Source organism: Vipera ursinii (genome assembly GCF_947247035.1).
Source record: "Vipera ursinii genome assembly, chromosome: 2".
NCBI lineage: Eukaryota > Metazoa > Chordata > Lepidosauria > Squamata > Viperidae > Vipera > Vipera ursinii.
The window spans coordinates 106,577,212-106,648,758 of record NC_139513.1 but is presented as its reverse complement, the minus strand read 5'-3'; the positions used below and the strand labels follow the sequence as shown (position 1 = coordinate 106,648,758).

Below are 71,547 nucleotides of genomic sequence, written 5' to 3'. Positions count from 1 at the left end.
TCATCTCACAATATTATAAACAGGTGATTTTTTTAAATTTGTCTTTTGTATTCCCATTTTAGTAATCTCAATTTTCTTGTCTTCCATGCATTCAGACTCTGCATAACAGCCAAAGATTTTCAAAATGTCATCATCTAAAAGTTTATCCATTGAAACCTGTACCCTTCTAAGATATTAGTTACCAATATTTTAGTCTATGTTCAAAATAACTTTTAAGATTAGAAAAAGTTATAGCTGGCTTAGCCATTTTAACTCTTTTCTCTCTGGTCCTTTAGTTTTCTCTTGTGTCCATTTGTAACCTTCATCATACCTCAGTTCCTAATATGGGTTTAATTCTATTTCAGTTTTTTCCCATGATTATATTATTTAATTATATACTTGCTTTTCAAATCTTACAACAAAAATAATCAATGTCAAATCTCTTAATCGGTTTAAAACAAATCAAAATTCTTTTTTTCTTTTTGCCAATTGTATATTGTTTTAACTTCTTAAGTGTTCAACATTATGTAAATTCAAAAAAGAAGGTAAAACATGTCAGATGTCACATTAAGCTTCCTGTTTTGATGGCCTCTAATATCCATAAAGTACTTAAATTACACATTTCCAGATGTGATTAAAAATGAGTTTGCCTGGCTTAGTATTATTATGAAAGGCTCTTCAGCTGTTGACAGCTAAGCTGTCATATTCCCTGGCTCCTGGTGCTGTTTTATGCTTTCCTCATAGCTGCTATTCAGAGCACTTGTGGGTGATCTCCCATCTTCCCTTCTCTGGAGAAATACAAAGGACCAGTCCACTCGCTGATCCTTCATTCTTCACAGTGATTGTTGTCTCTACTTGTTTGTGGAGACGTCTTCAGTCTGTTATGATTCACACTGGAAGCCAAATATGATTTGACTTCTTGATATACAAAATACGGCAGAGCACAATGATTAGTATCCTCTTACTCAGAGGAATCACCCAGTGGTTTTCTGCTGTCCTTTTGCATTTTTGAAGACAAGCCAAGGTAAAATCAAACACCACCCTCTCTGTGACAGGAAAGCCATGTGTTGAAGCTCAGTCTTACACTGTGTCACTTAGCAACCACGTCTGGCCATGTGTTCCAACTAGTAGCTCAAAATGTGCAAATCCTTTAAACTACTGCTTTCCTATATAGATGCTGCCACATTTCCATTTGAAATTAAGGCTTTTCGCTGTCATTCCACCAGGCTGCATGGAAAGATTTGCTCTATTGCACCTTTACACAGCTACTGGTTTCTCTCCCTCCCCCCTCCATTCCTGCTCCTCCCCCACCAAACCCCACTTATCCTCCCTTGGAGAAGGTGCTCTAACTCAGACAAGAAGTAAGTACTTTGTCTATTTCTCACTGTCTATTTCTCACTGTCTATTTCTCACTGCACCAAAAGGAAGCTTCCCAGCTAGCACATACAACCTCCCAATCAACTATAACAAAAACAAACAAAAAGTCCCACCACCAAGCTGCAGAAGAACAGTGTCAAGTCTAATTCCACATTCTAAACACAGGACAATTCACTTTGTTTTCAGCTTTGAATACACTTATGCTAATATCTTCTGTGGCTGCTTAGAGCAAATCAAATCTGACAGTGAAGTAAAAGTAAAGGTTCCCCCGCACATGTGTGCTAGTCATTTCCAACTCTAGGGGCCAAGTGCTCATCTTTGTTTCAAAGCGGAAGAGCCAGCGCTTCTCCGAGGACGTCTCCGTGATCATGTGGCCAGCATGACTAGACGCCAAAGGCGCATGGAACGCTGTTACCTTTAATTTCCTTCTATATTTGTTTCTTGGCAGTGACAAGCAGTTGAGACTAAAAATATTATTTAAATACTTTCAGTGGTGGGGGAGGAAGATGGTCGATCCACATAGTGAGCAATCATAATTTTAATGCAAAGAAAATGTTTGTAGAAAAAAAATCACCAACAGCGTTCAAGAAATGTGAAAAAGAAAGAAATTTTTGCCTGATTAAATGTTTTGAACATTAACTGTGGGCCTAAGTATATTTGTGTGGGTTGTCAGAGAAAACTGAATTTCAGCACAAAAGGATCCGACATGATCACAATTCAAGTGATACCTTAGTTTAACTATGCGTCTGATTCCTCTTGAGAAATTCCTTTTTTTGTATTTGAATATATGAAAACAGAATTTATAAATATATCAGATATTTTGATCTGTATGTTTCACACAGGTCAGAACACGTGAGGCATCTGTTTAATTCCCCCTGGTTAGGAAAGTGCTAGCCAAAAAGCTAAACTTCTCATGACTAAAGAAATTGCTCAGTCCATACTAGAGGTTGATAAAAGTTCAGAGTGCTTTGTCAGATGTCCTTACTGTAACTCACGCTTACCAAAGGTAAATAGAATTAACATTAAAATAAAATGAATTCTGGCCCCATCAGCTTCCAAGTATTACTAAGTTTTGTAAGTTAGAAGAATCCAGTTTGCTTATCAGTGCATTGTATGGCTTAGTGTGATCCAGTCACGTTCTTTTTCTAGTAGAAACGTATATATAACCCTGAGCTTTTTTCAGATATGAAATACTATTGTTAGTTCAGAGTTTTATACTGAATTAGCTTCTTGACTGATTACCACATTGCCTTCAATCTAAACTCAGGATGTAAGTATGTAGACACTTCAGCATTTCTCTGGTCAGGACCCAATTATTTTTTTTTGAGGGGGCGGGCAGAGTACAAATGCCTTCCTCCCTGTCCTGGTGTTAGATGTAATTATGCTACATCACAGCCAGGGACAATTCATCTGTGTATCTGATCCGTAACTCATTATGGGGTGTCACATCAACCTAGGGATTTAATTGGAAAAGTGGCTAGGCAAGCACTTGAACCAGAGTCCCATGTGTGCTTTCCTGCTGTTGATATTGTATTTTGAATATGCTATCCTCAGCAGTAGAATGCTTTATGCCAGGGGTGTCAAACTCAATTTCATTGAGGGCCGCATCAGCATTGCGGTTGCCCTCAGGGGGGCAGGTGGGTGTGGCCAGGGTAGGCGTGGCCTACTGGGTGGGCGTGGCTAGAGTGCGTATGGCCTGGGTGGGCGTGGACAGCTCTACATCGTTCGCATCAAGGGTCCCTATGGGGGCCTGGGCAGGAGTGGGACAGATCTGAGGGTCTCTGGCAGAAGGAGGGTCTCTGGGCCAGGGCCCAGGCAGTGGGGGCTGTTCCCTCACTGTTTCCAGGATGGCTTCGCAGGCCGCATGAAACCACTTCACGGGCCGGATCCGGCCCCCGGGCCTTGTGTTTGACATGTCTGCTTTATGCTGTATGCTTTATTCATGCATTGAGATTGCAATGTGTCTTCTTCACATTTTGTTCCTATCTTCATTTTTTTGCTAACATAAAGCATTGCTTTAATTTCCCCTCAGGAAATAACTATTATGGAAAAAAGAAAGAACATAACTAGTTGGGTTCCCAATAAAGTAATCTCTTGGCAACTCTTCTTTCCAGGAAGCTCAGTGCTTGAGATGAAATTCAGGATATTCCTGCCATCTTCTGGAATTACCTTTTCTAGCTCCTGTTTTTTTCAAATGTCATGAACCAAATGCTATAGAGCAATTCTTTGTTGGATAAAATGTTATCAGATGGTTGTCCTTTGCCTTCTTACATTTCTGGCTGCCAAAGTTGAATTTACAGCTACACCTTGGGAAAAGGAAAGCTCTATGTAATTTGCACGGGCCTCTCAGTCTTTGTCCCTCATCAATCTCCATTCGTACAAGGAACTATCAGTTTTAGAGTTCTTGAAAAATAACATGCCACATAAGGAAAAATAAAATTCCTCTCAAGTGAAATGTCCTAGAATGGAGTACACAGACACTGTATACAGATGGGTGTCTGGATCGGTCAGAAAGTCAATCCCATGTTTTGTTTTGTTTATTTATTTATTTTCATTCATTCATTCATTCATTTATTGGGACTTATATGCCGACATATCTCCCAAAGGACTCAGGGCGGCTAACAACAACACTAGTTGGCTACTAGTTGGCTCCAGCAAACCTCACACTTGGAACCCTTTTAGATGGGACATAATTTTTCATAAAAATTTTCATAGCTGACAATATAGCAATTCTTCCTTTTATCTCCTGAAAGTAGGGACACCATGTAAGCAAAGCTTCATGACTCTACAGCAGAGGTCTTCAAATTTGGCCCTTTTATGACTTGTGGACTTCAACTCCCAGAATTCTTCAGCCAGCACGCCTGGTTGAGGAATTCTGGGAGTTGAAGTCCACAAGTCATTAAAGGGCCAAGTTTGAAGACCCCTGCTCTACAGGGTTCAGGAAAGTGTTACCCGTATCTGTCCCCACTCCCTGCTCATATTCAGGCACTAGTTTTTTATATTAATGAGCTATTCAGTGATGTAATGTACAACTGATTGCAACTGATTGCAACAAGATGAACAGATGCTAACTTCAGTAAGCTAATAAAAATAATTAGTGTTTAATAATGTTTTTGAGTAAAAATTCTGAGCTGCAAACATACGTGAAAGAAGGCTTTGCATTCTTTTTAAAAACTGCTCTGATGCAGTGCTGAGATTCCTTTGTTCTCATCAGCTATAAGTGGAATTTAATTCCTTATTTGCATAATTGAGAACTCCTTTCAGGAAACTAAATTGGAAAGCAACTCAATTCTTTTCAATTACAAGTGACTTGTGAAGTCTTGAAGTCTGTTTGCAAAGTGGAATTAATCAGATGCTAAAAGAGGTCAAGAAGGGGTCCTCCTAGGATATGGTATGCTGCATGGTGTGTACCTTTGCAATGGCAATCTTGCGCATGTTCAGCATCATCAAAAGAAACCTTGCTTCATCAATAAATGAGTAGATTTAGAGGTCTTCTCTATTGTGTCGGATGCTTTCTCGAGCAGCATTGCCCAGAGACCCATGTCTCCCACCCTTTGAAAACTTGACTGTTCTCTTGTTCAGTCTTTCATTACATATTTGGCATGTTGCGTGTTTCTTCCTGAAGTGGATGGTCTTATTATTACTTTCTGCAGGGTAAATCACTAGAGTCATTGGGTAGCCTCTAAATTTAATAGATTAATTGAATGTTTGCCTCTTATTACTATGAAGCTCTGTAACAGGTATGGAAAGACCTGGGGACATTTGATTAAAGGGTGTAGTAGAGCCTATGAAGATTATGAGCACCCAAAAGTAGACAAGCCCATTAATGTTTTGTGCTTTTTATTCAATAAACTTTCTTAAGATAGAAACAAAAAATGTCAATACACAGAAACACCTTCTTTACAGGACGTCATGAAATAATCAGGCCGAATTCTATAAGCTTGAGCTTCTCCGGTGGTTTTCACACCATTGGCTACTTTCTGCTTACATGCTATAGTTAAAAAGTTGTATATAAATGCATCAAAGGTAAAGCCCAGATATTCTTTTTAACAAAGATGTTTGTCAAACAAGGAAAGAAAATCTAAGAAGGAAAGAAAATCCATACAAAAACATTTCCCATTTTGTCTTGTTACATATGTTGTCATCAAAAGTGGGAAAAGCCCAGTCTGCAATATACTTTAGCAGAACTCATCACCAGACTTTTCAATGAAAAGGAAACATTCTTCTCCTACATTAAAAGCAGCATTCCCTCTTCTTCAGTTAAAAAAATCTTCACTTTCTCTCTGAAAATTATAACTTAAAGCAAAATGAACAAATAACATTTTACCACTGCACTCCCAACAACACAAACTCTAGATATTCAATAGAATAAAAGCATATTGCACATAGTGTTATCGCAATCCTGAGAAACATTCCATAAAAATACTGTCATTCAGTGACAAGAGCTCCACATCAAGTGGCAACTTCACACAGTAGTAGATGCCTTCAAGATATTTTGAAATTGGAGCCACACAACTCTAGTACAAAAAAAAAATCATACAAAATAGTTTAAGGCCATGATCCTGAAGTACATTTATATAGAAATATTGGAGCAATGGGGCAAGGCAAAACCTGGCAAAGTGTTGTCAAATTTGTATTTTCAGAAGAGAATCAGTGGTGGAAGCATTGTACTGTAGCCTACCCATTTCCATCAATTATTCTCTGCAAATGTTATCCCCTGCCCTCTTTTCAAAACTTACAGTACTTCCTAATTCTGGAGTTCAGCTAGAAAGAACCAAGTCAAGGTGCCAGAGAAGCATTTGCAGAAGATTAGCTTTATCACTGTGGTTCATTCCTTGCTTTAAATGCTAATATTCAAAGTGAATTGTTATTTACTTTGTCATGTTGATTTATATATTGTCTTGAAAATAGCTTGTATTGCAACCTATCAGCAACCTACCAACCTATCCGCAATAGTCTTTTGTAGATTATTCCAGTTAGTATCTTTTTAGGAATGCAGGTTTTCAGTTATTTTATCACCTTCTATTAACCTTACATTCATTATTCTTGAACCTTTTAAGAGTTTCTTTTCCTCTTTTCAAGAGTCCTTCTATGTATATTTTTGCCTAATTTTCTAAGTCATATTGCAAATTCCTAACATCCTATAATAAAAGGCAGCAGTTCCCTCAAAAATTAAGGGATTTAACTATTTTTCTTTACAGTGGATCGCTTCAAGTAAACATTAATCCCTGATATAACTTGTAAACCATAGTTTCTCAACAAATGACTGTTTGTGACATAAGGCAGCAGCAGCATCTCAAATATCTAGAGGTACTTTCCAAAGGCAATTAAAAAGATACTATACACATGAAACTCAAATGGTGCTTAGGCTACTAAATGTATTCAAAGAAATTTTCTCCCTATTTTCATGCTTAACATATTGCTTTCCAGTTCGTCCAATAAGCAACAAGGAAGATTCTTCATAAAGTATTCTACCACAGAGAGAGAGAGAGAGAGCGATCGATCAAGGTGAGCACAACAAACACCAGCCTTTTTATCACCAACAGAATGTTCCAGGGCTAAAAACTGCAGTCATCCGCCATGTGTCACAGGGTAGTTACTTTACAGCAAAGGTTTGTCATATGGCAGAAGGTTCTCCAGGTCTTCCTCTGGTATATATATATATATATTTTGCACTTGTCTCTTAAAAGCCTTGCCTCCTTACATACTGAGAAATCAAAATTCATTTGTGAGTTGGCTCTGCTTACTGTCCAACCATTTCTTCATTGAGATCCTGCTGATAGTGACAAGGGCATTCTGGCTTATGTGCTCCAACTCTTTTTTTTTTTTTTTGGCAAAACAGCCTGCCTCTCTCTGGCTCCCTTTTTCCATAAGCGCTCACCCATCGAAACAGCCTGCTGTGTGTGAGTGATGCCTGCTGAAGTAACTGCTGCCGTAGACCAACGAGAGGCAATGCCTGGATTCTGTCGAAATGGCTACTTGCATCGTGACTGGCCCTTGGACAGACACGGTCTGCACATTCTCCTGCAGGGCAGAATAAGTACTCAGCCTACCGTTCCCTGAACTGAGGCCACTAGATCGAGGAGCTTGCAAGGAATCTCGATAAGCGGAGCACAGATCCTGTATTGGAGAACAGAACTGTGACAGGACAGCGGAGGGTTGGGGCAGGGGATGGTACTGTGGCTGATGGAAGAGAATCTGAGTTGGCGTCTGGAGCGTTAGGCTCTCCATTATTTGCTGCTGCTGCTGTTGTTGCTGCAACAGGGTCATGCAATGCTTTTTCTGTGTGTCTTCTCTGGGATCCTTACTGTGAACTTTGCTAGGAGAAAATAAATCAAAAGCACAATCAAACCATGTTTGGAAAAGACACGTGAAATAAATTAACGCATGCTGTGCTAAGAAACAAGTATCAACTAGCACTGATGCTGTTACCTAGTTTGGGGAATCAAACACCTGCAAGAAAAACAACTCAGCTCAGAGAGCACCAAGGATTCCTCATTTCAAATCTGAGCTGCAAATATTCCCCTTTATTGGCAAGTATCATTTATCAGATGTAACTCAGAGTGCCCCTGGTCAGAGAATGCCGCCTGGTGGCCCCCAGGGGGAGGTCCTTCTCTGTGGGCGCGCCGGAATTGTGGAACCGTTTGCCGGTTGAGCTCCAGATGGCGCCCGACCTGCGCTCCTTCCGACGCGATCTGAAGACCTACTTGTTTGCACAAGCTGGCCTGGCCTGATGGGTGATGGGTTTAGATTTTAATATTGTTTTAATGTATTTTAATTCATTGTTGTCAGTTTCTGGGCACTTGTTTAATCTCTTTTAATGTTTGTACTCTTGTATTTTTATATGTTTGCCCTGTTCACCGCCCTAGTCCTTTGGGAGAAGGGCGGTATACAAATAAAATTATTATTATTATTATTATTATTATTATTATTATTATTATTATTATTATTTTATTTTAATCCCATTTATATCTCGCCCTTCTCCGAAGACTCAGGGCGGCTTACAATTTAAGCACAAACCAATGTGCTTAGCAATAGCCTTCATTCTATGTATATGCCTGCTTATTAGGGCTTTTGGGCCCCCCAAGGGGGCATTATTACAAAGTCAGCTTATTGCCCCCAACAATCGCTACAACATTTGTTAACAACATTGAACAAAAACATTTCCAGCTTCTCAAATTCTCTAGATAATAGAACTGGTTAAATCTTTTAAAACCTATTAATTTCTATATATATTTGTTATCAATAAATCAGTTTTAGATACAGGTAAGAGATTAATAAACTACAGAATTAGAAATTCCTATATAACCTAAGACAATGGGAGAGTGTCTTAACTTCTATACCTAGTGTGTGAACCTTAAACTATGACTTATACAACAAAAAATAATTGGACTCCATTATATTTGTATTGAAAACTGTCTAGGAGAGCACTATATTTTTCCATTGCCCTGTTTTGTGAGAAAATAGGGGAGCACTTATAAATTTGACTGTACAATAAAAAACTAAAATATTATCTTGAATTACACATCTAGTACATGGAATCTGACAACTGGACAACATGAATGGATTCTCTGTGCTTTATTACAACTAAAAGATTGACATTACATCATTGGAAAGATAAATGTATGGCCTCATTTACTCAATTGATTCAAGACCTAATTACATGTGCTACCTATGAGCAGATTGCCGATAGACATAGACTTTGTATGGATAAATATAATGAAATACGACACTCATTTATACATACAATGGATTAAAAAAGCATGATTGTCATATAATAAACATATGTATAATATAAATATTAGATAATTATGTATACAATTGTTATAACATATACTTTATATTTTATTTACTTATTTTAAGCACTTGTTACATATTTTTAATAATGTGTATCTTTGTGCTTTGTCCCTTTTGTCCTTTCTTGTTATAATTTTAAATGCAATAAAAAATTTATAAAAAAATATGAAACGGTTGCTGAATAAATGCACTTCCCCATAATCCATATGCTGCTGGGGGAAAAAAACACAATTCCTGAAGATTTTATGGTTTCAGTAATTTTATAGCTGAATACCGTTTACATTCTCTTGTTTCAAGGTCAGCAAAGAGAAAACAATGAACTAGAGTTGATGGTGTGTTAAGAATTTATTTTAAAAGTTGCCCATCAATTTGCTGATGTGCTAAATATCTACGCAGGAATCTATTATATGAACACATAGTAGCAGTATTATACTAGCCCACTGCAAAGGCTTAAGAGCAACTTGTAGGAACTACAGCATCCAAAAGAAAATGTCACTTGGTAAAACCTTGGATCAGGGCAACCACAGGGCCGCTTTCTAGAGACCGACATTTTATTTCCAAATGCAAGCATAAGTCACTGAAGAAGATTCATTGCCAGGAGCAAATCCTTTTAACTAACTTGCACATATTTTCCTGGGCTTATACAACTACTGTTCGAGATCAGAAAAAGCCATAATTGCGTTGTAGCCCATAGATAGGGAACCCACTCCTGCCTACTTTAGATCCAAACATGGCATCTGTCTGGTCCATGACACTGGACTGGTAGTCAGGAGAATGGCTTACTTCTCTCTGAAACTTACTCAAGCATGAGTTCAATGCAAGGAATAAGATGTTCCCAGGAATAGCAGGTGAGCAGCTGAAGTTGGGTGGTCCACAAGGGAGACATCTCAAGGTAGAGGCGGCAGGCACCCACACAAGCAGCAGCAACAAGAGAAGGCCGAAAAGAAAGAAAAACATGATCTGGAGAGGGGGTGGGGGAAGGGGAAAGAGAGGAAACAAGCATATAAAACTGTTTATAAATCAATTCTCTTTGGGACAAAACTGACTAATACTGAGGCGTCGTGGCTGTTGGCAAGGAACATCATGGAAAGCTACTGAAGCCTCTCGGTGTGCCACATAATAACTCATGATATGAAAAATGCTGTTAAATGGGCATTTAATTTACTGCTTCCTTTAGACCTCTAACACTGCAATCCCGAGCATGCTTACTTAAAAACTAAACCAAATTCTGATGCTGCCCAAACAGTGATGCTCCTAGAATGCCCTGCAAAGCCAGGGCTGCTCCAGGAATGTGTGATATTTTGCACACACACCCCACTCCCCCACCCTGGCTGAATGGAGGAAAGTTTAAAATGAGAAGGTCTGCCTGAGCTTCACCCTGAATTCAAATGTAATGGTGCCATGATCAGACCACTGTAAATTTTAAGATTTGTTTTTATGGAAGGTGAGTTGACAGCTTCTCCGTTTCCTTTTGCAATATTGGAAAATGCTGAAATTACTAATAATGTGTTAAATTTATACGCTGCCCAATGCCTAGCAATTCTGCCCCCTCGTTTCGCAGGACACTGACAATAAAGTGATGTGGGTAGCTGCACAGGAGAACGAATAACTGACTTAAGAGAGTTGGGTCCTTTGAACACCACCTACAATATTCATTGTCAAGCAAGCATGCAGAACACCCTGCCGATACTTTATAACAGAGAAATCACTATTAGATGCTTTATGTCCTTTAACGGCACAGGAAGAACTGAGAAAATGTGCTTTTAACTATCCTCAGTCTTGCATTACCCTCTAAGTTGAAATAAGTTGTGCTCCTAGAACTGAATCATGCATTGATGAGTTTTTCTAAAATGGTTAGAGGCGTAACACTGCCTCCTAGTGGCTTTTCCTTCCCATTCTCACACTCCGATTTAAATGTGCTGTTCAGCCTCATCAGGGTTTTCCAAAGTCAATACTGACCCTGAAGGCTCGATGAGACTATCCAAAGGGTTGTGGTTATTACCATTCATAATACCATTAGTCAAAGTATTATGTTTTGAATTGTTTTCATATAATAACTGTTTGGGATCAATGAACTGTCTGAAACTTTATGAAGGGGTTGATGAGTTGAACAGCTTGGGTGATCCCTTCTGGTAACATTATGCCTTCTTTTGGTCCTTGAGATGATTAGGAAGCTACGCTGAGGCTTCCTACGCCTCAAATGTTGCTAACCATAATCAAGATACAATTACCTTGCAGCGAGGCTTCTAGGAACGAGTGAGAGTATTTCTCCATGATGGCTCTGAACTTGGTTACAGAGCTGATGGGCCAGCCTTTGTGGAGGTCACCCTCCCTGACAGAAGCAAAGAGGTAGTAGTCAATGAAGTGTGCTGGCGTTGGCAGACACAGATTCCAATTGAAGCTCTCCAGGAGCAACAGTTCCATCTTCAGTAGGTCTTTTTTCGTAAGCATTAGATTAAGGCTGCACATGTAAGCAAAGTTGTTCAGCAGTTGTAGTTTGGGCACTTTATCCTCCTTCTCTTCAAATTTGCCTAACGTAAGGAAAGATTAACCCAATGAGATTGATTCAAGGCCCACATCCATCTTATACAATCATACTACACGTTTAAATCTTCTGTAGATTCATTAGTCCTCATGCAGTGGTGGGATTCAGCCGGTTCGCACCACTTCGGTAGAACTGGTAGCTAATTTTTGTTGTTGTTGTTGCAAAGGCCCAAAATGGACTTCTGGAAGTGGCATCCACCCAAAGAACCAGCTGTTCACATATTTGAATCCCACAACTATCTTCATGAATACAAGAGACAAAGATTTTTTTTTCCTGCTATGAAAACAAAACCACAGTGCCATTATGTCTGAATTTGTGGAATTATAAGACGGATCCGAGACCACGTTCTATCTTTTCCCATTACAGAAATCCCAGTTTCAAATTCAAGTATCATGGGTAACTCTGAAAAATGAAAGGAAAGAAAGAGAAGGAACCAACATTTGGGGTGTGTGTGTGTGTGTGTGTGTGTGTGTGTTTGCAGCATTTTTATGCTAAATATGTAACAAATGTAAAGGCTTAATGATGTAGCATTCTTACTTAGTTGTGCAGTAATTTGGAAATATTTACTCTAAAATATTGCAACAGTAATAATTACTGCACAAATTTAAGCCTTTCTTTTTTTGAAACATTGAATTTAAAAATAAATATACTGCAAGGTTTGCCTCATAATTCCCAAACTTTGCATTCTACAAAAATCAAAGAAACCAAACATAAAAATGTGGGGTGGAGAGGGAGAAAATTTAACAATAAGCATCTGTATCCATCCTCAAGAGGGCTATGGGGAAAAAAGAGGATATAGTTAAAAACCCTCCAAGCCTTTTAATCCTGTTTAAAAGTAAGGAGGTATGTGCATAAACTATTACTTGCTAATAACCCCTTAATTTTTCTTGTTCACCATGGAGTCAAAACCATACGCTGCTGTAGTTATCCCAAATTAAAAGTATGTTTGCTTACTTCCCACCTGGTTAGCATTTTGTATGTGAAAAAAAATCCACATTTTTGCGTAAAGATATGCTGAGTAGCTAAGATAGTACCCCCAAATAAATTGATTTAAGGTAACCAAGCATTTAGCAAATTTCCATTCTATCCAATCAATTACAATAAAGACCAAGATAAGCTAATTTTTGACCAACTTATAATTCAGAACTGAAGCTGATGACTAGCATAAAAATGCAGGATTTTTTTTTAATATTGCCTTAAACTACACCTTATCTATAGGATTGGCCACATAACCAATTAGGCTAGGACAGGGGTGTCAAACTGCCGGCCCATAGGCCGGATGTCTCACACGGAAACTGTGCCCAACCCGGCAAGGGGAAAAAAGTCACGATACGTCGTGACACGTCATGTGATGTGGCGAGTTTGACACCCCTAGTCTAGGACAACAGACTGAAATCTGTTTCATCAAGAGGTTTTAAAAAGCCAGGATAATTTAATATTATATAGTACATAACTTTATATATTCAATATTATAAATACTACATAAATTAATACTATATAAATTATTTACAATCTGGTGTATTGGCTCCAAATGCATTAAGCAATACTTCTGTTTCTTATTCTATTGATAGCTAATAGTGTTTCTCAACCTCAGTGTTTTTAGGGTATGACTTCAACTCCCAGAATTTTTTCAGTCAGCATTCCTCATGGCTGGAGAATTTTGGGAACTGAAGTCCATACCTCTTAAAATTGCCGAGGCTAAGAAACATTTATATACAATGCTTTAAAATTTATCAAGTATGATCCAGATCTTCCAGTTGTGCCTTTCTGTGGTGGGGTCCCCCAAAAGCACTACATCCAGGTTTCAGAATTAGCTAACAAGCTAATAATACAGATGAAATATCCCATTTTCCCTCTCATACTCAGAACAGCGGGCAAAAGCTGAAGACTTTTGTCTGAACGTCCATTGTACACCAAAGCTTGTACATTCCTGACAAGCCAGAATTCTGGTTTCTCAAGAAATGAGTCTCACCAGAGGATTACTGATATTGTACAAGCATGAATATCAAAAACTCTGATCCTATATTAATTAAAATTATAAAAGTGTTTTCCTTCTTTCTTGTTTAAGTTTCATGCATTTGCAATCAGCATTTTTCTAGCTTGTGGAGTAAAAATCAACGTGTACAAAATGTTCTGTGGTAGCAGAGTACAAAGGGCAGACAATAGATACTAGAAGACACATTGATCCCTTCGCCTGCCTTTGTTGTCTTGATTAGCTGTTGCTTATCTCCTCCCTTTCAGATTGGTCTTTTGGAATCTAACTGCACCAATAACCATAGGCGACACCCTCCTTAAAAAGCCTGCTCAAAATGGTTTTGTGTGCATTTAATTTTGTTTAGTACCATGACAACTTTCCAACCAGGAATTAACAACCTAAAAAAGTCTGTTACAACCTTGAAATACATCTGTTTAGACAATCCCATTAAACTGTCTGCCCTACCTCTAAAGACTTATGAGGATATGTTACAGAGTTAGACAAGCCATGGAGAAGCAGGTGGTGGCTGAACTACAATTCCCAGCAGCACCAGATAGAATGGTCAATGGTTAAAGGGTCTGGGAGATGTTCCGCCACAAATACAAGGCTAGCTTAGCTTCTACTTTTTGTCTTCCAATATCAGAGCAAAATACCAGGTAAAAACAATGTTCATGTCATTATTATAATGAGCGGCTGCCACCAAGAAGAGGGGGCCAGATTGTTCACCAAAGCACCAGAGGGAAGGATGAGAAACAATGGTTGGAAACTGATCAAAGAGAGAAGCAACCTGGAATTAAGGAGAAACTTCCTGACAGTGAGGACAATTAACCGGTGGAACAGCTTGCCTCCAGAAATCGTGGGTGCTCCATTACTGGAGATTTTAAAGAAGGGGCTAGACAGTCATTTGTTTGAGATGGTATAGGTCCTCCAGCTTGAGCAGGGGACTGGACTAGAAGACCTCCAAGGTCCCTTCCAGCTCTATTCTATTCTATAATATCTAAAGGTCATCACACCAAATAGACAACATTCTTTAGCATAGTTCTGGTTATGCTGGACTGTACAGGCAATCCTTGACTTGCCACAATTGAGCCCAAAATTTCTATTGCTAAGCAAGACAGCTGAGTTTTGCCCCGTTTCACCTCTCTTGCAACAGTTAAGTGAATCACCACAATTGTCAGTAACACGTTTGTTAAATGAATCTGGATCCCTGTTGACTCTACTTGTTAGAAGATTGCAAAAGGGGATCACATGACCGCAGGACACTGCAACCATCATAAATACATGGCAGTTACCAAGCTTTGATCATATGATTGTGGGAATTTGCAACAGTCGTAAGTATGAAAAATGGTCTTAAGGACACTTTTTCAGTGCTGTTGTAACTTTGAACAGTCACTAAACGGATGGTTAGTCAAGTGCTACCTGCAATTTTAACAATTATTTCTGTGCAACAAGAAGTTGAAGACATCACTAAGAAATTCAAGCCCAAAGATTACTGAAATACAGTCTTTAAGAGAACCATCTCTTGATGCATTATACTGCACAAATTACATTGGCTTTCTCTGTGCATTTACTAGACAAAAAGCCCTCCCCACCCAAATCGTATTACGTGATTTCTGTATCATTAGGAAAAGTGACTTACTTGCAAGGAGAAGACATGCAATTGAAACGACATATAACTGCTTCACAGTAACATCATAGCGATCCATAAAAAGGTCCAGCAAGTAGACAGCAAGGTGCCGAGCTGTGGGACAAAGTTGGCAATGGCTGCTGAGGACAGTAAGGAGGTGAGCAAAGTAGCACCGTCTTTCGATTTGTGGAGAATGGGCCTTGTAGACCGGCAGTTTCAGCTCCTATGGCAACACAAACAGAAGGAGGAAGAAAAGAGGTATTCAAGCGAATATCCATTTCAGTAAAGAGAATATCCAGATCAGCATTGTACCGCTTGTTCTGGCAAGCAGATAACAACCAAAGGAATACAAAATGGTCCCATCCACCATCTTGTCCGGAAAATTAGGTACTGAAAAGTAATTAAATTTATACAAATTGTTTATATTCTACGAAATAAGAAACTTGTGTTTGTAGAGAGATCTTTAAAACAACAACAACAGCTGTTATGCTGTACATTAGGCTAAATACTTAATCACACTTCTGGCAAAGCAGCATTATTTACAAAATCTTGTTAATGGTGGCATCTGATAATCCTGACCTATGAAAACCAGGCTTTGGACTAGTTTTTTTCAACTGAGGTTCTACGAGAGATCAGGACAGACAAAACAAATATTGTTTTTGAGTGTAGCTCATAAACGTGGGAATTTTCAAATAACGCAGCTAGGTGGCTGGGCCTGCTACTTTGCTATTGTTGTAAAGGTCATAAAAGTGGTAGAAATTAATTGTATTGTGAGGTTTTTATATTTTTATGCAGGTGTCCCTTAAGACCTGAAAACTATTTCATGGGTTCCTCAAAGATTTTTTTAAAAAAAAAAAAAGCTGAGGAAGACTGCTACCAACTAAGGAGATCTTCCTGACCTTGCTACTACAAAATCTTCACAAAAGAATACTCTTTTGTATATTTGAAGAAGGGGGTGAAGGGAAGGCAAAGGTGATATAGAATTTACTTAAAACTAGCAACATCCTAGGTAGTGCTTTTTATTCTGGTTAGTTAAATGATGCATAAGAATTTATCTAACCAACTGAATATAAGAATAATGGATGTTGCTTGTTTTAAGTGAATTCCGCATCACCTTTGTAGAAAGAACTCAAGCTGAAGCAAAGTCAGAATAGAAAGCAGCTTTATGTTATCAGTACTCTTGGCAATGCAACGTCTACTTTTAAACTGAGGTCCATTTGCTTCAATAATTCAATGTCTGAGCGCAAAAGAATGAAGTAGATGCAATTAACTTGTCTACACTTTTTAAGCAGGAGCAAAAGGCTGGAAGCTGTCTGTGAAGGTATGTGGTTTAATCTCCCTCTGAAGATAAGCTTGATGAAAATTTTCTCCAACCTTTCCAATTAACAGGAGAGGGAAAGGGTTATTCATCCAAACCACAAATAAATCAGTTTCTAGAAGCAGTGCGTGAAGTGATGGCCAGTTTGTGCTGGAAGAAGTAGCTGGGCTCAAGCAGCTAATTTTGCCAAGGAACAATGCAGCCCAAAGCCACGCCATTAGCATTCTGATCAGAGAAGAGAGCTGGATGAAGCTTCCCAACTTTCATTCTAGGTTTGTGGGAGGCTGGGACAACATAACAAGAGCATAGGACTCCTGATAGCTCTTCAGCGACACTGCCATCAAAACGGAACAAAACAATCTAATGCCTTCGAGAAATTCTATATATTAGTTCAGTTTTGCACAAAATGTTATTGATACTAAGTCCTGAAATCTAAAATCCAGGTCCAGATATGTTCTGTTCACTTTTAAAAAAAATGGGCTAAAATGGTGAAGTTGCCATGCTTGTAATGACTTGATAAAACCTCTTAAAGAAAAGGATCACAAGTAAATATTTATATCATGATAAAGATCTGATTTCCCCAGGTAAATATAAGCCAGCTATCTACTGGGATGTACCAGATGCATTTACAAACAGGACAATTAGATGTTCCCATAAGTCTGTTCAAGAAGCAAAACCGAATCAACACATTCTTTTCAGAGACAGAGTATTTTGCAGTTTCTGACTTGACTGGAAAATAAAACTACACACAAATCCATAGAAAATTACATCATCGCCATATTTAGCAGGCAGGTATTCTATAATGCCTGCTCTATACTTCAAAAGCCACTTTTATATATCATCAAGGGAGCAGAACTTTAATAAGAATGATAATGAAGTTCATTGCTTTGATCTTTTGAAATGCCAGCCATAAGGATGTGATACACAGTGCTACCAGACAGAGAAGAGACTTCAATTTATTTATTTATTTATTTTAAAAATAGCACTAACACAAGAATACTAGTACAATTTAATTACTGACTGGTTTAGCATATATCACAGTTGGAAAGCTGGAAACAACCTTGGTGATTATCTAATCAACTCCAGTGTTCAGTGCAGGATCCATTGGAGCACCTGTGACAGATGATCGTGCAGCCTGTCTGAACACCTCAAGGGAAAGAGAACTCACAACTTTATTTGGCAGCCTGTTCCACTGAGAGCTTGTACAGTTCAAAGTTCCTCCTAATGTCTAGCTTGAACCTGATTTCTCTAATTTTAATAAACTACATTGCAGTTTTAATCCTGACTTTTTCAACAACAGAGGATACATCTACTAAGGATACATTCAACTAAGTGACAGCTTTTGGGTCTCTGTTATTCCTTCTCTAACATTACTCCTTGGGTATCACCTTTTTACCTTTTGCTCCATTTTGTCCCTGATGTTTTTAAATTGCAGGGGTGCAGGACACACCACTCCACATGAACTCTGCTCAGGCACCATAAACATGGAAAAATCACTTCTCACAATATGCTTTCTAGGCTCCAGTTAATGTACCCTACAACACCACTTTTATTTGCAGCACATTATTGGTTCACGTTTAATTACTTTTCACAGGTATTATTGCCAAGTCAGATCTCCATCATCCTATATGTGTGTCTTTTTCCTACCCAGTTTAGAATATGATATTTCTCCCTGTTAAATTCCATCGGTTTCATTTTTGCACACACTTCAAGCTTGTCTAGTGATTCTGGAATTTCCTCTCATTCAACTAAAATATCAGCCACACCTCGCAGTTTTGTGCCAGCTGCAAATTTTTATAAATGTCCATCAATTCCCCATACAATTGATTGATAAAAATGCTATATGACATAGACACCAGCACAGAGCCATGGGCACTCCCCTGGATATTTTTTTCTAAGGCGGAAGAACAACTATTAAGGACTATTTTGGATGCTGTCACTTCACATCCAAATAAAGATGTACTGATTTAAGAGGCTTATATGGTCACAGTAGTGATAGGAATGTACATAAAAACAATAAAAACCGACACCCTCCCAAATAACTCCCAGAATCTCAAAACAATACTGCCCCATATGCTAACATTCATAAATATTGAGCTCCATCCTCAGCCTATATTAATGCCAGGGTTTACTCTTAAGGTCTTCTGGAAAGCTAAAAGACTGGGGACCTACTGTAGGAGGCAGCACGACAGAACCCTGGGCGCAGTGTGAAAAGAGGGATCAGCCTAAAATCCTTACGTAGCTACAAGAAAACTAGATCCAATTCTCCTTGAGTGCTTTCGACTTTTATCTAAGTCTAACCTTTAACTGAGAAAATTCCTGTGCGTAGGCTTTTAGCAATAAATCAGCTTAATTGAACCTTCAATGTAGACCTGGTCCTTCACAGCCAGATCAGGGTACCTCTAATTTTTAATCCTATATTAGAGAGAGTAGGCATTATATAAATCAAAAACTGTTCTTGATTGCTGAAACTATATTAACTGGAAGGTGTATGGTTAATATCCGACAGTAAGACACCATGTGTATAGTTAAACACTGAAAGGAAAATGTTTCATTAGATATAAAAATTAGAAGGAAAAAAAAACAGCATTGAAACTGTCAGAGCTGCAATATGTTTGAATCTAAGCAAACAGGTAACACCTATAACCACCCTATAGAAATTTCTATCCAACAGGCTGCTTCTGTCTAGGTAATATTAATTTTTCTAACTAGATCAGATCTCCCCTCTCACTAGACATAACTGGGAAGAGCAATCACAACACTAATCCTTTCAAACTCTTATCAGTGTTAACGACTGTCTTTCAGGCTTTGTGAAAAAACAGTTTTATCTTTCACCAATCAGGCACTGAAAAGCCAAGGAGAACATTTGGGGGGTGGGGAGGGAGTAAGAAAACTGTTTCTTCTACCTGGCACTCTCCAGGGGTGTCAGATTTCCAACTCCACAGAGCAGAGGTACACAACCAGTTTTACACTGCAATTTCTACTTGGCTTTGATGTGATGTACCAGACCCTGCATTTTGAATGCTGGAGCCAGTTTTTTAAAAAAATGGTCTCAGTTTATATTAAAATAAGAATAAAAATACAGTTGAAGTTACTTTCTATGAATAATATTCTTCTATCTCATGAGAAATTACAATTTGGGTCAGCCTGTCGGGAGGAAACAAAGCTCTGGGGCCATTCTATAGTTTGTATATCTCTTATCCTAGGAAATCATGAAAACTGGAGAGCTCTGACACTAAGTATGAGCCACCCTCACAACCACAAGTATCTGAAGCATATCCAAAAGGGTGTGGGACAGAAAAATACAAATGGGTCTTTGCAGCAGTATTAGTGTGGTGGAATTCTTTAGTATCTTCAGATACGGAGCTATAGTAAATAATAGAATTTCAGTCTCTGATCTACCCAAGTTCACCAACTCATGATATTTTTTTTTGCAAGCACATGGAAAGAATTAGGAAAACTTTCCTATTGCAAGATCCTCATCATTAGCTGTTAATTTATTGTGGTCTATAGCCAATAAGGAAAAAAGAAATTTCAAGAATGAAATGGTCCTTTGAAAATAATCTGGTAGAAGTAGGGGAGAAAATTAAATAGCCTGCTCAAAGAGATAGACAACATTAGCATATACCAAAGTAAATATTTAGAGAAATAAGACCTCCTAAGAGATTCTAAGCTTTGACTGTTTCTAATTGCAAGTCACATTCATTATGTTACTGAATGATGGAAATTATGAAAGAAATAACATAGAGATATGTTCTTTCATCTGTTCAAAGCAGATGAAATTCATGTTTACTTTTTTGCATTTTTCTCTTTGAAGAAGCTAGCATATACAATGGAATATCCAAACCAAAAGACGTTGAAAAATGTGCAACCTATGGCCATGCATGCTTTCAAAAGCACACCTGTCATACAATTTGCTCATCTTAATTGTAAAACATAAACCAGTTTCTCTTTTTCATGCAGTGTGCTGAAATACACAGCTAGATTAAAAAAAGCCAAAATGTCCTTTTCTCATGAAATATTGGCAGTAAAAGATTATCCCAACTAGTAGGCCATTTGACATAATGCTGAATATTCCTGAAATACAAATCTCCATAGCAAAGGCATAATAGTGCAGAAAATAGTTAAAACCACTAGATAATTATCCAGAGGTAAAAGGCATATCTGCTATGCAGTATCAGGAACTATTCTCAGGAAACTGAAAACCAGCTAATGTTACAACTTAATGCCAAATATACACCCTAAGAAAATCTAACCAAATCCCATAAAGTTTGAGCCTAAAAATGAGCTTTAGATTGGTTTAGCGTTTTAAACCAGAGGGCCCCAACCTTTTGAGCACCAGGGACCGGTTCCGTGGAGACAGGTTTTTCTGTGGATTGGAGGGGGTGTGGTTTCATGTTACTGCCTGCATCCCATGGATGGGGCTTGGCTTGTTTGCATGGACCGGTTTCTGGCATGCCTCAGCCTGGTGCCGGTCCAAGGACCAAGGGTTGGGGACGCCTGTTTTAAACCCTCAGTTTTAATGCAACAGGGAGCTACATATATTAATATTAATTCACTATTTGATTTCATTAAAGATTTCCATAAAGAGCTGAAAAAGGATAACATTTTTAGCCCATAGGAAGTTATTTTTGCATCTTAGAGTTAAAAAAAATTAAAAGCATTTCCATCTCAGAGAGTATATTGCAAAATAAAACTGTCTGAATTATTAAATAATTATCTGTTCCTGTAGATACACTTTGCTTTTAGAAGGGAAGGAAAAAAATCTAGTTGGGGCTACCAGATATGGACTACATAATCTGGACATGCAGCATGGAAGTAAATAAAAATATAATGGCATCCAAACTTTTGCAGACCAGATGCGGCAACTTTATTTCTTGCTTACCAAGTTCCTTGTTTAGCAACTGTTCTAAATTACAATGGTGTAAAAAAAACACCCAGATCTGTCACCAATCCTCACATTTACAACTGCCACAGAGGTTGCCATTCAGGCACTTTGCACCTGGTGTGCATTTGCAATAGTTACACCATTTGCATTCGTCATAATTAGCTCCTGAAAGTAGAGTTAATGGAGAACACAGAGGTAAACTCACAAGTCTAGCTCACTTGATGTCTCACTTAATGACAAGTGTCAATCACTTAATGACAATGAGAAGTGATAGGAGGCCTGTCATAGTCACACGATTTTCTGCTTAGCAACCAAGTTGTTGATTCCAATTATGGCCATTAAGAGAGGACTAAATGTATCATTTTCTCATGGAAAGCAATTCATTCCACATTTACTCAGAAGAAAATGTAAATGTACTTAAAGAAGAGCCTTTATCCATACATCCCACAGTTGAGGAACATAAGATGGGTGGCCTTGTTAAATAAATAAAACTCCAGATGCACACTTATCACACTATTTGAAATAACTACTGTATAGTAGCAACTTCAAGGTGCAAGGATGTCATAGTAATGGCAGTTATTTAACTGCTGTGGAGTTTTGCCAAAGGAAGAAACAGAGTTTTGCAGAGCCACATTTACTGCAATGATCATTGAGTGCCTGCTTTAGAAGAAAGAACCCTGAACAATTGATTTCCAATGATTTTTTATGGAAATTGAGGGATACAAGACAGGAAACCCTGGGGGTCTGGTTGGCCCAGTTTGGGGAAGTTGTTCAGGTCTCTGCACTGTCCTTGGAGTTAGTCCTATTGTTAGGCAAATAGTCTTTCAGGAGGCAGGTAGGAGGGTCAATTTGGGTATGATGGGATTAGGCAAAAGAAAAGAACTGGGTTTGACCTTGGACATATCCCAAAGAGGGAGGGGGGAAGGAGGAGGAGGAGAACAGCCTCCATCTTATCAGGTTTACTTTTTTTCCATTACATAACTTGCTTTTCACCTTATTTTTACCACCAAATTTGTGGTTCAGCTATATCCATAGCAGATCCAGCAGATCCAGCTGAGGAATGTGTAGATGTAAGGAAGGTGTCCTTGATAGAAATATGCAAGGCCTGATACCAGTGTGATGCGGGGAAGGGGAAGACAACGTAAATCCACAACAGACAAATGGACTTGCAAAGTTTTTTTTATTATTATAACCAATCACCTTCTCTTTCCCTGTCCCCCCCCCTCTTCCTTGCCTCTTGCAATTCTGTTAAGGTCATCTACCTTACTACATTAAGTACATCTGTTTAAGAACAATTTATTATCTATTTGTTCCAATGTAAAGTAGATGACAGGCATGTTTGACTCAGTAAATTCAAATCTGAAAACTTAAGTTTAATTTCAGTCATTTTTTTTAAAAATACCAGTCGCATGCATTTTATTTGGAAGTTACTTTGGAAGGGCAACTAAACAGCAGATTGTACCTGTTTTGAATTGTAGTAACAGCAACAGTAAAGGATAGAGGAAAAAAGGGAAGCAGCTGCCTGTCTAACCTTCAGTCTCAGTGTCTGGTGAACGTCTGCTGCAAGGTCTCCTTTCCACCATGGCTCTTCCATCCTTAGGCTTCTCATCCAAGGAAAAGCTAGCACCTGCAAGGTCAGGGAGAAATCAAAGTAAATTAACAAAGGCAGTATGGGCACATTTAAGCTTCATCCACTGTTTTTACACAATCCCATGTACTCCTTTGTAAAAAGGAGCCTTAAAAGGTGCAGTTTAGCCAAATACAGTTGATGGCTGCAAATTTAGCTAATTCCCCCCCCCCCAAAAAAAATATTCAGTCCATTAATCTGTGCAAAATCTGTGCAAAAGGGTTCAAGCAATCTTGGCCGACATCAAGTCATCTTCTCAACAAGTTACCTGTTGCTCTGTTTTTGCTCAAAACAAGAGCGAATAGATTTTGATTGGAATACAAGTCATTATCGATTTCCCACTCACGCCCACCTTCCCTTTGGTGGGAGATGGCATCAACTGCCCGGCGGCCCGGCTTTTTTTTTTTTTTTGGCAACAAAACCCGAGATCCTCCGATACCGACTACAAAAGGGCGAATTTCAGATCTAACTCGCTTTTTCCACATCCGATTCGAGGCTGTCGAGGACCAGGATAGCATTTCCCCGGGCTGATCTCCCTCCCTCTCTTTTGAAGTGCAAGTGGCATAGAAACTTCTCAAAACTCCGCGGACTGAAACTTCTGACAAGCTGCCCGCAAAACCCGCGTTACCGTTACCTTGGCCGATCGCCCGCAAAGCGGCAGCCTTTGTCCTTTCCTGAACCCGACGACTTCCTTGCGAGACAAATCCTGCACCCCCGAGAAAGGGAAGGGAGAATCAAGCTTGCATCCTTGCCCGCCCCCCTTTGCTAATCGCAGCAGGGAAGGCCAGCAGTTGGCTGCATGTCCCTGGGTTGCAAGGCGGAGGGGAAAGAGGATGCCTCCCCGCCCCCAGACCACCTCGCGCCCCAAATCTCGGCTCCGACTCGAAGAAACGACCTAATTCACTGGGGAGGTTACATACACACCGGCTTTCTACATTACGCACGCGCACACCTTCCTTCCACTGGGCCTCTGGGCGTTGTAGTCCTTTCCCGCTTCCTCTGCCTACACTCCCATCCCCACCACCCCCTTTTTATTGCTGGGCTTCGGGCGAGCGCTGGATTGGCTCGTGCTCTGCGCGCCAGAGGGGCTCATTTGTCCCCGGCTGCCTGTTTTCTTATGTGCCTCGAAGCCGCCTGGGCGGTTCTGTTGTTGTACCTTAGCCCATTGTTGGCGCCATTCTCCATTTCTAAGGGATTTAGATAAAGCCTTATCAAAACGCTGGGTCCTGCCCGATTGAGCGTGAATAAGGACAATGGCTTCCTGCCCTGCTCAGCTGCTATTCATTGAGTATTTGGGAGGATAATGGAATTATCGCTCCTGACTACAGGGGATGCTTGCTCAGTTTCGTTATCCCCATCCTAAGTTTTGCCCTTTGCTTTGATCTACTCTGCTTTGACATCGCGTTGCGCAGCATTGTATTTGACGCCCCTTTGACTTAACAGGTATTACAGCACTCTTCATATGGATGCCATATGCACGTTTACTGAAAAAACAAGCTGCTACGATGAAGAAGGCTTTATGTTATGGGAATCGATCTGGCCAATTAACGTGAGTTATTGTGTAAGCAACTGGAGCAAAGTGCTCCTAAAAATTCCAGAATATGGACAAGCTTGTGGAAACTTCAATCAATTTAGCTTGGAAAAAAAAATAGCAGCTGTTCCCAAAGTGCTTTATTGGTCCTTTCCTCATTGGCTCAGCCAATCTCAATGTATACATGGTTGTACTTTGACAATAAAGGTTCATTCATTCATTAATTGTGAGCAGCAAATCACTACTATTTTTCTTTAGAGAGTATTTGGAAATCACCTGAGAGTTGCAGTGCTGTGTTGTTTGATGCTGCATTGTGACAGAATTTTGCTTTTAAGGACAGAAATCGGAGGTGACTGAATTATTAGGCAATTGTGCTCAGCATGAAGATAAATGTATTTAGAAAAGCTCAGCCTATTGAACTCTTGCTAATTGCTGAAGCCGGTGGCATCCAGTGCTTAGGGAGAATAAAAGCAGTCTACAGCATATCTCACTGTTAATTTTGTTTGGTTCCAGACAGTGGCCTCAGCATGTCACGCTTGGAAATTCCTAGGTTGTAGGGTAGACCAAACAGTAGTGTGCGTGTGTGGGGGGAAATCTGACAAAATACTTCCATACTTTTGTCAAAGAATTTTGTGAACAAGTCAAACTCAACTCAAGAGAAAAGTCACCTTTTAAACAAATCTTAAGTTTGACTTCACACTGTATCTTAGGAATTATAGTTTGATGAGGAATCAGAATAGAGGTGAAAGGGATCTTTGAGCTCATCTAGTACAAACACCACCACCCCAAGTAGGAGACCCAGATTGTTAACTTGCTAACAGAGGTCTTTTACCCACACTCCCTAGAGAGTGATAATTATAAAATGTTACCTGATATTAAATGTAGAGAACACAGAGATGATCTTGGAGAAACTGCTTGGCATCCATTTAGAAAACATTATTTCAGTATAGGACAATTAGAAACAAACTCAAACTAGTTCTGCCTTAACTGTCTTGAGTTAAGGAGGAGGAGGATAGAGAAAACACAGGCTTTCAGGATTCTGTTACTATAGCTAATATCAATAAAATAGAGTACCAGTTATTCTTGTGGAGTCTGTTTTTTGACTTGGTCTCCCTTGAAGGGCTGACAAAAACATGCTTAACATCTGAGCATTTTGCAATATTGAGGGCTCAGATGCACAGTGATACTCAATATGGCCATTTGGGAAGGAGTGCCTTCAAGTCAATTTTGACTCCTGGTGACGGGTTTTCTTGGCAAGGTTTTTGGGGAATGCTCTTGTCTACTTCCTAGAGCGGAGAGAAAGTGACTAGCCCAAAGTCACCCAGCAGGCTTTGTGCTTAAAGGTGGGATTTGAACTCTAGTCTCTCAGTTTCTATAGCCTGGTGCCTTAACTAAACTAGTTTTCAATGTGACCGACAGCAAATACTTAGATATTGAATCTCAGCCTAATGCTAATGCAGTAAATTAGTTCAGACTTAAGGCTGGTGTCCTATTGCAGATAGCCAACTTGGAATGTGCAAGGGAGGAGCAGTACTTACTGATATTGATGTTTATAAGTTCGATTGAGAAGAGTAGTTATGCTTCATACTCCTGGAGGGTTTTTCTCACTGTTCAGTGCTATTTCTACTATCCTTAAAGTTGCAACAAACTAAACTGACATGACCCTGGCTGTTGTTGATTTCTAACCTACCTATTGCCTCTCTTCTCAGTCATTGTCCAGTCACTTGACTTCCCTACAGGACAATGATTGCAAAAGCCTAACAATTTTATCCACCCTGGATGATATTGAAATAAAGGAGATAATGCTTCTTTGAAGGATGTTAAGTTGCCCCTCTTATGGTCTAGGGACAAGAGTGGTAAAATAGCTAGCCAGATAGCCAGATGGATGGATAGACGGATGGATGGATAGGAGTGGTCCTTGGTGCTCTCTGAGCTTGCTTGTTTTCTTGCAGACATTTCATTAACCTAACTAGGTAACATCATCAGTGCTACTAAGGAGTGCTGCTTGCTGTCAGTTTATATTCTGGTGTCTTGCTCTGTCAGTGTGGGTGGGGGTGGTCTTAGGGATTCTTTGGTTGGGCTGTTTACTAATGGCTCTTTAACAGTTTCTTGACTGAGGTATTGCTTTACTTGATTGTTGGTCTGAAGGTGACCTTGGAGTTAATCTATGCTGATCTGAGTGCTGATTACTGGTGGGGAGGTGCTGGATTCTTTATCTAAAGACTTTAGATTTATGTATCTGTTGTCCTTTGGCAAAATCTTGTTTGTTTGCCAATCATTGGGCAGATGAAAGGATAAAATTGATAGGTTATTGCTGAGAAATACAGGCAGTCCTGGATTTGCAACCATTCATTTAGCAACCATTCAAAGTTACAACAATAGTATAAGAAATGACTTATGACTGGTCTTCACTCATTACTATCACAGCATCCCCAGTCACACGATCAAATTTGAGCACATGGCATGTACTTTAAACAGTTTCAGCGTTCCGGGGATCAAATGATTGCCATTTGCAACCTTTCCAGAGGGCTTCCAAAAAGCAAAGTCAATGGGGGAATCTGGATTCCCAAAACAACTGCAATGATTCACTTAACTATGGCAAAAAATGTCACAAAATCAGGCACAACTTACTTAACAACTGCTTGTCATAAGTCAAGGACTATCTATAGGAAGGTCAATGAGAGAGATTTAGGAAGACTGACGCAAATGGAAAATATCCCATTTAGTTAGGAATGCTGACTTGTTTATAGAAGGTGAGATAACTTTGTTATTGGGAAATTATGTATGGGGTGACTATTTCATGAATTATGTTTTGGATCAGACATTCTAATTTAGCCCCACAACTATCAGCCTCATACATTCTAAGGCAGGATAGAGGAATAAAACATACAGCAAGTTTGAACTACAACACTAATGAACAGCATTCTTTCCTACTTTTGCTCATCAGTGAATTTTTTTATCATACTTAAGAACATAATATTTAAAACTAAAGAAAATAATGTCAGTTATGAACCAAATAACAGCATATGTACATTTACTTTTGAGCTATTCATGAGGTATTCCCAAATAACATTTTCAATTTTTGCAAGAACATCAAATACTTTCACACAACTAGAACAATGTATTACCTCATTTTCTTTTGCATAAAATGGATAGCTAAATGTTAATATATGTTTCTTTTCTTTCTACAATCATAGTACTTATATATACAGATGAAAATGAGATATAATATCATGAAAGCCTTGAAGACATCTTTGAATAGTACAAAGAATGCAGACCTGAAATTGAGTTAACTGAGGAAGAACCAATGTTCTTTTAATATATTCTCAAACTCTCAGAAATAATGAGATCTAGAACAGACTTTCTCAACATGTGCCCATCAGATGTGTTGGACCACATCTCTCATTGTCTGCAGCCAATCTGGCACACTGATTGAGGAAAATCAGACTGTAGTCCTGGAGGATATTAGATGGGAGAAAGTTATACATTCTAGTCTTACACTTCAGAGGTTTTTTTTTGTCCAATAGCACTGGCTGGGAAAAATCCAAGTATGTATATTGTACAGCAAAATGTGTAGATAACAAAATATGCAGGAATAAAAATACCTATAAGGCAGTTGATTCATGTTAAGCTTACAGTATAGCCATACCTATTAGTTTCTTCATATCTAAACACAGAGTTCATGAAGGTATCAGAGAAAACAACAACACCCTACTATTTTTTTTCATTTTGTCATTATTGCACAACAATTTGCCCTGGCAGTATATAAATGAAGAAAAGTTATAGATTCCAAACATTGCTAGATTTTCATCTATCATACCATGAGAGACAAGTATTCTAATAAGTAGTTGCAAGAAGCCAGAACTCATAGTTGTAATCTTAACACCTATCTAAACAATATCACTGATATTATACATAGACTTGGATCTCTTGAAAAGTGTTTATTGCTTGGAAAGATGGATGGAAAAAAAGAGATGGCCAACAGCAAGGTAAATGGTCTGAATTACTGAAGGATGAACAATTAAAAAACCTGAAGGGTCAACTTGGAGAGAGATTATCTGAAGATCTATGTGGTTGTTGAGAGCTGATATTGATTTGAGGGCACAAATCACTGTGACGTGGAGGTTGACAGGATTTATTTTTCTCAAGACCTTCATCAGAATACAGCTCTAAAAATTATTTTTCTAAGAAGACTGTGCAGTTAAAAGCTCCAGGATCGACAAAGGTGGTGTTTGGTATATTATAATTTACCTCCTAGAGTTTCATTATAGTGCTGACTTGCACACAGCTTCTCTTGTAAAATTGTGAGGTTGATTCATAACAATGTAGAGAAGAGATTATAGCTACTCTTGGCAACTCATCAAATATAAACAGTACTTAATATTAATATATATATACTACTAACAACATAAAAATGCCATTGCCTATGACTTTTTAAAGAACAGAGTGAGTAAGGGAGACAAAATAATAGTTACCAAACACATCTGAGATCAGTAAAAAAGGCAAACTCTTTCTAAGTTGATCTCTTGAGAACATCTCACAACTGCCCAACTGTCAAAACAACAGAATCTTGGAATACCCAGGAGAAGCTTTCTAGGTTGCAAGTCACCTTGCATGCCAATAGCACAGATGTCTAGCCAAGATATGCTTACCTTTGTTCACATGCTTACAAGTAATAGTGAAAGCTTTTCAATATGCTCGAAAGATTGTAGGAAGAAAGTATAGCTCACATCAGAGAAGAAAATATGAAACCTCTTTTCCTGAATAACGGATACAGAGTTCCTTACTTTGAATTTAAATGCTCGTTGTAGAATTTTGCAATCTCCAAAAGGACGTACTGATGCATTAGAGAGCTAGCTAAAAGCTTGAAAAACATCAGACAATTTTAAAGAGGCAGTTGTAGCTTTGTCATCCACATATCATGTATATGTATGGGAATCTTTCCATTGCCACCTCTAGTGTGTGGGGGACAACATTCCGCTGCTTCAATCTTGATTCATCTGGAATACATCATTAATGGCACACTTCAAAGAGCCCCATGAAATATGAGAGAGGCAACAGGCTTTATATATTTACAAAAGATACTCATTTCCAGAACTTAAGATGTGCAAATGGAAAACCATCTGATGTTTTAGTTATTTGCAAGTGTGCATTAAGAGCATGTACTAAAACACTCCTAGTTCTGTTTTGAAAACAGCTTTAATTCAAAATTGTATTTCTGGCTCAGCATTTTGCACAAAGTAAAGTAAAGAGGGCCCTACCTGTTTAGTTTCTGAGTGGCCATGTGCAGTGAGCACTGTTGTGAAACTTCAGAATGATAGTAGGTTATTTGGCCAATAAGTTGCTGAGTTTCTGCTTTTCTTTTCTTCCCTTACTAATTTCACTTTAGATTTGCAAGAAATATCAGGTAAAATATCAGTACATATAAACATCTACCAAAATATATTCAGTTTATTTTGTGCCTGAATAAAATGGTTAATCTTTTAAAGAAGACACAGTTTTATGCTCAAATCACAAAACCCTCGTATCTTTTTCCACTGTCATCATCCTCCAGCTATATAATTATTTGGGTGGACATATGCATTATTTACCTGGGAGGATTTCTTATTTTTCTGCTTCTGGGGCACAGAGATACATACACATCTTCTACCTGACAATAAGCTTTCAGGTCAGCTGAAGCAAGAAAGCAAGAAATACATGCCACTGTATTTCTTCAGTATGAAAGTCACATCTAGCAATATTTTACTATAAAATTTTGTAAAGCCATAGGCAAATTTCACCTCTGTGAGTTATCTGCTCGGGTTCCAGTGTCTACAGAGAGACTACAGGGATCAAAGCCTTTCTGGATTTAGAATTCTCTCTCTTACACATGGAAGGATGTGAAATCTATCAGACATTTTCCTCACAGATCTCTGCACCATTTTTCATACACGTCCCAACTTCTTATGATAGAAAATACTTTGCCTCTACTTTACACTTTTTTGTTACTTTTCTCCTGCTTCTTGGTTTTCATCAATAATTTAGCCTGATGAAAACTCTGTGGAATTTGGAACATTGTCCTTAGCTACATGACATTTTAAAGGCTTAAAGTTACCACTATAGTTGTTTTTCCCCTTCTGATTAACTTCATCTGCGGACTTCCACAGCACTTTATTCCACCCCAGACTTACTGCCAGATAAAGAAACAAAATCCAACTCCACAGAGAAAAGAAATAAGATAAAATTCCTACAGCCTTCTTTCTTTCGGTACAATACAGCATTTGTGTGCGTGTTTCTGGTGGCATACAAAAACAGGAGTAGCTTCAGGAGGAAAGAAAAATTGTAAAGGTTTCCCAGCTATTTTACAGTATTCCTCCATCCATTTGAGTGGGAAGATAAAATGCTAGCATTCTGACAATTTTGCAATTAAATGCTTGTTCTTATAGTTGTATCCATGAGATGGGCAAAGATGGAGACATGTTTAAACAATGCATGCAGGAAGAGACATGACTCAGGAACAGGATCCTGTACTTCTATGGAGGGGAAGGGGAGAGAATAATGGCTAGCTTGAGCCAGGAGAAAGCATGAGGCAAGCATTCCCATCAATGGAAAAATGGACTATTGAGAAGGTCTGCAGAGTTGTAGAAATCAACTGTTTGTGATTTCCATTAGATCAGAATGTAGAGCAACCAATATTTTGTCAAAAATCATGGCTCTTAGAATCCACTTAAATCCTTCCCACTGCCTGCACTCAATATAGGGCTTAAGGCATCTTTGCACAATCTGAATTCATTATGTTGGACTAGATCAGAAGTCCCCAACCTTTTGGGCACCAGGGACCAGTTCCATGGAGCGAGGTTTTTCTGCAGACCAGACGGTGCGTTGTTTTGTGTGCTGCCTGCATCTCGCGGATGGGGCTTTGCTTGTTTGTGTGGACCGGTTGCTGTCATGCCATGGCCCGGTTCTGGTCCACAGACCGGGGCTTGGGGACCCCTGGACTAGACGGTTTGAAATTAGTTCTTGGTTGTCATTAGTGATATGACACTTAATCACTCTTAAATTAATGCAATATTTAGATAGCATAGCCCATACGTTGGAGATATTCAACCTAGAGATACAAACTGTAAACCCCACATTTGGTAAAAGGACAAAGATTAGATGTCTGGAAGTTCCCTAAATGATTATACAGTGATCTAATAGGAAGTTACAGTAGGACAATTTTGGAACATGATTTCAAAGCATATTATGGTACCTGAATGCCTTGTTCAATCCCAGGCTTCTTAAATGTTGCTTCATCTCTAAGGATTATTCTTTTAATTTTTATCCTAACACATAGTATTCCTTGTTATAACAGCAGTTTTCATCCTGTAGTCCACAGCATGATGCTATCATATCCTGATTTAAAATGGCCTGCTGGTTTATTTAAAGAATTGTGGTGAGAGAGATCTCTGGGAAAATGAAATGCTTCTAGTTTCATTCTAGTTTGCTTTGATTCATTATATGTTCTCAAACATTTGTGAAGGGCTTCATAACATGATTATAACTTCCTGAATCATTGTAGTTTATTGAAAATTCCGGTGAAGCCTCTGGTTTTGGTAAATCAGAAATCCTGGATTAGAAATCTGACCACGGTACTCAGATATATCATTATCCAATGTCTGAAGCATAACCTAAGGCAGGGGTCTTCAAAATTGGCCCTTTCGTGACTTGTGGACTTCAACTCCCAGAATTCCTCAGCCAGGCTGGCTGAGGAATTCTGGGAGTTGAAATTCACAAGTCATAAAAGGGCCAAGTTTGAAGACCCCTGGCCTAAGGCATGAATGAAAAAAACTGCAGCTGAGAAACCATAGAAAACATGATGAACTAGTCAAGCCCCAGCTGTTGGCTGCACAGCCCAGAGACTCTTCTGTTTGAGGAGTATATTAAACAGTCACCCTCTGATATTAAACTAGCAGAAGGTTCTCTCCCCCTGCCCTTGGCCATAGGAGCAGAGCAAAATTGTGAATGAGAGATAGGCAGGAGGAAATGGTTATGGCCTAGGCACCCAGGCAGATCCTCTGGGTACCTGGCAGGACAGCAAAAGAGAGGAGAGGAAAGAGCAGAAAGCTCCCAAAATATATCTTTAAATTAGTGTGGTCTGGGTTTGATCCTGAAGTGCTGTAAAATACTGGTTTTTCATGTACATTGCTTCCATTCACAAGAATAGCTACCAACCACAGTGACTTTTAAAGAAAAAAAATGAACAAAAAAGTATGTTATAAGAAACCACCTGGGAATATGGTCTTCTAGAGCTTTCAATATAATGCTTTGTTATTGAACTGTTAAGCAACAAACTCTTTCTCCTGGTCAATTCAAGTCAAGAGCAATTATAGTTATTTGGCTATCCCTTACCTTTAGGTATTTCCAAATGAAATAGTTTAAGGCAAATTGAAAATATTTTCTCAATGCTCGGAAAAAGAATAGGGATTAATAAGATTAAATCTTTTAAAAATCAGAAAAATCTAGATTAATGTGGTGTTTCCCTTTCTTGCTATTATTGTAGTCTGCAGTATTAACATGTTATTGCACAATAAAATCGTCCTGTTAATTCTATTTGGCCTGTGGGTACTGGCATTATGCACTGGCAATGATGGAGTGGGAATCCAGCATGCCTTTCTCAGGAGAGCTTTAGATCAAGTCATTGTTACAGATTCCAGTTATACCACTCACCCTATAATGCTTTGCTAGCCAACATACAATCAGTTCCTAATGAAACAGGATCATGTGTAGAATAATCGATGCCACATTTGATTCTTTAAACATTTCAAAGCTACTTGCTTATATATTTGGTTTGAGAACCAGATACCATTTATATTTGCTCATAGAATAAAGGAGATTTTTCAGGGAAAATGGAGTACTTGTGAATATTTGTGACGGTTTAATAGTAGCATATTTTTTTAGCATATCAGATCCTTTTGGTGTTATTAAAAACATGTAAAGTGATAAAGAGAGACGATGTCGTGCTGCCCTGAATTTAGGGGAAGGACCATACACTTTCAGCATTGGAACACATGCTTTACAGCAGAAGATCACCAGATGCATCTATGGGTTTCCTGATTAAAGATAGTATTTTTGAAAAGCACATTCCTGAAACTCTCAAAGGCATTGTCCTTCTATGCAGGCATTCAGAAACTAGGCAGATAAATTCAGTTCTAGTTTAAGTAATATCTGACCATCATTTGCAGCACAGGATAAGTATCTCTTTCTATTTTAGAGAAGGAGCATCAGCATTGGTAGGTATAAGATAAAAATTATTTCTTTTGTGTTTTGCAGGAAAGGACATTGATAATAAGCATCTCGCATACTCAGGAGCACAGAAGACTTCTCATCCAGATCATGGAGTCATATAAATCGATAAAAAGTTATCTCTTTTCTCCCATTCCCTCTCATTTGGAAACCATTTGTGAATGCATATCTATGGAAAAGAATAAATCTTTAAGGGTCTGTACCATCCGAGACAAAGAAACTCCAAGATTTAGATTAATGATATAAATATTGGAGGAGCTGTAGGCCATTGTCCTCTGAGGTCTGCTTTTGTGGCTGAAGGACTTCTTCAAAGATAAATGTACATAATTTTCCATGCTTCTTGTCTTCCATTAGGTTTGTTGAGTTTGGCAGTCCCCTTTACATTTCATTGAGATAATCCTGATCAGCATATATCAGAAAGCCAGTAAAAATGCTATCTGTCCAGTAAGGATCATAGAACAGCCCATTCTGTTCTGAGTAATATATCTGCAGCCACACTTCATCCTTCTGCTTTAGGGAAAGGATTGTCGATCCAGAAGCAATGTCATGGTTCCCAGTGTTGGCATCAAATGTCTTTATCCTGTACTGACCATTGTAGACCAGCCCAATAGCCAAGTGTTTATTGGCCAGTGTGATATCGTAAGTGAAATAATAGACGCCGGGGATGTTGCATATAAATTTCCCACTGGAAGTGTTGTAATTTCCACCTTCATTCATGAGGATCCTGTCAAATTTGATGGGCAGTCTCTCTTTTGGGTAACTTTTAGTCACAGCAACAGAGAAAGCTGATCTGGCTTTCTTGACCTTGCATTTGCAAGGGCCAGACATCCCAAGGTCTCCTTGGGCTCCTCGGGGCCCTTTCTTTCCAGACCCCCCACCTTTTCCAGGGAGGCCCTTGGGGCCTTTTAGACCACGGAGACCAGCTTTGCCAATGGCTCCTGGTTTTCCTTTTGGTCCTGGATGGCCTGGATTTCCCATCCTGCCTTGGGTACCTATGAGAAAGAACAATCACAATGAGTAATCATACAAGGGACTCATGGGTCTTTGGAACAACCAGAGGGCCAAAATTGTTTCTGCAACCCAGGAATTTCCCACCTATTTTGAACTGCATTATTTTATGGGAACAATATCCCCATCTTTTTTGTCCTGGTCATTGTGTTAAAAAATGTGGATGAGAGAATATATTCTCTTCTAGATAGGTATTTGAAAGAAAGGAAGGAAAAAAAAGGATTCACACATCTTGTAAGTTTGTTTTATTCTGGGCTTGTCATGATATGTAACTATTACTGAATGGGTAAATGAAACCACTGCAGCTTCATGAACAAACCACCGTTGTAAAATTCAGGCTTATTGTTCTGTGGGATTGGAATCAATATTTCTAGCACAAATTATTTTTGTAAAATCTACTACATCAGACAAAGCCAAGAAGTGATTTTTTCTTCTCTCTTTGTACGTTTATTTCTTCTTTTTATCTAATAACGAAATTTAATAAAAAAATTAAAAGTGGAATATCTCTAGCAGAAGGATGCTACATAATCAGTAGCTGTATGCTAAACCTCCCAGTTGAATTATCGTTCATATTTGCAGTTATTACTACCTGTTTTTATGCTAAGTAGGGGTTGGATCAGAGTTTTTTTTGCAAATGGAAGGATCCCAAGTGAAATTGCATCTAAACAATTTCCACTCTCTTGCCAATTCTTCTGCTTTCCATACCCTAATTGTTTTGAAAGCTCTGTCAACCTTCTGGAGAAGATTTTTTTAGAAGGAAGAAGGTAATTGGTGAAAATCATGTCCCCTTTCTTCTAACAGAACAAAACTCAATTAATTTCAAAGTCCTCTCTAAGTGAGGATTTTGTAGAAGGAGCACCATGTTAATCTATGGTAGCTGAAAATTGGAAGGAGTGGTCTTTTCAGAGAAAAAATTTTTTTTATTAAAAAGCATACACTTTTAATAAAGATTACATGGAATTTTGCCAACACAATTGAGTGAGAGATTGCTGAATCTACATCAAAAGGTTTAAAGTTGTCTCAGAAGGTCTTAACAAACACAAGTATTTCTAACACATTACATTTGTTCATTGATAAATGAGCTGTAATTTGTCCCACATGTAAGCTATATTTCCATAAACATCCTGTTTTCTCCACCTCATCCCAATTTAAATCCTATATTAAATCCAAAAATCATTTGAAAGCCAGTCTAAGTGGTGATTAAGGCACCTGGCTAGAAACTGAGAGATTGAGTTTCAGTCCTGCCAAAGGCATGAAAGTTGGCTGAGTGACTTTGGGCCAGTCAGCTCTGGTGATAAGCCAGTAGTTTAATTTCTGTTGCAATCAAAGGATCAACACTTGGTAGATCTGGAAAAAGTGGACCCTGCACTTGCAAGAAAACACTAAGATGAGAAAAAAAAATCCAAATTAAATCCTTCATGTGTTAACTGCTCTGTGCATCTGATAAAGTCAATTACAGTTTGCAAAAATGTAGACATTATAACATCTGTTAGTCCAAAAATGTGCAAAAAAGGCTTTTCCTGATATTTGTTAGTGGTTAAGAGTCCTCTTGGCAGGAAGCTAATTCTCCATCCAACCCAGAGTTAGATAATTTCTATTTATAAACAAAGTCAGCCAGACAGTACAATTACAGCCCAATTTGGCCTCATCGTTCCAGATACAATCTTTCTCCTCTGTATCATCCCTGAGCAGGCCTAGGAACCAGAAGAAATATTAATATCTGTGTCCTTTCAATTTCATTTAGTTTATATTGTGTTTTTTTAAAATTAAACATGAGCCAAACTATCTAAAACCTGCCCAACCATGTCCAACTGATAAAAAGCTCAGTTAGAATTAAAAATACAGAGCACCTAAAGAGCCTTCTTGGGTAATTTTATCATCCTCCTTCAAACATATACCTGGACAGACTATTTATACTTGCTGTTTAAAACTCAGGAGTCATCTTACCATCCTACCACACATCTCAATTCTGATGGAGATATAGAATAGACCATTTGACAATGATACCTATGTTTTATTGTCTGGGGTCCCACAGTGTGCTGAATATGAAGTGCAAACTCGTGTAAATAAGCTATTATGGTTTGTAAACGAGGATAACCTCTTGAATTAGCATGACGTGTGAATCTACCCATAGTTAATTGTGCAACCTATAATTGGTGAATATAGCCTCTGTTACGTGGAGGACCATATCAGACTTTTCTTAATATGTCACATTGTTCCCAAAATGAGCAGGTTCAAAGCCTGATTTGGGAAAGAGTTTCAGTGCTTTTTTTTAATGATATATGCCTTAAACCAGCGGTCCCCAATCTTTTTCTGGCTTTGCACACTGGTGGTGGTGGCAGGTGAAGGATGGTTTCCTGTGAGCGCAGCTTCATTTGTGGAAATGGAGCTTCATGTGCGCACGTGCTCACCTGCTGCTTGTGCAAGTGGAGCTGTGCTCACATGACCCGATTCCAGGCCATGGCCCAGCGGTTGGGGACCCCTGCCTTATACAGCTATAATGCTGAAAAAAAGAAATATTTTACTATTTAAACTCTACTCCCCAAAGTGTGTAAAGTTTTAGCCCCAGCTGCTCTGGGAAGTTTTGGGATACCATAAAAGAGTAATCTTGGTGGGCTGAATGAAGCCTCTGAATTTTACCTCTATCATAAGTTATGATTATGGACTTCTGAAATAATAAATTAAGATACCATAACTAATACCTTGTTTGAATATATTAAAAAAATCACGTTCTTCCTTTTGATTTTGGAGAGAGGTAATATGTAGGAAGGGCTTATGAAAGAAAATGGATTTAGTACTGTAATGGCTGATTTAGACTTCCCCATTCTTTTTGGACTCCTTCTGAGACAGAAAATTATCTTGAAAAAGAAACTGTCTCTTACCTTCCTCCCCTGGCTCTCCTTTCTGTCCATCTTCTCCATCTCGTCCATCTTTTCCTGGAAAACCCATCCTTCCTATATTCCCAGGAGCACCCGGAGCTCCGGGAGCACCTGGAGGGCCTTGTGGTCCTAGCACACTGCAGATTACTTGCCTGGAATTTTTCTGAATTTCTGCTTTCGCAAAGCTACTGAGAAATTGATTAGCTATACAGGGAGTAATCCAGGCAACCAGAAAAAGGAAGATCATGGTGATACCTGCAAGAAATGAAACAGAAGCAATTAGGGGTGCATGTTGCAAGAAGCAGCTGGGACTGGCAGGAGCATTAGAGTAGTGGGACATGTTACATAATTAACAGGACAACTCACTGTAGGACAAGAGTTACACTAACATCAAAGAAATAGTGGGATAGAATCATTGAAGAAAGGTTGCAAAAAGAGGGACAGAATGAAATGTGAATGACAAAAATTAAAATAATTTTTTTATTTTAAATAATTAAATAGAATTGTTAAATTGTCCCGCAGCGAGTTGTCCATGGTGAGTTGTCCTACATGGAGTTGGCTGTGGCAAGTTGTCCCATTTTACACCCAGAAGGACCCTTTTTGCAATGTTACAGGAGTTAGAAGCATAGATCCACCGATGGTTGATGGAATTATAAGCATTAAAACGAAATGAAGGAATTAAAGGAAGTGGATTATGTGATTAATGATGGTCATTTCCCAGGCAATTGTTAAGTAAAAGATAAAGGTAAAGGTTCCCCTGCACATGTGTGCTAGTTGTTTCCGACTCTAGGGGCCAGTGCTCATCTCCGTTTCAAAGCCAAAGAGCCAGCGCTTGTCCGAGGACGTCTCCGTGGTCATGTGGCTGGCATGACTAGGCACCAAAGGTGCATGGAACACTGTTACCTTCCCACTGTAGTGGTCCCTATTTTTCTACTTGCATTTTTACGTGCTTTCAAACTGTTAGGTTGGCAGAAGCTGGGACGAGTAACAGGCGCTCACTCTCTTACGCGGCACTCGGGATTTGACCCGCCAAACTGCCGACATCTGATCGACAAGCTCAGCGTCCTAACCCACTGAGCCACCGCGTTAAGTAGTACCATACAAGTACGCTCTCTCTATTGGATAGCTGATTTATGCAAATAGTGGGATTTTTCTTTACCAAGACTGGTTTTTTTAAGCCACAAGACATAAAATGGAAGTCTGAAATGCTTCCCCACTTATTTCAGATTTGCACCAATTTCTTTCTTTTTTTCCTTTGTACAATGAGACTAACCTACCTGGCTGGTGTACTGAGACTACCCCAGCATAATGCAGTGGCCAGAGTTATGGGAAAGTCTAGGTTCAAATCCCTTCTCAACCACAGAGCTCATGGATGAGTTGGGGCCCTTCATTCTTTCTCATTGTCCAACCTCATAGTGTCATGATGAAGATGTAAAAGTAGGAGAGATCCCAAGTAGGCACTGAGGTTTCTTCAAAAATGAAGGATGTAAATTCATAAACGAATGAATGAAATAATAACTGCAGAAAATAGCGGGGCACTGGTAGAAAGTAATAGCATGTATCATATTGGAAGATTAGTAAATACATAAATTTGGGTTGGGTTTTTATAAATAGTTTTAATTTTAATATGTATTAATTTTATGGGCATAATGGTTTAATGGCTTTTTAATTTTTGTATTCTGTTTTTTATTATGTATTGCCCTGTTCACCGCCCTGAGTCCTTCGGGAGAAGGGCGGTATACAAATTAAATTATTAAATTAAATTAAATTAAATTTGTAAAGGTTTGAATAATATTATTAGGTCCTGGAATGATGTTGTCAGACAAGATACGGGGAAGGGGAAGCAGCACAACTGGCACCTGACACAAGATCTACTTCCTTTGTTGGTATTTGTTGATGATCTGAGTGGAGCCATCCAGTGTGTTCCCACAATTTGTGTGATTTCTGTAGAGGTGGGAAAGCTCCAGGGTAATACTGCAGAGAGAGATTTACGGTGTTTTTCTGGAGTGGCGGAGAAACATGAATTCCCATTGGTGGGAGCTTTGGCCCTTTCTAAGCTTGGATTTTCTTCTTTCAGTCGCAGTGAAAATTATTTTCATGGCTGTGAAAGGACATCCTAGAGGGGAAGAGCAGAGACCATTTCCCTTGAATCATCGAGCGGGAGTATTGACCACCGGACAGACGAGAACGTTTTCTTAGGACATGAAAAATTTGCTTACAACTGGGAGCGACAAACTAATGACCACCAGATAGAAGATGTCTCTGAGTGCAGATCATGGAAAAAGAGACACAGATATATAAATGTGTGTATGTGACAGAGAGAGAAAGAGATCTCATATTTTTTTAAAAAAATGCACTGGAGTGTATTTTTTTGACTCCAAGTTAAAGGGAAGAGATTTAAGTTTAAATCACAGAATATAAAATCAAACTATGACCACTTCCTAGAATAACTTAAAGGTAAAGGTAAAGGTTCCCCCGCACATGTGTGCTAGTCATTTTCAACTCTAGGGGCCGGTGCTCATCTCCGTTTCAAAGCCGAAGAGCCAGCGCTTGTCCGAGGACATCTCTGTGGTCATGTGGCCAGCATGACTAGACGCCAAAGGCGCACGGAACACTGTTACCTTCCCACCGTAGTGGTCCTTATTTTTCTACTTGCATCTTTACGTGCTATCGAACTGCTAGGTTGGCAGAAGCTGGGACGAGTAACAGGCACTCACTCTGTTATGCGGCACTCGGGATTCGACCCGCCAAACTGCCGACCTTCTGATTGACAAACTCAGCATCCTAACCCACTGAGCCACCGTGTCCCTACCTAGAATAACTTAAACTGGGGGAATTAGGAATGATAGAAACAGTCTGTATGTCTTCAGAGAAAAGGAGCAATGGAGATCAAACACAATTTTTTCCTCATTGCAAATTGCTTGTTGGAGAAATGTGTTATGAATTATTTTTATGTACAGAGTTCCACCATATATATGCACAAGCACGAAGCCAAAGACACCAGCCTGAAGATGACGAGTGGGACCTCGTCGAAATGTCGTCAAGACACTATCAATCTTACACAGGAAAAGACCCGAATATGCCAAGACCTACACACACACACACACACACACACACACACACATATAACCACACAAGAGTTAAGACCACACAGGAGAGTGGGAAACTGAAAGAAAGATAATGATTAATGATTTTTGTCTTTAGACTAGTCTCCAATATTTTCCTCTATTTCATGTTGTATGCACTGAGCTAGTGAAAAATTCTCACTAAGGCACACTGAGTCAAATTATTATATTTTGATACATGAGGCAAAGCATAAGATAATAAGATAAAAACATAAGAAAAATAATAGTCCAACATAAAAATATAAGATAATCAGGTAAAAAACATGATAGAGTCAAATTCTGAACACTAGAAGGAAGCTTCCAATTAAAGAACACATAAACCTGATGTTGAATTTAATTACAGCACCAAGACTTTTAATAGGTCAGTACTGGAAGAAGGAGGAATTGCCGACTATAGAGGAATGGACTTTAAAGGTTTCTGTCCTGGCAGAAATGGCAAAGATCTCGGCTTATTTGAAAGATCATTCGCAAGAACGCTATATTATGGAGTGGAAAAAATGGATTGAATATATCCAGAAGAAATATGGGACTAAAAAGTTTCATTTAGCATTTGAATAAGTCTTCCTTTCTATTTTCTTTTTTTTTCTATATGAAATATTAGTATTGTTTGTAGTTATCTTATATGAGCTAGAGAGTGATAGATTTAAGAACTTATTGTTGGTAGCATATGGATGTTTATGATTGTTTTTTGTTTTTATACCCTGTACTTAGCTCTGGGAAGTCGGGGGGGGGGGGGGAGAGGGGGGTAGGGGTAGGGAGGGATAGGTAGGGGAGGGGGAGGGCGGATTGTTAAAGATAAAATGTATTTTAAAACTTTTCAATAAAAAAAAGAACACATAAACCTGACTTAACAGTTACAAAATGATGCAGAATATTGAAAATCCTGAAGGATATTTTTAAATAACTGAATCATTATTTAATTACTATTAACAATGACAACAGAAATATCTGCCTCTATGGATAGAATGTCTCTAAAAGATATTATGAAAGAAGAACAAATTTTACCTGACAAGACAAACTGAACTGAAAGTGGACTTAAGGATAAAAGGCTACAAGAATGACATGGAAAAGCATGCTGGGCTGGGCATACAAAAGAATCTTCCCTTGAGATGGGGAGGGGAGGAGAAAGAGACAGGATATGCCCAAGAGCAGTTAAAAAATCTGGGAGATTAACCAGTTTAATGGCGAGTATGTGGGAAAGAAAAGCATATCAAATTTGTTTGCCAGAGATATGGGAAAAGAAAAACTCATAGTTTTAATGGAATACACAGTGTGATTAGTTATGGAAAGTGAATCTGCTATTTTTTAACCTCTTAAAGTTTCTTTTAGCAGCTAAAGAGGAACAGATGGATCTTATTAGAAATGAATCTCTCCTTCATTTGTATCACAAAAGCCATGGCAAATATCTCTCTGGATATTTTTTTTTGTTCTCTTAGTTTTATTATTTAGATACTTAAAATGAATATTTTATTTCTGGATTAATTTTATCCCTTCCCTAGAAACAGCAAAGATTTCTTTTGGGGCGGTGGGTTTCTTTCTTTTTTGGTGTTATATCTTTATTTTAAAAAGTTTCTTGGTTGAAATCAGATGGGTTGTTTATGAGAGCACAGAATCCAAGACAAATCATTGGTGTTCAGTGAGAGAAATGTGCAAATTAAGGACTATCCTGGCCACCTCACTTTTATTTTTACAGTTTTAAAACTGAGCTCATCAGAATTTTACCTTCTGTCATTGATCATGTGTGACCTTATTCATGGGAGAGTCACAATTCCAGCGATTCCTTGGCAACACTTTTTTTTTGCATAAGACACAGACTTTGCAACTGCAATTTTAAAACTCAGCATTTTTGCACTGTACTTTTTCTTCCCGCGTCCCGTCAGTGGCATACAAACCTCAAGAAATCAACTGTTTTAAGGTGGCATGCTTACTTTAGCAGTAAATTGCTCCTACTTTTAGCTTGCATAGCTTCTGGCTGAAAGCCCTACTTTAAAAATGCTTTAACGAAGTTAAAAATAAAATGCTACTTACCAGCACCACTTTCTTCAAGCAGCGCCTGACATCCAGTCAAAATCTGCTGAATCTTAAACAGATGTCCGTCAGCAGGACCTTGTCCACTTTTGTTGGGAGTTACTGCCACAAAGCACTTCCTTTAAATGAAGCATCTGGAAAGCTTGCCTTCTCAAATAAAGTTTGTTGAAGTTGCTGCCTTGCATTTGCATCCCAGTTTCTTCCAGCAGCTTGTTTTTTTGGCTCAGCTTTGCCAGAGGCATATTTTGATTATTGTGTAATGTGTTTGAGCGTCTGCCTTGAGTCATGTGAGATAGGGAAGAAAACCTTCCACACATGTGGCTAAACACTTGGAAAAATCCCTTCTCCTGTGTCAAAGGCTTCCAAGGATCAGGAGCTGCTTGTTTTCAACATGCTATCTGGTGATGCTAGATGTTTTTGTCTTAGCAACTAAGATATGTGGACTTCAACTCCCAGAATTCCTTGGCCAGTCCACGTCTTAAAGCTTCTAAGGAAGAGGATCATAGCTCATTACTGGTCAGTGGGTAGCCCTTAATCTAGCTCAGAAGTACAGTGGGACAAAAAAGTATTCAGTCAGCCACCAATTGTGCAAGTTCTCCCACTTAAAAAGATGAGAGGCCTGTAATTTTCATCATAGGTATACCTCAACTATGAGAGACAAAATGGGGGGAAAGAATCCAGGAAATCACATTGTAGGATTTCTAATGAATTTATTTGCAAATTGTGGTGGAAAATAAATATTTGGTCAATAACAAAAGTTCATCTCAATACTTTGTTACATACTCTTTGTTGGCAATGACAGAGGTCAAACATTTTCTGTAAGTCTTCACAATTACAGGCCTCTCTCATCTTTTTAAGTGGGAGAACTTGCACAATTGGTGGCTGACTAAATACTTTTTTGTCCCACTGTATTTCTAATTCTGTTGCTAACCATTTTGCCAAATTTCAACAGGAGCAGGTATCATGTATTTACTTTAAGATCAGTGATATACTGTAGTGAACAGAATTGTGCAGATGCTCAGTGACAAATACCGTACATATATTAAGGAAATCTTTCAAATATGTTTTTGTGGCAAGATTCTGAAGGGTTCTGGAACAAAGGGAAATTGTTTAGTTTAACTGTTGCTTTCTTGCTTTTTGTAATCGGTTTCTGCACCAGAGAAATTTCATGCAAGTGTGGGAAACATGTACAGCGATGCGATATGCTGAAGGAGGGAATAAGGGAGTGAACAGGAATGATTGAGGTCTTCTTTATGATGTAATGGCTGTTGTTTGATTTTCATTGGCTAACAAAGTTTATAAAGTAATGCTACCAACTTTCTAAGGCGTGGCAATTCTGGATGTAACTTTGCCAGCGTTTCAGATTGTTGGCCACCCAGCTGCTTAATTTGAAAAAGTAAAGTGCTGCTTGATCAAGAAGTCTCCGCTTGGGTTATCTGATTAGATTGATATGGTATCTCAAGTTCATGTAAAGGGACTAAGACTTTACAATTCCAAACCTAATGCATGAACACTTTGGAGAAAGTTTTATTTAAATAAACAAAGCTTCCATTTATAAAATACACACATTTAACAAAAGGCCTTTTAGCCACCTAGAATGAATTCTTTTTTTTGTTAAAGAAATGTAAGGAATACTACAACTGTCATAAATACATGCCAATTGCTAAGCATCCGAATTCTGATCACATGACCACGCGGAAGCTGCAATGATTGTGTGAAAAATAGTTACTTTTTTCAGTGCCATTGTAACTTCAAATGGTCACTAAATGGTTTTAAGTAAAAAAACTACCTATAATCCCAGTTCTTGCTGTCTTTTTCAAGTGTGATATTAAATGGTGCAATAAAACTGACAAGTATATGTTTGTGATCTTTTTACTTGTTTCTTTATGTAAACCAGTGACCCCTCACCACCAGGATGCTTTGACTGTGCTTTATTGTACTTCTTTTTAGTTGTCCTCCGTTTCCAAGCTTTAGCCCCCTTTGTTCCAGCCTTGGCAAACTGCAATATTAGAGCTATGTTCTTTACTGGAGCATTGTTGCTTCTTATGAAATCTGGGAGAGTTTGTGCAGCGTCCAAGAGATCTTGTAAACTATTCTAACAACAAAACAAAATGCTTAGCTTAGTCTGTATTAGACTTTATGAGGCAAGCCAGGTTTTAGCTGTTCTGTTTAGATTTGTATAGCTAAAAATCCTTAAAAATAAAATGTTCACAGATGTGAAGCAAAAGAACAACACTACGATTTAGTTTAGGCTAAAATGGGGCTCATATTTAAAATTAGCACTACCTCGTTTATAATTAATAAAATATGCCAGAACATAGTCCAATATTTATGTGGTAAATAAACTCCAGTGTGATTTGTATTAGGACAATCACAAATGGTGATATGCTATTTTGGATATCAGCCTTCTACCACACGCACAAAAGAGAAGGAGAGGTAGATGAAGACTGTGGGTAGTTTCTCCTGCTGTTAGCAATTACAATGTTTTCAGTATAAAATAAAGGAAAGGTATAAGAAAGATTATGTGGAAAAACATGGGATAAGAACTGAACTAGAAAAACCCCCAAATATGACAAAACGAAAAACCTTTCCTGGGCTGCATTGGATGTGGCTCATGAAAAGAATTTATTCATTCAGCACATTCCAAAGATTTGAGCAAATCTGCTTAACAAATAGAACTCTGGCTGGCTCTTTTTCTACTTGGGGAGCTCCAGGATGGCTGGGCCATTGTCTAGTATGATGCGAAAGAACAGGCTATCTCAGCGAACAATTTGCTAAGGGAAAGTGACCCACGTACAACATTGATCCATTTACAAGTCCTTTGCCCCAAACTACTGCCCCAGAAAAGAGGCCATGGGGTCATCTGGTCGCTGGCGCTTCATTTGGTAAGCCTCCATTTCCTCCTCTGTTGGTTCTCGGTTTTCATACATGATATTATATGGTCTCTTTCTCTCATCTAATTGCATGATTTCTTTCACATGAAGGAGACGGGCTTCTTCTGCATTCAGTGCCTGAAAATAAAAATTCACTCCTGTATTACAGTGGCCCCTGGAATTACAACTATGTTTAAACAATCTAGTAAGAAGATGGAAAGACTCAATATAGTACAAAGGCTGAAGCTGTGCTTCAAAGATAAATCAGGAAAATTAATGAGAAATCTGGAAAAAGCTGCAATCCCATAATAGATCACATGGTTCAAGTAAAAGTCAGATTTGATCCAAAGGATTCCAGTGACTGGCCAATATAAAATCTTCAAGAGTCATAGATCAGAACAGTATAAAAAAAATCATCTCACAGATGATTTCACGGAAGTGAAACATATTTTCATCTAAGCTAATAGTGTATAAATTATATCATATTGCAAATTTATTCAAATTTCACAGACTACTAATAATTAATGCTAAATATAAAAGCTTCAGCATTCCTTGACATTTTCAGTAATCAATAGGAACTTGTTCCTATATAGCTGAGAAAATGCAGCTTGCTATTCCAATATAAGAATATAATTTCACAGTGGTATCAAAAGGGACACAACAAGAATTTCGATTCTCTTTATTATGCAAATATGTTCTGATTGGAAAAGGCAATTTCTCTTCCCTAAATTCAATATGGGTCTGTGAAAATAAATATGGATCTATGAAGATCTGTTGCTGGAAAGACAGCTGTAGGGGAAGGAAGTTCCAGCATGAGAATTGAGAGAAATAAGCCTCTACTCTCATGTTGGAACTTGGTATGCCAGATAGTCTGTACACTTCAAGAGGATTTGAAAATTCTGCAGGATTAGTACAGTTGACAAGGCTTTTAGGCATACCTTTTTCAATTTTTCTTGTTTCTTTCTTTCTTCTCCCTCGCTATCAGAACTTGTACTCTTCTTATGCTTTTTCTTTTTCTTCTTCTTTTCTTCTTTTTGTTTTTGTTGGTGTATCTGTGGCAAGATGATAAAATAAATGCAGACAGACATGCATGTGGGTACTCTAGGCTACAGGCAATGGGTACTCAAGGGAGTTACATATACATGAAACTGATGACCTAGAAATTTCCTCTTAGGGACAGATACTTGTATCTGTATCACTTACCTGGCAGACTCCTGTCCTGCCTGAAAATTTCAACAACTGCAATAGATGCGTAATTGCTGTTGTACAATAGCTGCATTTTAACTGCCTAGAAAGTGTTATTGTCAAGCTACGAAACCTACTGGCTTTAGGATCGCTGCGTGCTTCTAGTTTGCCAACAGGACGGGGAAGGGGAGGGGGAGAGGTTTGAATCCACAGGTGTCCTTATCAACGTGAGAGCCAAAGCAATTGAAGAGTTTTGGCGAACTGAAGTTTCTTCTCATAATAATTGCTGGAAAATGCATTGGGACAACGTGACTTGAACTGTCAAGAGAGGGGAGGGAGGGTTTCGTTCTTTTAATTAACTGCTTCCCACCATTTCTTCTTCACTTTAATCCTACCGGTTTGTTATTGCTCAATAAAGTATACATTAGAGAATGCAATGGCTCTGGTGTTTTGCTTGGTTGGGCGTTTCAGCCGGAGGTTGACAGCTATAGCAGCTGCCATGTCTTTAGGGCTTCATATAAGACAGAAACAAGTAACCTGAAGTCCATTCACACTTCACAACTTACTTTTTGATTGGCCTCTAAGATCATTTTATTTATTTATTTATTTTATTAAATTTATATACCGCCCTTTCCCGAAGGACTTAGGGCGGTTTACATGGCATTTAAAACAACCAATACAAAAGTTAAAAACAAATTTAAAAAGATTAAATCATCCTTAGAATTAAAAACCCGTTAAAAATTCTCAGCCTGGGCCGGAGAGCTCAGCCTGGTTCCAGAGGGCAGGCGCACCCACAGAGAAGGTCCTTCCCCTGGGTGTTATCCGCCGACAGTCTTTTATCGGCGGCACCCTGAGAAGACCCTCCCTGTGGGAGCGCACTGGACGAAGGGGGCTTGATGCCGGCAGCAGGTGTTCCCTCAGATAACCCGGACCCAAGCCATTTAGGGCTTTATAGGTCATCACCAGCACCTTGAATCTCACTCGGAGGGCAACCGGAAGCCAATGCAGCTCGCGGAGTAGAGGTGTTACATGGGAGTATTGGGAAACCCCCATCACAACTCACGCGGCCGCATTCTGCACAAGCTGAAGCCTCCGAGTGGTCCTCAAGGGCAGCCCCATGTAGAGAGTGTTGCAGTAGTCTAGACGGGAGGTCACGAGCGCATGAGTGACTGTGCGTAGGGCATCTCGGTCCAGATAGGGTCGCTACTGGCGCACCAGGCGAACCTGGGCAAAAGCCCCCCTGGCCACAGCTCCTGAATAATGGCAGAATGTTTATTTTTTACTTTTTGTAAATTAAGCAGCAAAAAGTGTGGCACCTCCTTAAAGCTCATATGTACTTATTTCACTTCCTGCCCTCTAAAATAGAAAAAAAGGGAGCTGCCATACCCTGTGACATAATTATACCACTGCTATCCCTTCTGGGGCTTTTCTATCCCAAAATAGCTTCTCTTGTCCTTGTCTGGCAATAGGCTTGTAGGAAAGCCATCCATCAGAAAGAAAACAAAGCAATAAAACTAGAAACCCACCTCCACTAGAGTTTTGGGTTTGGTTAACTGCTCGTCCTCATGCACCTCAGTTAGCAATTCTTCACTGGCGTTCTGTGTGTAGGAAAAAGAATGAGGAAAAAAAACCAATTGCACAAAGAGAGCTAAGTATTAGGTTTGTTTTAAAAATGTCATTTTATAGTTCCAGTAAATAAACTATATCTTACAGCAATTTCCTTTCCAGCTTCTCCTGTACAATAGGAAAACTTGACAAATGAGTAGCAGCATTTATAGCCCCATCTTCCTTCTTTCCAGTAAGAACCCCAAATACACTGTAAGGAAAACAAAGGAATTAACTGCTTATAATAATGGCTCACAATTTCATGTAGCACATTTCATAAAGGTTTTTTTTTGTTTCCCAAAGAGATCATGATAAAATTTAAGAAATACTCTATTCTTGAAGAATACAGTATTTAAATTTCTATACAGGTTCGGTATAACCTTCGACAGGAGAGAAATGAGCAGAGACAATGAAAAATACACTAATCAGTTGAGTCACATGTAATAATTCCTTTGTATCAAGAACCAAACCCTGTTCTATTATATTGGTTTATTTGAAAGAGTTAGCATCTGCTTAATTCTAATGAAATCAATGGAATCTAAAACATATGGGATAGATTTTACTTGCAATATTTTTCACACTTTATCCTCATTATCTTTCCAGACAGAAGGTTCAAACTGCTAAAATTAGTTAACAGGGCATTTCTATAATTACTTGATGAACGTTCTCCTTGCATTTAACCTTAACCAGTAAATATTAAATGCCTTCTCATAGAATATTTTGAAATAAATAAGGAAAATAAACTGGGGGTTCAATGAAAGAAATGTCAAGCATCTAATTCAAGGAAACAAGCTGCATCTAGAGTATAGTTTCAATTCTGCTAAAAACTCCTTCATAACAAATGTTTCACAATATTCTCTAAGAACTTATTCATGACTAACATCAAACACTTTGTGATGACTAACACCATAGTGTTATGAATGACTAACAAAAAATAGAGACTTAATGTTTAGATAACAAACTGATTGAACATTACAAACTGATTTCTCATGTTTTAAATTTGATTTTGAGTAAAGTTAGTAACCAAGCCCCAATTCAATCCGTTGGCTTCATCTTAATTGTGCCATGAAAATTCCCTAATGGACCACATGCCACAGAATAAGACTATTAAGACAATAGTAATGGAACAAGACTATTTCCTAACGAAAGCAATCATAAAAAGTAATTTTAAAAAATCACTGAAGCCAAAAATTATATTGTCCTCTAGATTTTTGCTGGCTTTTTGCAATTGCAAATCTCAGAATAATTCTGAGCAGAGAATCCTTGTTAACTCTTTATTACTTGAACAGAGTGATTTCTAAGACAGAGCTTTTTTATTTTAGGTCAGACCAGGCATTTTATTTCTAACCAATGACAGCAATTCACTGAGAATGACGTATTGGGGAGAGTACATGCCAGGGCAGGGCTGAAGTTATCAGCATAGCAAGTCTTTGATGTATGACCATTCTTTCATATGATGGTGCTGAAAGTATGGTTATAATCGATCCTCAGAGTTCCAGCCATCCCAGCACCCTACAAGTCATGAAATTATGATCCAAGTGCTTGGGAACTGATTCACACTTACGATTACTTGCAGCATCCATGATTGTGGTTTGTGAACTTCCCTGCTGGTTTCCCCATAAAGTCAATGGGGAAGCTGGCAGAAAAGAAGTCACTAGGATAAGTCTCTCCAACCTGTACACCCTCTCATAGCCCGTGTGCTCATGCTGCCCCCCCACACCCCTGTGCGCCCTCCGACTGCCTCCTTCAAACTGCAACATTGCACCTCCTTCTTGACCCACACGACTCTTACGCACCCCTGGCCATGCCTCTTGTGCACCCCCCTCTGAGCTCCCTGACTGTGCCGCATCTCTTGCACACTGTGTGCCACTCCACCCTCCCTGACCCTCTTATGCACACCCTTGCCATCTTAATGCACCCCTTTGCTCCCGCCCAGCAGCAGCCACTTACTTCCCTGCCGGCCTGGAGCTTGCAAGCCGTTGACTTCAGTGGTGGGAAACCAGTATTGCCTAATGACTGTGGGATATGGTTAACAATAATGGCAACTGAAGACTGCAAGGATTGCCATCACTAAGCAATGCAGAGCCTAGTTACACTTATTCTACGTAGAAAATATTTGAAATTAGTTCAAGAACCACAAATTGCCAAGTCCTGTTTGAGGAGCTTACTGTGTGGTTGTTGATCATTACATCCTCCTCATATTTAGAGCGAGCAACAGCCTTCTCTTGTCCTTTAATAACTGTTCCATGCCTAGAATACTCCACATAGTCTTCTGTCTGAGCAAGTAACAATTCTGGTGGTGGGGCATCCAGATGTTCTTGGCCTCCATACTACAAGAAGAAGAAAAAAAAAGAAGTCTGAAAGATTCATTTGCAGGACTCCCTTTCCCTGAAGATATCTGCCTATTCACCAGATTGGATAGGATGGAGAGGCTCCAGATCCCTTCCCTTAAATGTGGCTCTCTAGCAGGTCCTAGGAAATGTGCCTCTCCCATAATGGTCCCTGCCTTATGGAACAGCCTCCCCCCAGTATCTGGTAGGCCCTCAGAGTCTTTTGGATAACTGTAAAGTGCTGACAGGGACACGGTGGCTCAGTGGGTTACAATGCTGAGCTTGTCGATCAGAAGGTTGGCAGTTTGGCGGGTTGAATCCTGAGTGCCGTGTAGCAGAGTGAGCGCCTGTTACTCGTCCCAGCTTCTGCCAACCTAGCAGTTCGAAAGCATGTAAAAATGCAAGTAGAAAAATAGGGACCACTCCGGTGGGAAGGTAACAGTGTTCCGTGCACCTCTGGCGTCCAGTCATGCCAGCCACATGACCACGGAGACGTCCTCGGACAAGCACTGGCTCTTCGGCTTTGAAATGGAGTTTCCCTAGAGTCGGAAACGACTAGCACGCATGTGCGGGGGAACCTTTACCTTTTTAAAGTGCTGACTGGGTTGGAACAGGGTGAGGTTGCAGCCCTAGTATGGCTTTTTTTTTACATACACAGTGAAGGATGATTCAGGTGCCAGGGTTTGTCTTTATTGTTTTTGTTGCTGTTGTCTTTTATCGTTACTGTGAACCACCCAGAGTTGTGTTTTAAGATGAGTAGCGGTATAAATTTTTCAAATAAAAATATATATATTTTTGTAGCATTTTACAAGCTGCGTTCCTATAAAGGAAACAGGACCGATAAAGGTAGGCCATGTGTTACAATGAATCACGTAGTGACTGCTCAGAGTTACAATGGACTCCCCCCAAAAGGTCCTTACAACCATGGTTCATAAGTTCAAACTGCCTCAAAATCATCTGAGAATTTAAGTTCCCTTACATAAAAACATCAAAAGCCAAGAATTACATAAGTTTATTGTGACTTTGAAGCTAGATATGTTTATAATTGTGAAGCTTTTAACTTTCTCTGGTGATATGTGCGATTCCCCCCCCCCATTTTTAATTGATTTATTGTTTAGAGTAATATTGATCTGGTAAAGTCTCCAATAATTTGACATCTAATTACTTTATAGAATTTTAATTAATTTAGAAATGGGAAATGACATCATAGTGTTGCAAACATTTTTTTCATCTACAATGGTAAAAAAACTTTTTTTAAAAAGGATATTCTGAAGGAAACAATTTACCCTCTCTAAGATGCTTTCTTTCTGCTGCTGTTTAAAGTCTTCTTTTTTCACTTTGAAAGATTTGTACAAGAGTTCAAGTTTTGTAGGATCTGCTTGAAGATGAACTTCAGAGCCTTTTTCATAGGCCTCCCAGGCGAATACTTTAAAATAAAAAGAAAGGAAAATATTTTGAGTTTTTCTGAAATACACGAATGTTGAACTATTAATAATAGGCACTCAGAAAATATTGTGAAAACTCTCTGTTGAAGGAAACCCTACAAAAGAAGATTCTTCCTCTGGGATGCTTCAAGAGACAAAGGGAGGAGAGAGAATGAGGAGGATAAGCACTCATCCATCCCCGCCACATCCATTTCTGGACCAAGAATCTGAGAGAAGTAAAAGGGACTGGAGGACATTTCATCAAGGACATGGGGCTGCCCTTGAGGACCACTCGGAAGCTTCAACTGGTGCAGAATGCAGCCGCGCGAGTTGTGATGGGGATTTCCCGATATTCCCATGTAACACCTCTACTCCGTGAGCTGCACTGGCTTCCGGTTGCCCTCCGGGTGAGATTCAAGGTGCTGGTGATGACCTATAAAGCCCTAAATGGCTTGGGTCCGGGATATTTAAGGGAACACCTGCTGCCAGCATCAAGTTCCCTTCGTCCAGTGCGCTCGCAGAGGGAGGGTCTTCTCAGGGTGCCACCGATAAAAGATTGCCGGCAGATAACACCCAGGGAGAGGGCCTTTTCTGTGGGTGCGCCTGCCCTCTGGAACCAGCTGCCCGTGGAGCTCAGAACTGCCCCTGACCTACGTTCATTCCGCCGAGACCTGAAGACTTGGCTCTTTGAGCTCTCTGACCCAGGCTGAGAATTTTAACTGGGGTTTTATTTTCAGGGATAATTTAATCTTTTATTTGTCTTTTAACTTGTATTTTGTATTGGTATGATTTTAAAATGCCCTGTAAACCGCCCTGAGTCCTCTGGGAAAGGGCGGTATATAAATCTAATAAAATAAAATAAAATAAATTTCACTTCATACCACCCCATCCGTCCGTCTGTCCCTCCCTTGATGTCTATAGGTTAATTCACTTCCAGCTCCAATCTGCTAAGAATTCATAAAGGTAAAGACAAAGGTCAAGTTATCCCCTGTCTAGTTGTATCATACTTATCTCTATTTCTTAGCTGAGGGAGCCAGAATTGTCTGGACACATTTCTATGGCCACGTGACCTGCAGAGCTATATACCAAAGGCACACAGAACATTGTTACCTTCCCACCGAAGAGGTACTCGTTAATCTACATGCATTTGCATGCTTTAGAACTGCTAGATGGGCAAAAATTGAGGCAAGCAACAGGACCTCACCTCACTGTGCAGCACTTGGGTCTTGAACCCAGCCTGTTAGCTTTCTAGCTGACAAGTGCAGCATATTTAACCACTGAGCCACTGCACCCCCTAAGAATTCATGAAAGCATACATTTTCTTTCTGTAGTCAGTGGCTAACAGTATAGGCCACTGTACTGTATTCTGTAGTCAGTATAAGGAAAGCGTACAGTCTGGAAAGGTATATGCACAGCACCTTTAAAAAAAAAAGCAGTGGTTTTAATATATCTTGGGAGAGGGCAGTGTTTATTTATTTTATTTATTTATTTTAATTCCATTTATATCCCGCCCTTCTCCGAAGACTCAGGGCGGCTTACAAGCTTAGCAGTAGCCTTCATTCTATGTATATGCCTGCTTATTAGGGCTTTCACACACACCCCAAGCGGCATTATTACAAAGTCAGCTTAATTGCCCCCAACAATCTGGGTCCTCATTTTACCTACCTCGGAAGGATGGAAGGCTGAGTCAACCTTGAGCCTGGTGGGATGCGAACCTGCAGGCAGCTGGTGTTACTTAAGGAGGCATTAGCCCACTGCTCCACCAATGCTAAAGTAGGAAGCCAAAAGATAACCGGAATAACAGGCAAGTTTGGCCTTGGAGTACAAAATGAAGCAGGGCACAGGCTGATAGAATTTTGTCAAGAGAATACGAGTGTTAGAGGACTTTGCCTGTAGTATTCCCCCTCCATCTTTGTTTGGGAAATATAGTAACAAATATGACATTCCTTGCAGTACTGTAAACTGGGCATCTATGAGGGAGATGGGCAGTTAAGAAGTGTGATATATATTCTTCCTTAAAGAATAATCTTATCTGAAACAAATTTAACTTAAAAATAAGTGAGCAGCATTAAATGATTCACTTTAGATTTAGTACTTACACTGAGTTTGGGCCATGGAAATGGTGGCTCCTGTGTAACGAACAAAGTTATCTCCTGCATAACTGACTCTGTAAACAAAAATAGTTATTCTGTAAGTATTTAGCTTGTGATTATATTTTGCACAAACAGAAGCAAAGCAAATACAAGGCATTCTGATTAAAAAGTATAAATTTAATAAGACCCATTCTTTGTTGATTAATGCAATTCCGGAATTCATTATTGCTTCTCCCATTGCATTTTGATTACAGCAGCCAATCTTTTCGGTCATAAAATGTCATTTTAAATTACTCTGTTAGTAATTTAGATCAATGCGTTGACAGAGTAATTTGTAATTTATCTGTCATCAAAATGTATCATGAGAAAAAAGCTCCAAATAAAACCTGAGTAAGAAAAAAAAGATAGACATTCTTCTGCAGCAAAAAGTCCATTTCAACTACATGTAACTTTTTCCTATACGGCATGGTTATTCACCGAGACTTAAAAGCTTTCTGAAGATAATTACAGTAATCTGAGACACTTGTTTTACGGAGGTTATATGGTAGGCAACTAATATTCATCCGTGTTTGCCACCAACTCTCCTAGGTTTTCCAAGATCTATGAGCAATCCAGACAATCTGCTTTGAAGAAAGAGCACTATGACACACTTCTCTATATTTAAAAAAAAACTTTTTTTCAAACTGAAGATCAACCAGGAGAGACCTTCCCATTTATCAATTCTAGGGCAGTATATACAAGACTTAGTATTCGCTGAAGCAATTTGAAGTTAACTTACTCATCTGGATTCTTTCCTGCATTGGCATAAGGATTCTCCCTCATTGCTCTGGTTTTAGGATCATAGTAGGCAGAATTGGGGTCTAGATTTCGTAGGTACTAAAAGCAAGAACACAAAAATATCAACTTGAAATTCTAATACAGCTAATAACACTATCATTTTAATATAGCTATTCTGAGATTATCATGTAGAGGTACCCATGAAATCAGATAATCAATATTGTGAGTTCAGCCCACCCAAAGTTATGATTCATTACAGCTATCACCCATCACTATATCCGTTACCAGTTCTCTTTCATCCTTTTTAGGAAGGAATGCCATTCTGCAGAAAGGGAAGACAGCTGTAATTCTGTATCTTAGACTATTTTGATCATTTTACACAGTACTGAACTATTTACACTATTATGTTGCATATGCTGAATTCACACAGTACCCCAAGCCAGGGCTTTTCAACCAGTGGTACGGGTACCACCTGTGGTACATTGGCACCTGTTAGATGGTACATGACCATCCTAGAAAAGTGGTAGCAGGGGAGGGGAATGAGCTGAACCGGTGGCAGCACTGCACAAGCCTGAGCGAGAGATGGCTGGAGCTGCAGGGCTCAGCAGAAGTGCCAGGATCAGCGCCAGGCTCCAGCTGGAACTCGGTGCTGATCCTGGTGCTTCTGCTGAGCCCAGAAGAAGTGCCAATCAGCTGGAATGTTGCAGCATCTCCAGGGTCTTGTGATTTACATTCAGATGCTTGGCAACTGATTCATATTTATGACGGTCACAGTGTCCCAGGGTCATGTGAAGTGACCAAATCCTGCTGCAACCACCCAGCAGACGGGGGGAATAAAAACCAAACACCCCCCCACCCCACCCCTGCTGCCAATCCTGAACAGAAATGCTCACAACAATGAAAACCTCGGGCAGGAGGAAGAGCACCGCCGGGCAGGCAGGCAGGTGTCTTGCTTGGCTGTGGCTGGGGGGGGCACTTTTTTCAGTGCCATTGTAACTTCGAACAGTCACTAAGTGAACTGTTGTAAGTCGAGGACTACCTGTACTTCATCACTTTTTTCCTTTTTTCCCCCTTTTTGATCCTCAAGTTTTTGACACCTTGCTAGGTGACTGGTGGTACTAGGATGTTGCCATATCCTAAAAGTGGTACAATGGGTGAAAAGGTTGAAAAGCCCTGCCCTAAGCCATAGAGTGGAATTCAGTTATGACCTGATGATACTACTGATGTGATAAGAAGATAAGCAGAAGAAAGGTAAGCCTTTTAGAATAATACGGAGAATATTAGCTTCAAAATGACAGTTCTTGATGTTGTCCAGCTTACTTTAGCAATATCCTCTCGAATACGCAAGTTTCGGACTGTAATGCGTCTTTTGGAGTCAAAATTCTGTCCAGGCATATCAATGTCATCTGCATATTTGTCTTCATCTTCATCTTCACTGTTATGATCTCTTTCCTAAAAAGAGACAGTGTAGCATTAAGTAACAGGTGTGATTTATTTTGCATCAGTAACATATATATTGAATTTTAGATGAAATGTTTTTTAAAAAATAGTGCTATCAATACAATTTTATTAGTGATTGATTGAATTAGTTGGCTAAGTACTTTGTAAATAAAAAAACAGATAATACTTGAGGTTGTTAGGTATTTAAATTCTACTTTGAGCCAAAGTTTCATTATATCACTTGCCTGAAAAACTGCAGCTGTAATGAAGAGATAAATCTATATATCTCCATATAAGAAGGCAAAAGGATAAAGGCTACTTAAAAATCAAGGAATGGTACAGAGAATTTAAAATCCTTTATGTGAAAGACCTACTTAGAATAAAAGTGTACATTTTGCTTTTGTTTTTTTTTTTTAAAACAACAGTCTCACCGTTTGTGAATTTAGTTCGTCTTCACCCCATCGATGTCGTGGGGAACTCTGAAGCAAACAAACAAACAAAATCTCTCAGAACCAGCACAACCACAGAACTATAGAGTGAAGTTATCAGAAGAAATGATAAATTATTTGAGAAAAGGCAAAGCTGTATTCTGAAAAGAAAGGCCTCCACTGAAACTCGCAAGCTAGACCAAGGTGGATTATTAGCTTCAAGCCATTTTATTTATCTAAAACCTTTTTCTCAAAATAGCTTGTCACAAAATAAATAACTAGAATATTTCTTAAACACCATACTTACTCTTAAAATCAAGAATGAAAACATTAATACTTTTAAAATAATATAGAATACTGTCAGTTATATAAATTGGCATGTAGTTTAGATTTTAAAAGTAGTTGTTAAAAGGAGATAATGGATCAAATTGGTCGTAGCGCTTATGATGGCATACTTGTATTGGTTATGTAAAGACTAAGTTTACAATAGGACTTCTCTATTACCAAAAATAACATATGCTCATATAGAGAGAAGAGAGTTCATTCTGTATGCAATTTTAATTTCTGACATTTCCAGTTCAAAAGATCAGGTAGCCAATGATGCAAAACGCTCCTGTCTAGATTTGGGGAGCTGCTGCAAACTAGAATAAGAAATGTTTAGTAAACTGAATAAATAAATAGGTTCCCAAGCAAAGGAAAACAAATTCTAAATAACGAAAATATATTTGCATCCTGAAATAGCTCTGGTTCCTCCAATTCAGAAGAATTACATAGAGTTTACACTGCCATCTAGTGAAGCAATTAAGAATTTACTGTAAAATGAAAGAAGTCAATGCATTCCTTTAACTTAGTTAACAGGAAAAAGCTTGACCTTACATAGATTTTAGCCATATATTCAGGGCTTTGGGGTCAACCACATCCAATAGTAGCTAGAAAAAATGTTTTAAAAACAGGAAAACAGTGCTTTTCCCTTCTGATTTAGATGTTTTTCCCCCGACTTACCACTTGCTCTGTCAGTTTTCCCGAAGCCAGTTCTTCCTGCAGTTTCTGAGCTTTGAGTGTACGTTTAGCCTATACATTAAAGGAAAAACAGGGTATTAAAAGGTATTAAAAGATTTCCTAACTACTTCATACTTATAATGAAAGAATGTTCTTCTTAGTTTTGATGAGCAAGGCATTATGATTTAGAATTGATAATATAGAAGTGTAAGCAATTTACAAACAGAAAATTTACTTCAGTATAAGTCCATTGTTACTAGTTTGCTTAACTCTGTCTGAAATCTGTTCCTCCATTTCTTCAATGACTTTCTCAAGACTTGAGAAGGTTTAGCCTCTTTGGTGTCTTAATTCAAAGGCAGCCAATGAAAAAAAATCAATGCAATCAAAAGTAAAGGCAGCCAAAGATTGAGCATGGTGTGTAGGAGGCTTCACTTTCCTTTTCCTTTTTTTAAAAAGTACCGTATATACTTGAGTATAAGCCGAATTTTTCAGCCCACTTTTTGGGCTGAAAAATTCCACTTCGGCTTATACTCCAGTCAACAAAAAAAAACTTACCGAGGACTTGTGCGCGGCCGAGGCTTTGGTGCTTCCGGGATCGCACGCACCTCTCCCAAGCCACCGCCATCCGCAGACCTGCCGAAGTTTGGGGAGGTTTGGGGAGGTGCGCGCGCACCTCCCCAAACCTCCCCAAACGTCGGCAGGTCTCCGGACCTCCGTGCCCTGCCTGCCTGCTTCTTTCCGCTGCGGAAAGAAGCAGGCAGGCAGGTCGCGGAGGTCTGCTTCTTTCCGCAGCGGAAAGAAGCAGGCAAGCAGGGCGCGGAGGTCTGCTTCTTTCCGCGCGCACTTCCCCAAACCTCCCCAAATTTCGGCAGGTCTCCGGACGGCGGCGGCTTGGGAGAGGTGCGCGCGATCCTGGAAGCACCGAAGCAAGTCCTCGGTAAGCTCCGGGCGGTCACTTGCTTCGCGTCTCCTGAGGGAAGGGGGGGCGACTGGAGCGGGCGTGTTTCCTCGCCTGCTGGGCACCGCGATTTGCCCGGGGAACGCGCGGGCCCCGAATGGCAGCGTGGAGCGAGGAAGCGGACAGCCAGGGCTTCCCCGAGAGCCGCGGCCACACAGGGTATTCCTGTGTATTCAGGCTTGCAAAATGGCGGATCGAGCCTCTGCTGGCGGCAGAGGCTTGCAGAGCGCGGATCCAGCCTCCGCCGGCGGCGGAGGCTTGCAGAACGGCGGATCGGCTTATACTCGAGTCAACAACTTTTTCCAGTTTTTGGGGGTGAAATTGGGGGTCTCGGCTTATACTCGAGTCGGCTTATACTCAAGTATATACGGGGTAATGTAAATACCTTGTGGTTAAAGTTTGGGGAAGGGGGGAACCTTAATTATTAGAACACTTGGGAAATTAAAATAAATGAATCCATAATAGTTCTGACACTATTTTTTAAACATGTCTACATGTTTATATTAGCACAAAAGTCAATTCTGGATGTTATTTATATTATACCGACATGTCACAATCACACAAAGATACTGTTGATGTTATATCCAGAGAGAGAGAAAAATTCTACTTACTAGATCAACCTTGGCATATTCTTCTACAATCTTCATATGCTCTTCTGGGTTATAACCATTCCAACGGTCTCTTTTCCCATCATAGTCAAACATCAATTGAGGCTGCATGTGCTCGTCTGGTGCAATGTTCGTTCCTGTAAATTTTGCTCCAACTTTTCTAGGTCTCTGAAGGGAAAGATATGCAATGCAATCTTTGCTTCTCAGAAAGAAAACGGCCTACAATTATTCCTGTTTCTTAGCAGATATTAGGGAAACAGCTCCTCCATCACCACATAGCGCTGATGTTTCTTCTGCCTTTTTCTTCCTGCAGACTCTTTCCTAGTGGCATTAAGTTTTTTTTCCAGGTGTAATGCAGCTGTTGTATTTATGTGAATGAACTACAGCTCCATTGTTAACACTGAAACCAAGGACCATGTGGGACAAATGAAAATATCTCCTTACAAAAAAGTAACTGCTTTGATTTCTTTTAAATGAAAAACACTACTAAAATGTTGTAAATAAAGAAATAAACAGGAACTTCAAAGACCTAAAATTTGGAATAATAAATTAAAATGCTATTGGTTCATCTATTGGGGCCTGGACCACTGTATACCATAGTAACCTCACTGCAATAACTGCATAAGAATATGCTTTATTCTCTGTCATGCGGTGGAAGCTTTGATTTTCTAACATCAAAAGCCATCCCGGTTCTTTGTGACTGAAAAATACGGGAAAGCCAGTTTAACAATTGCAAATAGCCTTGATTTAGCTATATTTAACAACATACTTAATTCTCTTGCTACTTTACTAAATTCAGTTGCCTTTTTGAAAACTGGTTCCTGTTTGTCATCTGATCAACCTCTTCCTAATATAGGCAGTCCTTCCTTAATGACGATTTGTTCAGCGACCATTCGAAATTATAGCAGCATTGAACAAATGGGACTTATGCCCAGTCCATAAAGTTATACCTCTTGTAAGTGCCTCCACGGTCACGAGATCAAAATTTAAGCATTTGGCAGTCCACTTGCAACCAGGAGGACACTTCAATTTCACCCACCTGCCTATCCCCCCAACATCTCTGTTCTTTCTGCTACTCTGTGCATCAGCCTTCCTTGGCAGCAGTGCTGGGGCTGAAGTAGAGGCCTGGAGCCTTTAGAAGCCTCAGCTGACTGCTGCCCCCAAGCCTCCACTTCAGGCCTGGTGCTGCTTCTTCTGCAAAGGCCCTGCCACTTCAGCTGGCCTTCCCCGCTTTTTTCCTTCCACTGCTGAGGAGGCACACCTCAGGTAGAGGTAGCTCAGGTTTCAAAAGGCAAGCTTAAGCTGCCTCTGCCTGTGTGGAGAACATACAATGAAGAGTTAAGAGGTAAAAAGGTGACGGAGGGGAGGGAATGCCTTGTTTGCTGAGAATTATAGCAGCTCCTTTCAAAATGCACGGGCTGAGGGTAGAAATAGGAAAAAGATGTCACTGTAATTCTCCTATGTGGCCCAGCAAGAGGGGAGCGCTCTCTTTCTTTTCCCCTACCTCCTGAGCTCTGTGGATCTTCACAAGGTAAGCAAGTATTGTGAGGGCCGGAGGAGGACCCTGTGGAATTCCCCAATGTTTTTGGGGACCTAGCAGGATGTGGTGGGGAAATAGATAGGAGGGCATGCTGCATCTCTGTGGTTGGTTGGAAAGGCAAATGACTGGAGGAGTTCTGTAGAATTTCTAACTTTGAAACAGGAGGGGTCTGTTGTAACTCTGAACGGTCATTAAATGAACTGTCGTACCTTGAGGATTACCTGTATATACAATTAAATGTTCTCTTAAAAACACAACGTAACATCGATCTCGCATCTAAAAGCATACTTTCATTTTGAAAAAAAGTGAGAGACAGCAAAACAAGAAGAAAGTTATTATGGAGTATTGAACTTCTGTTCTTATGTTCCATGAAACTGCCTCTTCCAATTTCAATTCTATTAGATACTAATTTCTAAAATACATACAGACTACAAACTTTTACCTGACAGATAAGAGTCATGTTGCTTTAAGGAATTTTATTTACCTCTAGGCAATCTTTCTTCTTATGGGTCAATGCACCACAGTTCTCACAAGCACCTTTACGGTATTTGGTTGCAACAGCATTCTAAAGACAAAACAAATAAGCTATTTGCAGCAACAAGAGTATTTAGTTTGTCCTTTCCTATACAAGAATATAGAATATGGTAGTCCACTCTAACTTCACAAAGAAATTACCTAGCTATATAAATTACTCTAAAATGGTAATTGCAGGGAATTTTAGCAAGTCAGAGCTAATGAACTATGCCCCTTCACATTTGAATCTAATAAAATGTAACGTACCACCACTGAATTTGACAGCTCAAAGGCCAGTCATAATAAAAAAAGCCCAACAAATTGGCTAGCACTTGTTAATAGTCTCGTACAACAGCATCACTTTTACATATAGCTACTTACCTCTTTCACTCCTCGCTTATACCATTCTCCTAGTGATGTAAATTCTTCTTGTTTCTCTGGCTGAGGTCTCTGATGTTTCAGTGTAGGCCTTTTTGAAGGATCTATATACCATGGCACTGAGGAAATGTACTGGGGAATGTGGGGATTGATGTCTCTGTAATAAGTAGTGTTACAATTAGATGAAAGGTTAGGCTCCAGTCATTAAGTAGGAATCGCTAAACGCAGCACTTATTTTCCAATTTTTTTAAAAAAAATTCAGGAACCATTTCCATCATACCATACTTTTAAGATCTCAACTGGAACTTTATCTGTGTAATATGGGGAATGGAAGAAGGTTTTCACAGTGAGATGCCCATGTGGTTCAGTAATATACCTAATACATAATAAAATATCATCACCTACATTGTCACAAGCTTTCTGTACATGGATTCGGTCTCTGATTGGTTTTCCTGCCAAAGAAGCATTCTGGCCAAGACTAAGATCCTTTGTCAACACCAAAATATTGTCTTATTATTAGGTTAGGACTAAGTCTCCTCCCACTTAAATCAATGGGGTCTTAGTCCTAACCTAATAGAATCAGAAGTGTCTACAATACACTTTTGAGTTCCAAGATTTTTAAAATTCTGAACTAGAGAATGTATTGTAGTCTCTTTTGTTTGTAGCCATATTAGATTTGACATTCCACAATTTAAATACTCCCAATTGCCTACACTAGGAAAAGGCAGCACAGATCAAAGATAGAAAGAAATCAATTAACTTTGCTCACTTCGTTGCTTAGATCAATATCTATTTAATATAAAAATAAACAAATTCTTTCAGAAGCAGCCCCACACTTAGTTTTGTCATAACATGCTAAAAAAAGCTAAACAAAGTTGTATTGAGATTGCAAACAATACTTACTTTCCTTCTTCATCCACTTCAGCTGGTGCATTTCCCAGTTTTCGCTGTTCTTCCAATTCCTTCTTCTTTCTCCAATCTTCTCTAGTCATTTTCTTGGGTTCTTCCAAGCCATTTGATCCTCCAGGAGGATTAGCAGCTATAGTTTCCATGCTCCCAGATTCTGTTCTTCGGCCTATGAATAAACACGTTTATATTTGTTAATAGGTTTTCAAACCATTTTAATAAATACTAAAAATGTCCTCACCATTTTTGATTAATTAATCTAGCCTGAAAAGCAAATTCCTTCCCAAGGGCACCAAGATATGGATGGACGATATGGAAGACCATTTTTTTTCCCCTTTGAGAGCAATTCTTGGATCAAGAACCAGCCTAAATCAAGCTTTCATGCTATTTTCAGTTGTGAGGACTAGCACATCACTCAAATACTTCTGAAGTGTTTTTTTATTATAACTTTATACCAATTTTGAGTTTAGTCAAGACTTTTTATGATTTGACACTTTATTGCCATTTTTATTATTTACAAATATCTTGCATTTTACTTTGTAATTTAACTGCCTTTTGTAGATATTACAAACTTTTTTTTGCAAGTGTACGTATAATAGGAAAATGGGAATATGAGCTTATTTAGTGATATGGAATTTGACCTCATTAGTACAGGCATTCTCAACTTATGACAGATCACGAAAATGGAACTTACAGCCCAGATTCAAAATTCTGATGTCTGTGACCCCCATGTAGAGACACATGACCACACTTTGGGCATTGGCAACCAGTTTGCATTTATGGCTGTTGGCAGCACCCTGCAATCACGTGACTTAACAACAGTTCTGACAGAAACCAGTGTTTGTTCGTTTCTGGCAAAACCCACACTATAGGAACCAATGGGTTCACTTAATGACCACGGTGTTTGTTTTACAATTGCTGCAAAACAGGTCATAACATTGGTTATGGGCATGTTGTGACCTGCTTTATGATCATCACAACTTACATTCAAAATTGTGGGCTCAATTGCAAGTCAAGGACTATCTGTACGCTGATTATACCCAATCATACATCTCTACCCATGCTGGACAGGTGATACTGTTCAGGAGTTTGGTCAGCACTGGGAGGCTCTAAGGGCTTTGGGCACGGTTGGGGAGAAATTGGCTGTGAGTAACTCTACCAAGACAAAATAGTTGTGGATCATTATCCCTCTGTTGTTTGGACAGGTTAACCCCTGCCCCAGACAGAATTATTGTGCAATTTGGGGATCCTTCACTGCAACTGGTCCAGAATGGGTGCCTTGTGCTTCCCCCAAGTTATAGCGCAACTGTTGCAGTGTGAACTCTATGGCTTCCAGTTGCTTCATAGGTGCTGCTTATCACCTTTAAAGAAATACATGGCACAGGGCAGTTACTTATGGGACTGCCTCTCTCTCTCTCTTTGAGGGTATCTGCCATCCCATCATCTGACCTAGGTTAGTTCCACTTCCCTTCTCTTAAAGGCTGTCATATGTTGGGGCTTTGGAGATGCACTTTCTCTATAGCTGGTCCAGAGCCTTGGAAGGTTTTAGCCTTCTGGAAGATTATGAAGACCTGGCTCTTACCCCAAATACCGGGCTTAGATGGGGGTTGAGTTAGGAATAATAGTGTGGTTGGTCTGGCACCTGATGGGAAGGGTTTTCTATTGTTACTCTGGTTTTTATTGGCAATTGTGAACTCTCTGGATCTATATGCGAGACAGATAGCCATATAAATTCTAAAATGAGGACCCAGATTGTTGGGGGCAATAAGCTGACTTTGTAATAATGCCGCTTGCCCCCCCCCGCCCCCCCAAGCCCTAATAAGCAGGCATATACATAGAATGAAGGCTATTGCTAAGCACATTGATTTGTGCTTTAGATTGTAAGTCGCCCTGAGTCTTCAGAGAAGGGCGGGATATAAATGGGATTTTATATATATCTATCTATCTCTATATCTATATTCGCACATACGGCGTAAAGTATCATTGAAGGCATTCCCCCGTCGGCTCAAAAATGTTTTGGGCTCTAAGACCCATCAGCCCCAGTTTACCTGCCCAACAACATCAGGACTATGACACCTATAACCCAAGCTCCCGGCCAGCGTGAGTTGCTTTGAGCTTTATACAGCAGCGGGCAGGAGAAGAGGCAATAACTGGAACTTGCTCCTCTGCTTTACGAAACTTAAAGAGTTCTGAACTTCCCAGGTCTTGTTAACGAAGAGATCCAGAATTTAACTACCTGCCAAACAACTTAACCTGGGTTAAGTTCCCCGTGTAAATACACACCGGTTGCAGGTTTCACCCGGGAAAATCAAACGAGCCCCGATAAGTCTCTCCGACCGAAACGAGAGCACTCGCCACTTACCCAAGTCACAGATCAGCCTTCCTGCGCCACTGGGCCTACGACGCTCATTGGAGCCCCACTTCCGGTGTTTTTCCGCTTCCCACAAGGCAGAGCAGCTGCCTTCTCGTCACTCCTTAAAGGGGCCGCGTCCTATTTTAAAAAAACGCTCCGCTTTCTCCAACGACGTTCCATTCCCGGATTTCGGCTTTCAGTAACCCTCTTTTGCGGACGTAAGCTTAAAGCTCTTCAGAGTCGGCCTTTCAAATTCATTTATTCCCAAATGAATGTGTACATTTATAAAGCCATGAGGATCTGAAACTCAAGACTTGGTGTAAATGCATTTTCTTTAATACAAGCCGCTACTAGAATCTGACGTTGCTGCGATAAGATCTGTTATTTATTACGGCAGAAGTTTCCATGGATCTTTGCCTTGTGTTTTTTTTAAAAAAAAATCTGACAAAGTGAAACGTGTAATTTACAAAAGTTTTTATTTCTTCATGGAGAAACTCTGGCTATGTAGTCGCTAGACACAATGACTTGATGGCACGTAATCATAACGTATGACTAATGTAATCAATCATTATATATGACTACATATACCGTTATATTGGCAACGATTTAAAAGTGGGTTGTATTGCCTTCTTCCGGGACTTTCTCGACCACGACTGTAGCCGACAGTCGTGGTATCCCTCGGGTACCACGTATCCAAGTCTTAGCCACGATCAACCCTGCTTGCCTTTCCAACCCAGATAAAATGAATCAGACGCTACTAGCTAAACTTACTTGGTCGTAATTCCCCGTGAGTTTCATGGGACTTTGGTCTGATTTAGACGTTCACAGCATCCCAATAAAATACCACGATTCCATGCTGATTATGTTGCGATAGACTAAAACAGCCATCCCTCTGAAATATATATTTTTAATTAAGTTATCCTGGAGCTTGAAGTTCCTTTTTTTTACCCCACCAGAATTTGATTATGGGATCAGGTCGGTATCGCTTTCGTATCTCGCAAGTCGACATCACGCTTAAATATCCCGCCTTGCCTGCAAATGAGATTGAAGACAAAGTAGTGTAACCTCTACCTCTCCCCCGCCAACATTGGTTTAGAAAGGGAGCCAATCAGGAATTTTAACATCTCAACATGAGGAGCAACAGCCAATCAGGAAGGAAGGTAATGATTTAAAACAATCCGGTAGAGAAAGACGGGTTGTACGTTTTACTTACACGAAGTGTTTGCCGAGGTAATGAATCAATAAAGGGGTGATAGATTTAGAACATCTTTTCCATGATAGCTAGTTTAATTTTCGTTTCTATTTATTCCTAATGTATTACGTTTTAAAGGCTAGCTCTGTTGCAATATAAAGTCACATTTTCAAATTGTTGAAGTGAAAAACGTTTACTGTAAAAAGAAGAGATGAATCTTGTATGGAATTCGTAGTCTTCCCACCTGAAGCGACTAGTCTGAAGTAGAATAACTAGTTCTGAAAGATTTTGAGCTTAGAAGCTGCTATCCTAGCTATGTAATATTCTAGGAGAAAAGTACATTTGCAGTCTTGTATTGATGGGAGAGGTTTAGAGAATAAACGTAGATGTGCTATAATTTTGTGGGTATCTGTTTTAGGGATCATTTGATGCCATAGGAATGGCAACACATATCTTCATAGACAAAGAGAATGGAGAAACTAGCACCACTACTGCTACTAAGGACCGACTAAAACAGCTATTGGCACCTTGTGAGTTTGCATTTATATAATACAACTAGTATAAATGAGCAAAAGAAATCTTTCTCTAAAAAGGCTCACTCAGCATATTAAAAGTTTTGGATGCTGTCTAATCAGAATGCTTTGTTATTTTAAGAGGATGGAAGATGAAGAGCTACCTAAATATGATATCAGTGTGGCTGTTGTGTAATGGACAGCACTGAGAAAAAGCCAGCTTGAGATTTTAGGTGTAACTTGGTGACTTGTGAAAAATTTAAAGGGGCTATCTTTTTGCTTTGTAGAAAGGGCCACTGTGTGCATTCTGCCTTGTATGGAAAGAGCTGAGCTAAACTGCAGGATATTGTCTTAGTTCACCAGACAAGCAACTTTTATTGAAATTATCTAATGGTCATAAAGGGCAATGTGGTTGTACTAATTCCTCCCTAGCCCTATTCTGACTTATCCAGTTGTATGATTTTAGTGCATTTGGGGATGCTAAACCTATATTAGAGAAAACCTACTATAATAAAAAAAAATGTTGGAATATTAGATCTAAATTGCATTGTGTAACAGGACTTTCCCCCTCTACAGCAAAAGTTTTTGTTGAAAGGTCTCATCCTAAAACACCTCTTGTTGGAAGGACAGCTAATGTGAATCTAACAGAATCTCAGGCAGGCAGGAAGGCTCTGGGAAGTCTGAACAAACCTCTAGCAACAACAAAGAATCAGTTCCCTAAAGGAAAAAAGCTCTTGTCAAAAAAGGTTAGTAAAGCTAATTTTCTGTTGGATGCCATTGAGATGCTCAGACAGAAGAAACTAACAGTATTCGTGTCAAACAACTTAGAGTAATTTTAAACCAAAGAATGAACAGAAAGCTTGAATCACAATTTATAGAAGTTGAACCTAAAGCTTTAGAGGTGTATCTCAATCTGCCATGTATAACAAAACAAAAAAAAATCTTGGAAGCTGATGGACAGCCAGAAAAGCAATAGAATTGCACTTCTATACCATTTCATTGGAAGGGAAATGAAATTGATATCTGTGAGATTAATTTGTGGTGGGGGGTGGGAAACTGGAAGGAAAGATAAAACAAATAGACCAGAACAAGGGTGATATTTGAGACTAAACAGAGGGGAAGAGCTTTAGTAACTTGGATTGTGTGAAGGGAAGCACAAACCATGAGCTTGTCCTACAAGTCAAGAAGATGGATTAAGCCTAACAAAAGTTATAGTATGCGTTTACATGGAGAAGAAAAACGGGTCCCTGTGTAGGTAGTTTCCAAACTAATTTAGAGTCCCAACAAATCAGGATGATATTTATTTATTTTTTATTTTATTAGACTTATATACCGCCCTTCTCCTGTAGGACTCAGGGCAGTTCACAAGGTTTTTTTTAAAAACAATACAGCAAATTATAAAAATTAGAAACAATTAAAATGATTACATTAACCTTGAAATAAAAACCCCAATTAAAATACAATTGAAACCCCAGTTAATACTCTCAGTCCAGGCCAGAAAGCTCAAAGAGCCAGGTGTTCAGGTCCCGGCGGAATGAGCGAAGGTCAGGGGAAATATGATATGGGGAAATATTCCAAGTAATAAAGATTACTGCAATGTGCAGATTACTTTACCATTGCTGGTGCATTCTTCTAATGCTGAAAGAACTAATTTTTCTCTGAACAGCAAGGTTTTGTTTTGATGCAAAGTCTTCAGATCAGGCTAGATGCCTAATGACTATTTAGGAACATCCATATAGTTTTATTCTTAACAAAATAGAAGTAGTTTGTTATTTTATTATTGATGTTTTGTTTCTTATCCATGTTCTAACCAGCTCTTCCCCTCTTACCTTTTTGATATTAACCAAAGTTTTCTAGGTGTCTTGTTTTATACCTCTTAAGTCCAGGAACTGAGGACCAGAATGCTTTCTTTTTCATATCATTATCATTTGGGGATTAACTATTACTAACAAACATGTCCTGCACCGGATCTAGAAGAGCCTTGGTGGAGCAGTGGGCTAATGCCTCCTTAAGTAACACCAGCTGCCTGCAATTAGTGCAGGTTCGCATCCCACCAGGCTCAAGGTTAACTCAGCCTTCCATCCTTCCGAGGTAGGTAAAATGAGGACCCAGATTGTTGGGGGCAATAAGCTGACTTTGTAAAAATGCCGCTTGGGGGGGCCGAAAGCCCTAATAAGCAGGTATATACATCGAATGAAGGCTATTGCTAAGCACATTGTGCTTTAGATTGTAAGCCGTCCTGAGTCTTCGGAGAAGGGCGGGATATAAATGGGATTAAAAAAAATCTCTTAAAATATCATTAAATTTATGTTCATTCTTCCTCCTTCCGTTGGTTTATCAGAACATATAAACAAATGATTGTCAGATTTTATATTTAATGAAAGCATATAAATTACTGCTAACAATATTAAATATAACTGTTATTATTTCACATTGATAAACAGTGATCTAAGACTTGAAATGGGTAGTTCACACCTGTAGAGGCAATGCAAGGGAATTCTTGATAAGGACAGTAATTCTGTATACGTTCTATATTCTACTGAAGCCTTTGATCACTGGAGGTGAAGTGACTACATGAAAAAACACTTGAGTCTCAAATTTAATCTCTGTCAACTTCATGTAGAGGAATAAAACTTTTACCTGAAAGACTGGAGCTTCTGCTTAATGGGTCTTGACTATAATGGGGCACTGTGGGCTAATAACCTAGGCTAATAACACTGGAATAAAACAGCCTCTTATATACCCCAGGTATTCACGTGCTACAATCTTTGTCTTGAGAGGGTGTTGTAACTACTATTTTTTATTATTCTTACTTAGGCAAATGAAAATACAAGCAGAACTGAAGACAACAACATGGTTCCTGAAGAATATCCAGAGAAGGAGAATCTTTTTCCTTATAATCCATTAGGTAATGCTCAAAAGGGAAAGAGCTTGAGCCTTTTTGGCAACAGAGGACTCATTATGGAATAATCAGGTTTCACAAATAAGTATCTGGACAATTAGATGTGATATCACTGATATGTCATCCTGTGTATAGTGCAGTAGGCTTCCATTCTTGATCAAGGTTAATAAAGATCATGAAAAGTTATAACTTATATTGACTAAATTTAAGCATAGTTTTATCCAAGTTTATCTCTGACCTATGCTTTAAGATCAAATGGGAAGTTGCATTTCATTGTATTCTGTTCTGTTCTACTGCTTTCCATTCATAGATTTTGAGAGTTTTGATGTTCCTGAAGAGCACCGGCTGAGCCATATGTCTTTGACTGGAGTTCCTCTTATGACATTTGATAGTGCGCCTGATAGATTTGCAAGCAGCATCCCTCTGCCTGCAAAACAACCTTTAATTTCATGGGACTATGGTAAATAGTTAGACTTTATTCAGAAAATCTAGCAGCTGTGATGTTTTTTTCTTTGTTCAATTGGGTTTTCAAGATGTACTAAAAGTATAATTTCTAGTTTTACTAGCTAATTTTTGTCATGTAGGCTAATGGTTTTGCAAACTGAAGTCCTAAGATACTTGGAAGGCACCAGGTTAAGAAGGGCTATAATTGAAAAAAGGTAACAGTGGTTTAGGAATCATCCAATAACAGCTACTTTAAGAATGATTAAGTAGACACACTTTTTAGTCACTTAAAGCTAAATCAGAGAATATAACTGACTAGATATATTATAGTGTTTTATTTTTTTTTAGATTGTCTGCAGTCAACTAAAGATTTTCTGGCCACTCTGGATGACATAGTAATTGATCTTCCGCCTCCCTTGTAAGAAGTGAACAAGCTATATTTTAAAGTTTTATTATGAATAATGTTGTAACTCATTTCAATGACATAATAAAGAACTTGTAGTTGTAACTCTTGTCTTGTTTGAACTGCTGGTAGATTTGGGGAAAAGAATTTCATATAATGAAATTATTTATTTACCATTTACCATTATTTACCATTTTTACCCCAAAGAAAGATAATTCTGATTTTAAGATGAACCCCACAAAGGAGAATATAAAAAGCAAACAAACCAAAGAAAACTTTTTCAGCAGCAGTTTGCAGCCACTTGTCCATTTCCCTTTTTATTTCAAAATCATCTACCTTTAGCAAACATAAGAATTTCTTCTGTCATATTTACAGGTAATAATTTGAGAACAGTTCACTTTTCTATAGGATAAGAATAATATGTATGTGCTTTCTATCTTGCCTGCTGGTCTGATAAAATGTGCAAATGTATGCCCTTGAACATATTTAATATCGCAGACATGGTTAGCTGGAAAAACAGGTGCCAAGTTTTGTGTCAACTGAAACTTCTAGATTGGATTTGTACAATGTACTAGGTTAAAAAGTGATTGACTAGTTTGTTGTTGAGGGTTATATGCAGATTTGGTGGCCCCTGTTTAAGTTATAAATGTTTAGTGTGAGCCTAGGCAGCCGATTTCATTCAGTGAAGCAGGAGTTAGCATGTTGTATGAACACAT

General features: G+C 39.1%; 4 protein-coding genes across 6 annotated transcripts; 1 reads left to right on the top strand and 3 right to left on the bottom strand.

The window, feature by feature from the left end:
* Positions 1–7,136: 7,136 nt before the first annotated feature.
* CCNJL (cyclin J like) lies at positions 7,137–23,866 on the bottom strand. Its single transcript, XM_083352062.1, has 6 exons — positions 23,768–23,866; positions 23,038–23,133; positions 15,313–15,523; positions 11,385–11,684; positions 9,954–10,113; positions 7,137–7,675 (listed from the first exon to the last, which is right to left on the bottom strand). The coding sequence occupies exons 2-6, from the start codon at positions 23,113–23,115 to the stop codon at positions 7,234–7,236; spliced, it is 1,191 nt and encodes a 396-aa protein (XP_083208188.1). The 5' UTR covers positions 23,116–23,133; positions 23,768–23,866; the 3' UTR covers positions 7,137–7,233.
* A 9,677-nt stretch (positions 23,867–33,543) lies between these two features.
* On the bottom strand, positions 33,544–43,179 carry C1QTNF2 (C1q and TNF related 2). Of its 2 annotated transcripts, XM_083351336.1 has the most exons (3): positions 42,969–43,179; positions 37,819–38,070; positions 33,544–34,920 (listed from the first exon to the last, which is right to left on the bottom strand). In XM_083351336.1, exons 2-3 carry the CDS (start codon positions 38,060–38,062, stop codon positions 34,307–34,309), a joined length of 858 nt encoding a protein of 285 aa, XP_083207462.1. In that variant the 5' UTR covers positions 38,063–38,070; positions 42,969–43,179; the 3' UTR covers positions 33,544–34,306. The 2 variants fall into 2 exon arrangements, with proteins under 2 accessions (XP_083207462.1, XP_083207461.1); XM_083351335.1 differs by lacking the exon at positions 42,969–43,179 and having other exon boundaries at positions 37,819–38,416.
* A 1,300-nt stretch (positions 43,180–44,479) lies between these two features.
* On the bottom strand, positions 44,480–65,456 carry SLU7 (SLU7 homolog, splicing factor). Of its 2 annotated transcripts, none has more exons than XM_083351323.1 (16): positions 65,388–65,456; positions 63,023–63,194; positions 62,123–62,276; positions 61,713–61,793; positions 59,692–59,856; positions 58,126–58,194; positions 57,127–57,174; positions 56,576–56,707; positions 55,257–55,354; positions 54,485–54,552; positions 52,248–52,387; positions 50,800–50,961; positions 48,738–48,842; positions 48,553–48,624; positions 46,780–46,893; positions 44,480–45,979 (listed from the first exon to the last, which is right to left on the bottom strand). In XM_083351323.1, exons 2-16 carry the CDS (start codon positions 63,169–63,171, stop codon positions 45,800–45,802), a joined length of 1,737 nt encoding a protein of 578 aa, XP_083207449.1. In that variant the 5' UTR covers positions 63,172–63,194; positions 65,388–65,456; the 3' UTR covers positions 44,480–45,799. The 2 variants fall into 2 exon arrangements, with proteins under 2 accessions (XP_083207449.1, XP_083207450.1); XM_083351324.1 differs by lacking the exon at positions 65,388–65,456 and adding an exon at positions 65,309–65,325.
* Positions 65,457–66,576: 1,120 nt separating this feature from the next.
* On the top strand, positions 66,577–70,850 carry PTTG1 (PTTG1 regulator of sister chromatid separation, securin; the record flags this gene model as incomplete). The annotated part of the gene is made up of 6 exons (XM_083351342.1): positions 66,577–66,608; positions 66,989–67,100; positions 67,659–67,828; positions 69,900–69,990; positions 70,295–70,444; positions 70,777–70,850. Exons 2-6 carry the CDS (start codon positions 67,010–67,012, stop codon positions 70,848–70,850), a joined length of 576 nt encoding a protein of 191 aa, XP_083207468.1. The 5' UTR covers positions 66,577–66,608; positions 66,989–67,009.
* Between the last annotated feature and the right edge of the window lie 697 nt (positions 70,851–71,547).

Excerpts from the sequence above, each read along its gene's own strand:
- CCNJL (XM_083352062.1), bottom strand. The coding sequence starts at position 23,115 with ATGAGAAGCCTAAGGATGGAAGAGCCATGGTGGAAAGGAGACCTTGCA. Across the intron at positions 10,114-11,384 it reads CCTAGAAGCCTCGCTGCAAG|ATCATGTTTTTCTTTCTTTT; the intron begins GTAATTGTATCT and ends CCCCCTCTCCAG. Across the intron at positions 7,676-9,953 it reads TGCATTGAACTCATGCTTGA|CAAAGTTCACAGTAAGGATC; the intron begins GTAAGTTTCAGA and ends ATTTTCTCCTAG.
- C1QTNF2 (XM_083351335.1), bottom strand. The coding sequence starts at position 38,155 with ATGTCCCACTACTCTAATGCTCCTGCCAGTCCCAGCTGCTTCTTGCAA. Across the intron at positions 34,921-37,818 it reads AGGAGAGCCAGGGGAGGAAG|GTACCCAAGGCAGGATGGGA; the intron begins GTAAGAGACAGT and ends TCTTTCTCATAG.
- SLU7 (XM_083351323.1), bottom strand. The coding sequence starts at position 63,171 with ATGGAAACTATAGCTGCTAATCCTCCTGGAGGATCAAATGGCTTGGAA. Across the intron at positions 62,277-63,022 it reads GAAGTGGATGAAGAAGGAAA|AGACATCAATCCCCACATTC; the intron begins GTAAGTATTGTT and ends TACTTATTACAG. Across the intron at positions 54,553-55,256 it reads GCAGGAAAGAATCCAGATGA|AGTCAGTTATGCAGGAGATA; the intron begins GTAAGTTAACTT and ends TTTTGTTTACAG.